Raw genomic sequence first — 72,089 nt, forward strand, 5'->3', positions numbered from 1 at the left:
GAGAATCAGAGGCAGGAGAAAGATTTACCACATCCACCTCCACTAGACATGAATGCCCAGATGTTAGCTGTGATGACTCAGTTCTTCGCACAGTTTGCTGGGAACAATGATGTGGCAACCAGTCCGTCAGGGCCTGAGGCTACCTATGAGCGGTTCATGAAGATGAGACCGAAGGAGTTTTCAGGGACCACAGATCCCATGATTGCCGAGGGCTGGATTAAGTCCCTCGATGTTATCTTCGAGTTCATGGAGCTTAGAGACAAGGATAGGGTCCGTTGTGCGACCTATCTATTTGGAGGAGATGCCCGCTTATGGTGGGAAGGAGGTGCGTCCAGGTAGCCTAGGAGATGCCCGCTTGGCTACTCTGAGCTGGACGCACGTCACCGAGGTATTTTACTCGAAATATTTTACTGACGAGGTGCGTTCCAGGTTGACTAGGGAGTTCATGACCCTGAGGCAGGGAGATATGACTATTACGGAGTTCATCCGTAAGTTTGAGAGGGGTTGCCATTTTGTGTCCCTGATTGCCAACGATGCCGGAGCAAAACTGAGGCATTTTCTAGATTGTTTGTGGTCGATCTTGTGCCGCGATGTTAGGGTGGCTGGCCTTACTACTTATGACGTCGTTGTCTCGAGAGCTCTAGCTGTAGAGCAGGATCAGCATGATATTGACAGAGACCGCCAGGGCAAGCGACCAGTCCAAGTACCGCACCGCCCTCCTCCTCAGCAGTAGCCCCAGAATAAGAGGCCTTTCCACGGCCCACCCAGAATAGAGGACCGCAGCAGCAGTGGGGACGCGCAGCCCCGAGGACTATTGAGCACCCAGTTTGTCCTAGGTTCACACGCCACCATGCTGGAGCGTGTATGTATGGTTCCGGGAAGTGTTACAAGTGTGATAGTCTAGACCACTTGCTGTAGCAATCCTCTCAAGGGAGTCTGTCTACCCAAGGCAGAGTCTTGCTCTCCATGCAGCAGAGACGAACCCAGACACCATGCTCATGACAGGTATCTTAAAGCTTTAAGTTAATATTCGAAATTCAATGTTTTGGGAATTTATGTTTTGGGTTGAGAGTTTGAACTTAGATTTGCGATAGGATTGCATGATATAATCAGTGTTACTTTCGGGAATTAGGTTAGGCAAACTTTGACCTTCGCATGTCTATAAGTTAGTTCTAGTAATTATTGTGTTCAGCTTGACGTTCCAATCTTTCAGGGAGAATTTTTATAGTGGGTTCAGCTACGAAAGCCTTGATAGATTCAGGGGCTACTCACTCGTTTTTTGGAGACCTTTGCTAATGTGATCCGAGACATAGACCTCGAGCTTCATGGCAATCTTGTTTATGCGGATCTTATCGTTTTGCCGATGCCAGAGTTTGACATCATCCTGGGGATGGATTGGCTACTAAGGAACTGAGTTTTGATCGACTTTCAGCAAAGATCTGTTCTAGTCCGACCATCTGGGATGGAGCAGTTATTATTTGAGCCAGACAGGTAATTTCATTTACTGCGTTTGATATCTTATGTCCAGGCTAGGAAGCTCATGCATAGAGGGTGTCGGGCGTTTTTAGCGACTTTTATATCCGTTCCCTGAGGCACCCAATCAGTCAGCCTCCGATGTCCCAATTGTTAGAGATTTTCTAGAGGTGTTTCTTGATGACATCTCTGGTATGGCACCCGAGCGAGAGGTGGAGTTTTCTATTGAGCTTATGCCAGGTATGGCTCCGATCTCCAAAGCACCGTACCGATTAGCACCGACAGAGATGGCAGAACTTAGAAGCAGATTTAGAAACTTCTTGAAAAGGAGTTCATTCGCCCGATTTTTTCACCATGGGGAGCGCCGGTCTTGTTTTTGAAGAAGAAGGATGGTACGATGAGGCTTTGCATTGATTACCGGGAGTTGAACAGGGTTACAGTGAAGAACAAATACCCACTTCTGAGGATTGAAGATTTATTTGATCAGTTGCAGGGATCTTCGGTATTCTCAAAGATTGATCTGCGTTCCGGTTATCCTCAGTTGAGGGTGAAAGATTGTAAGGCCCAAGAATTATAGAATTGATAAACCAAGATTATAAAGTGTTGTAAAGACGGAAAAATGAGAAATTCTGGAAAAGACAAGACCGCACCCGCGGTGCCAGACATCACCGCACCCGCAGTGCATATACAGTAAGTTGGCAAGAAATTCCGTAGCATCACCGCACCCGCGGTACTAGCAGGAGCGCACCCGCGGTCGTGCATTTTAGAAAATGATAAGCATGCCGAAGCATGAGCGCACTCGCGGTGCATGACACGACCGCACCCGCGGTCATGCGTGTTGCATGAAAAATGATGCCACGTTTCAGAATTTGCATGCAGTATATATAGGGATGATTGACACGATAAATCATCAGAAATTCAGTGGAAAGGAGCGAGGCTTTGAGAGAATTTCCTTCCGCCTTTTCGAGTTGCGGTTGTGAGAAATCCGTCCGTCAGAATTCAAAACCGACTTCAGTTCTGAGTTCCTCGTGACACGAGCTACACAAGGACGTAAGTTTTATTACGTTTTGAGATGTTTTGAAATTATGATGTTGTCGGAACTGAATATGATTCAGATATGGTGTTTCTACTACCGTAGACATTGTAGAATTGAAGTCAGATTAAAGAACAGATTGTTTCTGTAATTGTTATGATTTTCGAAAAATATTGACTGAGATTTTGATATCAGAATTGTATATTATTGATTTTGAATATACCGATATTGAGATTATGAGTTCTGGTATTATATCTGGGATGTTCAGATTGACGGGGTTATTCAGATTGTATTGTTATGCCGTCGAAACATCAGTATTGATTTAGATTGATCAGATATGATATTGAGTGAGATTCATTGTTATATTGTTGACTTGGATCAGATTGTATACCGAGTTGAGTATTGATCAGAACAGATTCTGAACTGAGATATGTACTGATATTGTATTTATGTGATTTGTCATTATCAGATTGATATGGACAAATTCGACTTCGAGACATCGTCTTCGTCAGACAGGGACGACAAAGGTATAATTCATGTGATATTTGGGAAGATATAACTCAAATCAGATTTTATTTGAGTTTCCCAACTAAATCACATACTAGACTTATTGTTTATCTTTTGATATGATTACGATTTGTTTATAGAATTGTATTCGAATCTTTTGAGATAATTATGCATTGTTTACAGATGGTTATGCATTGCATTTGAGATAGAAAAGTTTGACAGAAACAGTCAGACTTCTAGACGTTCGGTGTATCGTTACATAGGAGCAGACATCGTCCTATTGTAGATTATTCGATACAGATATGACCGAAGTCTAGGAATAAGACATACGTCACCCCGATTGGGAGGGTAGGTGACAGACAGTGACGTCTTATTCACCCCGGGATCCCTAGAGTTATAGTTGAGTCGAGTCTAGACATGATTTGACTAGAATTGCATGTGTTTATAGATGTGGTTTCATAGACTATGAAACCCATGTTTATTGCTTTCAGTTATGATAGCATGTTTTTATGATTTGATTTGAGTAGCATGTTTAATTGATTTGTGTTGCATGCTTATTTGGAGTTAATTTCATAGATTATGCAATCTATTGTTTTAGGTTATCCATGATAGAATATTTCATGATTTACTTGATGTATATACATGGTTACCATGTTTTATACTGGGATTTATTCTCACCGGAGTATCCGGCTGTTGTCTTGTTTTGTATGTGTACATGACAACAGGTGGGACATGATCGGGGTCAAGAGGATGAAGAGAGAAGAAGAGTTAGCGTGGTGATTCCGGACTTACTGTAGATTTGGTTTATTACTTGAACTTAGTAACCGAACCTTAGACTTAGATTGTACAGTATTGTACTTTTATACTGAAATGTATTTTATACTGAGATGTATATTATTTAGATTCCATTACCTTCCGCATTTACATTTTAAAAAGAAAAATTTTTAGACCCTGTTTATCAGAACTGATAATTAAATCCCAACGATGATTAAGAAGATGATTAGCGTCCGGGTCCCCACAACAGGTGGTATCAGAGCGATAGATCTTTAGAATGAGATAGTAGAGAATGAGCGGGGTAGATTGAATTTTCTTTCCTTGCATGTGATTGCTAGCATGAGATTTATTATAATGTTGAATTACATTATGGGTGCTAGCATGATTTACTGTTTTCCCTATTACATGTTGTTTGTATCTGAGTTGATTGCAGCATGTAATTGTTAAGCCTGAATCAGAACTGAGTCTGGATCAGAGGTATATGATCAGAGGAGGGCTGAGACAGATTGTATAGATTGTGTACTAATGTGTTTGCTATTCAGATATACCGCCTCGAAGAATTCCAGAAAAGGGTAATACTTCGACTGAACAGATAGATGCATCCGAAATTCAGCTAGAAATAAAGATGAAAGAATTTCAGTTATTACAGCCGCCGATTCTGAGTGGTACCGAGACATCTGAAGATTGTCAGAACTGGTTCGATGACATAGAAATACTGTTCGATTTACTTGATTGTACAGATGAACAGAGAGTTAAAATGGTACCTTATCAGTTACAAGAAGCCGCCAGGAGTTGGTGGATTACCAGTAGAAGAATGTGGAAACAGAGAGGTACAGTGATTTCGTGGGAAACATTCAGAACTGAATTTTATCGACGATTTTTCTCAGTCTCGTACCGAGAGGACAAGAAAGCAGAGTTTTAGAATTTGAGCCAAGGTCAATTGAATATTGATGAATATATCGCCAAATTCTCTACTTTACTGCATTTTGCTCCTCAGATAGCTGGAAATGATGAAGCTATAGTGAATCAATTCATCAGAGGATTGAATTCGGAGGTAGTTGCATTTATGAATCTGCAGCGGCCTTACCATTTTTCTGATATCTTGAGTAGAGCGAAGAGAGCTGAGGCGAGTCTGATTAGACAGCTAGGGAGGTTGTGTGTGAAACAACCCCAAACACAGCAATCCCCTCTCCGATTTGATCGAGGCAGTACGATTGGAAAGAAAGATTTACTGAAAGCTCAGAAGAAACCATTCAAGAAACTAGGAAGCGGTTCATCTAGCTCCAGTGGTTCTAGTCCAAGCCATACTGGAGTGTATTGCAGGAGTTGCGGAGGGAGACATCCCACCGAGAAATGCCAGGGAGTGACTGGTAGATGCAATATTTGTGGACAGCCGGGACACTTTGCTAAAGTCTGTCCCCAGAAGCGTTCCCGAAGTTTGTAGGGAGAAGAGTTCAATTGAAAACACAGATCCAGAATTCACAACAGGTACTATTCTTTATGATTCTATTGCATATGTATTGATATATACTAATGCATTTGTTAAGAATATCTTTGACTGAGTTGCATGGAAATATATTGTATCTGTTGGGTTAGCATGTACTGTAGTATTAATGTCCTTGCTTGTTGAGGAAATGTTGATATCAGATATTTCTGTATATATCGTATACTACAGTAAGATGAGAATGAAATAGAGATAGATTATGATGTACTTGTGTTTTCTGATTTGAACGCATTAATGATATGTATATGTTAAACAAGTACAGACAGATTGTAGAAATTGTTCCAGAAATGGTAAGAGTCAGATCAGAAATGACTGATCAGTGGAGATACCACGATAAGGATTCTAGATTTAGAATTCCTTTGATATCTGTATTGTATATGACTCGATTAGTACAGAAAGGAGCAGATTGCATCCTTATGTATTCAGTAGACCTACTGAAATCGAGCCTAGCATTGGCAGATTTGCCAGTGATATATGAGTTGGCTGATGTGTGCCTAGATAAGATTTCAGATTTATGTGATCTCAAAAAGATAGACTTCAGAAATTGAATGGAGATTAGGTATGGTCTGTATGTTAGATTCAGTACAGAATAATATTGAATATACAGAATAATACATACCGAATTGAAAGAGTTGAATATCTGGAGATGGTAGTGAATATTCTGAGAATTAGAATTATTGTATACATAAACTATTCAGATAAGAATTCCGCTTGAAACAAATTGTATTCAGAGTAGGTGATATCTGAATTTAGTATACAGATTGAATTTCACAGATTGACTTTGACACTGTTGCGGTTATGATCAGTGACTGAAAGATATGGAGATCAGAAATATCAGAAATGTCAGAAATGTATTTTGTCTGATTTGGCAGATTATTTTATTCGACTGTTGCTTTATATCTGCTGAGTATTATTATTGTTCTAAATCAGTATTTGAGACATCTTATATTGTTTTGGGGAGCATATTTTATTTGCAGATGAGATATAACAGTTGATCAGAATGACATGAAGATATTTATCAGAAATCATTGTTTTATGAGTTCACTGAACTCACTAGATCTGTATAGAATATTGATATTTCATCTCTGATTTGATATTACTGTTGTTTTTAATTCGTATATGCTACAGATTATTGTGAACCATTGAGAATATATACAGTTCAATTGTATCAGAATTGTTTTCGAGAAGTACAGCTATTCAGAAATGCGATCAGAATGTTCAGAGCTTGATTGATAATGAGAATGGAGCATCGATCAGAGTAAAAGATATGTGATTTTGTGTTTTGTATGAAATTGACTAGCTTGTGATATCAGAATGTTTCAGTATTGTATAACAGAATTGATATCGATAGTCAGAGCCGAATACCAGGTAGGTATTTTTCTTTACTTTATGTTATTAACTGATTTGTTATGCCGAATAGTTCGAAGTTGAAATCACAGATAGTGTCAGAAATGCGCTGTAGTGACTTCAGTTGTCATGTTTGTGACTGAGAATGTATGCTATTCGAACAGATAGTTATGATATAGACAGATGAGATCAGTTATGACAGAAATTGTACTGAAATGTTGGCAGAAATTGTACTAATATGTCTGAATCGCTAACTGAAAAGACAGAAAGATAGAAATCAGAAGATTTATTACAGAATTTGTATATTTCTGATAAGAAATAGGGAGTATAATTCGATGAATTTCGTAATAAGCTTACTACAATACTTCCCAGATTATGATATGATATGCTTGTGATTGACAGATTGTTCAATCTATATCGATTAGTTTGTACCAGATAACGTACAAACGTGATCAAATGGCACAAATCGGTGTCAGAGAAGTGGTCAGAAAGATCAGAATGCCACAGTAGATTATGTCATATTGTGATTTTGCTTGAGTTTGTATTTGTGACAGAATATATCATGAACTCTCTATTAGATTTTTTCAATAATTGACAGGCAGTCGGAATGGGTTATCCAGCTATTGGAAGACCTTGGCACAGCTTTGGTGCCGGATGTTAGCACTATGCAGCTTTAGTGCTGGATGTTAGCACTAATTGATATGATTTAATATCACTGCGTGATAATAGCTATCAGTTTATCAGATGGGTAATGAGATAGTTATAGACAAGACGGTATACAGTGAATACTACATATTTCTTTTGAAGAAAATTCGAAGGAAGATGAAGATAGTTCAAAATGGACAGACTTAGGAAACCAACGTCGGATGATGACGATTGGTATTCGAAGCTAAAGATGGTATATGTCCTTGAGTGGGAGGAAACAGATTTGATAACAGCAGATGGTACTGATAGGTGATGAGCTGTAGATTGGTTTATACGGATGTTGAATAACCAGTAATGCGAGATCGATTCTGTCAAAAGGATAGAAGAAGTATTATGACATTATGCTTAGCGAATTCTTATTCCAGATTGGAATTAGATATTCGAGTTTTGATTTAACTCTATTATGCATTTCCTCTGTTATCTCCGAAGTGATTGTTTATGAGTTCGAGGACGAACTCAGATCTAAGAGGGGGAGAAATGTAAGGCCCAAGAATTATAGAATTGATAAACCAAGATTATAAAGTGTTGTAAAGACGGAAAAATGAGAAATTCGGGAAAAGACAAGACCGCACCCGCGGTGCATAGACAGTAAGTTGGCAAGAAATTCTGTAGCATCACCGCACCCGCGGTACTAGCAGGAGCGCACCCGCGGTCGTGCATTTTAGAAAATGATAAGCATGCCGAAGCATGAGCGCACCCGCGGTGCATGACACGACCGCACCCGCGGTCATGCGTGTTGCATGAAAAATGATGCCACGTTTCAGAATTTTCATGCAGTATATATAGGGATGATTGACACGATAAATCATCAGAAATTCAGTGGAAAGGAGCGAGGCTTTGAGAGAATTTCCTTCCGCCTTTTCGAGTTGTGGTTGTGAGAAATCCGTCCGTCAGAATTCAAAACCGACTTCAGTTCTGAGTTCCTCGTGACACGAGCTACACAAGGACGTAAGTTTTATTACGTTTTGAGATGTTTTGAAATTATGATGTTGTCGGAACTGAATATGATTCAGATATGGTGTTTCTACTACCGTAGACATTGTAGAATTGAAGTCAGATTAAAGAACAGATTGTTTCTGTAATTGTTATGATTTTCGAAAAATATTGACTGAGATTTTGATATCAGAATTGTATATTATTGATTTTGAATATACCGATATTGAGATTATGAGTTCTGGTATTATATCTGGGATGTTCAGATTGACGGGGTTATTCAGATTGTATTGTTATGCCGTCGAAACATCAGTATTGATTTAGATTGATCAGATATGATATTGAGTGAGATTCATTGTTATATTGTTGACTTGGATCAGATTGTATACCGAGTTGAGTATTGATCAGAACAGATTCTGAACTGAGATATGTACTGATATTGTATTTATGTGATTTGTCATTATCAGATTGATATGGACAGATTCGACTTCGAGACATCGTCTTCGTCAGACAGGGACGACAAAGGTATAATTCATGTGATATTTGGGAAGATATAACTCAAATCAGATCTTATTTGAGTTTCCCAACTAAATCACATACTAGACTTATTGTTTATCTTTTGATATGATTACGATTTGTTTATAGAATTGTATTCGAATCTTTTGAGATAATTATGCATTGTTTACAGATGGTTATGCATTGCATTTGAGATAGAAAAGTTTGACAGAAACAGTCAGACTTTCTAGACGTTCGGTGTATCGTTACATAGGAGCAGACATCGTCCTATTGTAGATTATTCGATACAGATATGACCGAAGTCTAGGAAAAAGACGTACGTCACCCCGATTGGGAGGGTAGGTGACAGACAGTGACGTCTTATTAACCCCGGGATCCCTAGAGTTATAGTTGAGTCGAGTCTAGACATGATTTGACTAGAATTGCATGTGTTTATAGATGTGGTTTCATAGACTATGAAACCCATAGTTTATTACTTTCAGTTATGATAGCATGTTTTTATGATTTGATTTGAGTAGCATGTTTAACTGATTTGTGTTGCATGCTTATTTGGAGTTAATTTCATAGATTATGAAATCTATTGTTTTAGGTTATCCATGATAGAATATTTCATGATTTACTTGATGTATATACATGGTTACCATGTTTTATACTGGGATTTATTCTCACCGGAGTATCCGGCTGTTGTCTTGTTTTGTATGTGTACATGACAACAGGTGGGACATGATCGGGGTCAAGAGGATGAAGAGAGAAGAAGAGTTAGCGTGGTGATTCCGGACTTACTGTAGATTTGGTTTATTACTTGAACTTAGTAACCGAACCTTAGACTTAGATTGTACAGTATTGTACTTTTATACTGAAATGTATTTTATACTGAGATGTATATTATTTAGATTCCATTACCTTCCGCATTTACATTTCAAAAAGAAAAATTTTTAGACCCTGTTTATCAGAACTGATAATTAAATCCCAACGATGATTAAGAAGATGATTAGCGTCCGGGTCCCCACAAAGATGCCGATGTTTCCAAGACTGATTTTAGGACTCGTTATGGCTACTTCGAGTTCCTTGTGATGCCGTTCGGTCTGATGAATGCTCCAGCGATCTTCATGGATCTCATGAATCGTGTATTTCAGCCGTATCTTGATCAGTTTGTAATATTATTCATAGACTGCATTCTCGTCTACTCTAAGAATCAAGAGGATCACAACAGACATCTGACCACAGTTTTGCAGACCTTGCAAGAGCATAAGTTACTCGCCAAGTTCAGTAAATGCGAATTCTGGTTAGAGAAGGTGGCGTTCTTAGGCCACATCGTTTCTAGCAGTGGTATTGAGGTAGACCCAGCAAAAGTTGCAGCAGTCAGGGATTGGGCTTTGCCTCAGAATGCATCAGAGATCCGTAGTTTCCTTGGGCTAGCAAGATATTATCGGAAGTTTATTCAGGGATTCTCCTCTATCGCAGTTCCACTCACGCCGTTGACAAAGAAGAATGTTAAATTTGTGTGGAGCGATGTGTGTCAAAAGAGCTTCGATACTTTGAGGCAAGCTCTTATCTCGGCACCAGTGTTGGCCATGCCGTCAAGGCCCGGAGACTTTGTTTTGTATACCGATGCTTCGAAGCTCGGTCTAGGCGCAGTGTTGATGCATCATGGGAAGGTGATAGCGTATGCTTCTCGACAGTTGAAAATCCATGAGAAGAACAACCCTACCCACGATCTAGAGTTGGCCGCCGTAATTTTTGCCTTGAAGATTTGGAGGCATTATTTGTACGGAGAGAAGTGCCAGATCTTTACCGACCATAAGAGCCTCAAGTACTTCTTTACGCAGAAAGAGCTGAATATGCGTCAGAGGCATTGGTTGGAGCTAGTGAAGGACTATGACTGTGACATTAGCTACCACCTGGGTAAAGCTAATGTAGTTGCAGACACATTGAGCAGGAAAGTCGAAGTGATGGCTCATTTGGCGATTTCGAGACCTCTTCAGTTTGAGATGCAGAGGTTTGATTTAGAGACTTATCCTCGAGGTAGAGTTCCCCGTCTATCTACTTTGACAATTCAGTCTTCCCTTCTAGACCATATTCGTAGTGTTCAGTCAGCAGATGAGCAGTTAGCAAAGTGGAAGCAGAAGGATGAGGCCAAGGGCAGTATCTTGTATACAGTTAGCGACGGGATTGTGAGATACCGAGATAGGATGTGGGTTCCCAGCAGAGATTCTATCCGAGGCCCATATGTCGTCGTATCTATTCATCCTGGGAGTACGAAGATGTACAAAGACCTGCAGTTGTTGTATTGGTGGCTAGGGATGAACAAGGATATCGGACATTTTGTATCTGAGTGTTTGACGTGCCAGATAGTGAAAGCAGAGCATCAGAGACCAGCAGGCTTGCTCAAGCCTCTTCTTATTCCCGAGTGAAAGTGGGAGAATGTCACCATGGACTTCGTGACCGGGTTGCCGAAGTCAGTCAAAGGATCGAATTCTATCTGGGTGATTGTTGACTGTCTTACCAAATCAGCGCACTTCTTGCCCATTAAGACGACTTTCACGATGATTCAATATGCAGAGTTGTATATCCGAGAGATAGCCAGACTTCATGGCATTCCCGTTTCTATAGTGTCTGACAGAGATCCTAGATTCACTTCCGCATTTTGAAGAGTCTGCATTCAGCAGTGGGTACGAAGTTGTTGTTTAGCACAGCTTTCCACCCTCAGACAGATGGGCAGTCAGAGAGAATTATCCAGATATTTAGAGGATCTTCTCCGTGCTTGTGTCATCGATTTCTCAGAGAGTTGGGAGTCGAACTTGCCATTGGTAGAGTTCACCTATAACAACAGTTTCCAGTTTTCTATAGGCATGGCTCCGTTTGAAGCACTGTATGGTCGTAAGTGCAGATCGCCTGTTCATTGGGATGAAGTAAGGGAGAGATCAGAGTTGGGTCCAGAGATTATTCAACAGGCTGCCGATGTATTAGTCAAGATCCGTGATAGGATGAGGACTGCTCAGAGTCGACAGAAGAGTTATGCGGATCAGAGGAGGAGAGATCTAGAGTTTGCCATTGGCGACCATGTTTTCGGGAAGTGGCACCTATGAAAGGTGTCATGCGGTTCGGAAAGAAAGGAAAGCTCAGTCTGAGGTTCATTGGACCATTTATGATCCTCGACAGGGTTGGGACGCTAGCTTATCGTGTTGCTCTTCCGCCGAATCTAGCCGGAGTACACAATGTGTTCCACGTCTCTATGCTGAGGAAGTATATGGAAATCCTTCGTATGTCTTGAACTTCGAGCCGTTACAGCTTACTCCAAACCTGTCTTATGAAGAGATACCAGTGCAGATCTTAGACAGACAGGAGAAGAAGCTTCGGAACAAGCTGGTTAAGCGAGTGAAAGTCAAATGGCTTAATCATTCATAGGAGGAAGCTATATGGGAGTCTGAGCCAGAGATGAGGAGTCGGTACCCCGAGCTATTCGGTAAGTTTTAATTTCGAGGACGAAGTTTCTTTTAAGGGGGGAGAGTTGTAGAACCCGTTAAATTATACTACGTATAAGCCATGCGTAATTTCTAGTATTTAAATTACAAATGATTTCTTTATTATTTAAAGCATTATTAAAGTTGTTAGTCATGATTATTTATTTTAAATCGCATAAGTTTAGTTTTATCTTTTCAGTTAAATAAGTGAGGCCGGACTGAAGTTGGAGTATTGAGATAAAATTTATTATTAAGAAAACATTCCTAGAATTTATTTAAGATAAATAACAAGTTAATTTAATGTAAAAGAATGTTTAAGGAATTATATAAGTAATTTGAGGTAAGTAGGAAATAAGTTCATTTTAGATTCAATAATTAATTTATTAATTCACTAAAATACTTAATGGGTAGATAAAATTTTAAAAATTTAAAATTCAATAATTAAGCAATATTTCTCTTCATTTATTAAGAATAATTTCGGCCACCACTTTGAAAATTTGATTTAATTTTAGCCACTCCATTATTGATATCTTTCATTATCCCTTCATGGTAGAATAATTCTCACAATTTTAATTCCCCAATAATTTATAATTTAGCAATATCTCGTCCCCATTTATCTAGTAAAAATCGGCCACATCCTTGGAAGATTTGATAAAAGTTTGACAACTCACCACTTGATTCATTTCCTTAATCCATTCTTGGTAGATAATTCCCTCACTATTTAATCTTCAATAATTAACAATTAAACAATTTCTCCCTTGTTTAAATAATGATAAAATCAGCCTCACCCCTAGCAAATCAACCTCAAATCCTTTGATATGTCATATCATTCCTTATCTATCAAACTCTAGGATAGAAATATTTGATCTTGTTATTCTATCCCATTTTATTTGTAGACTTTCCCTTCATTCCTAGCCTTCATTTCTCCCTCACCATTCTCGAAATTTCAGAGCATTTTCAGATAAGAAAATCGTGAGTCTCCTAGCAAGAAACAAGAGAGAAAAACTAGTAAGAAAAACAACCTCGTCTCCGCCGTGCCGCGTCGTTGTATTCGTTTGTTTTTCTTTCAAAAAAAATCCAAGGCATGTTTCTATCATTCTTTTCTCTTCAATCAAGTCCTACTATTATTTTAAAACATCATATGTGCATGAATTATGAAGCAAAACCGAAATCATGTCAAGCAATTTTCGAAAAACATCGTGCAGAATTTTTCGGCTCTTCCATTGTGCCACATGGTTTTGGCTAATTTTGATGTTGCAGGGTATGGCTCGATTCAAGGCAACCAATGCTGCATCTAGACATGTACTAGGGCATGTTAGGGCATGTAAGTCCATTGGTTCTAGCCCCTATACGCTGGAGAAAGAGTTTTGACAGCAACTCTCCTCATTGCAATTCATGAGTGTCGAAAATTCTGGTTTTGGATTGTTCAAGAAGGTTCGAATCTTGGTTGGCTTTCGGGCCTGTAACCATGGTTGGAACCCTTCCTTGACATGTCTAGAACGTGACCAAGATGCCCTTCCATGGCTTGGTTCAGTTTCCATCGGTTTTTAAAACAAACAGGACAAGCACCCCCTTCGGCCCTCTCTTTCTGTTTCTCCCCCTTTTTTGTGTGAATCAAAAAATCATATTTCAAAACATTTTAAACAAAATTTTCTCCCCCTCAATATCTAAAAATAATCTACTCATTAAAGCTATAATGAGTTCTCCCCCTATATTTTTGAAATATTGAAAAATGTAAAAAAGGAGGGATAACTAACCAATTTTCTCCATGGCTCATTTTCTGCTGCAGCACATATGCTCTGTCTTCAACAAATAAACTGTATTTTCTCGTGCATAATTAGGCTGTAAATTTCATACCGCTGTAAACCTCTACGAGTCTAGTTTGCAACGCAAAAAGCGGTTCGTCATTTGGACACTCGAGCAAGGAGATATACCATTTTTCCCATGGTCGCTACAAGCTGCGCGAAAATTCAGTTTTGCATATATATGCGTAAAAAATCTGAAATTTCGAATTTTAAACATCAAAATCAGTTTCAATGTTCTTTCAAGAACAACCCGCTCTGATACCACTTGTTGGACCGAGTGCTTACCGCTTTACCAAAAGCTATAGCTACTGGTAATGGTGCAACTCAAATATTTTAAACCGCACAGCAGCACAAGCACTATGGTTCGATCGCTCTACCAAGCAAGGACAATTATTGCACCCAACAATCTCCCTCCCAATAATTGCACTCCTTGCAATCAATGGGAATCGAACCCATGACCTTGGCTCTGATATCACTTGTTGGGATCGATTAGAGGGGTAGTCGTTGAGCTACAATAGCTCGGTTCTTGAAATATTGAACACCGATGAATTAAATCAAGTTTGGTTAAAAACCAAGCGGAAGATACTCGAAATAATCCTTCGTAGAAACCGATTAAATATTTTGTAAAGCATTTAAAATATATGCAAGTTGAATGAGTAAAAGTATTTCAGTTGAAGCATTTTATCAAACACTTGGTATACAATATTTTGGTATTTGAAGAAGACATAAAATGCTTCAACAATGCATCTTTAAAACTATAGAAATGATAAGTAAATGTAATAAACAAATAGACACGAATTTGTTTATGGATGTTCGGAGATTTCAACACTCCTACGTCACCCCTTCTTCCCCTTGGGAAGGATCCACTAGAAGACTTTGATTTATACAACTACTTGTACAAACCCATTCCGGAAGGGCAGCACCCAACTAGAACTCCTAGCACTCAAGATTGTAGGCAGCACCTCACAATCAGCATATTGTTTAATGTCTCATATGCAAAGACTACATACACAAGTTTTACGTCTTTGTGCAAGACTCACTCAACTAATTCTTTGAACTTCAACTCTCTTGTATATGTGTGAGTGATTGTGTGTGAGGAATTTATCATTTACAGTGTATATCTCAAGTGTATCCTCACAAAAGGGCTTGTGCTCTCAACTAGCTGATTTCTTCATACTAACTGCCCATACTTTGAATCCTCTTCCAAAGCTCTTGTTTGATCTTCAAGATGTTGTATTTATAGGCTTCAACACTGATATATACGTTAGACACAAGAATATGACCGTTGGAAAGTTTTTGTACTGTTTCCGAGATTGCAACGGTCAAATTCAGCTTGCTGGGCATTTTCTCGACTGGTCAACTCTGATCAACTGGTCAACTCTGGTCAACTCAACTGGTCATTCAGTCGGACTGGTTCAGTTGGTCTGGTTCAGTTCAACTGGTTCAGTTGGACTGGTTCAACTGGTCTTCAGCTGGTTCAGTTTCAGCTGGTGTGCTGAAATCAGCCTAGCTGATTTCAGTTTGTGCAGAACCAGTAGCTTCATCGTCATTTATCAGCATCATAAGCTTCGATTCAAACTTTGACTTATAAGAATGATTTGTAGATCTTTGTCTTAGCTTTCCAACGCATACTGAATCGCTTCGTTTCGATAACTGAGCTGAGAGATATGATCAAAATACGGCAGCTGCTCAAACACAACTGATTGCTGTTTTCGTGTGATCAGTTCGATAATTGAGCGATCAGTTAGACCATGATAACATCCGATTTTGCCCAACTAACGTGAAATACGATTTGTTCCAAACTGAGTTTTCTAATCAGTCTAGTTGGCGGATTGTCATTTCGATAATCCAGTTGAGAGATATCATCAAAATACTTAAGCTCGCCAGAAATTCAGTTTGTGCAAAATTCAGTTTCAGATAGCTTCTTGTGTTTGCAACTTCACACTTGAGTAAATATGTTAGAAACACAATAACAAGTTTTGTTAACATCAAAATCAAGATTGCGAACTTGAAAAGTTCCAACATCTTGGTTGGCTTTTTAGCCCTTATCCATGGTTCTTCACACAATACCTCATGATGTCTAGATCGAGCCATGGTCAATCATATGTCCACTGGAACGACACATGACAGCAAGCGATCCAAACAATCGCATGGTACAGAATTTGTTCTTGGTGTCTCGGCTTCAGTTTCGGGTTGTTTCTGGTGTTGCTTGGATTGTGGCTGGCCTAGGGCCCTTAGCCATGGTTCAAACCATACCTTAGGATGTTGGTAAGAGGCTCTGGTCGGTGGTTCAAGCCCCAATGGTCATTAGCCTCGTAAACAAATCAAGGAAGCGCAACAGCTGCTGCTGTAATTTTTGACAGCAACCTTGTGCTTCGGTTCAGAGGCTCGTTTGAGTTCTTGGGTTGCTTTTAGCCTATGGCCTTGGACTGGACAGTACCTCATCAAGTTAGGAAGGTCATGTTTTTGGCCATTTGTGATTTGGTTAAGTTTAGAGGTCGTACAAAAATTTACGGTGCAATGTGCCAAAGTGACTCTCGAAAGAGCGTTTCATGTTTTTGGCCTCCATTCACCAAATTTGACTTGGAAAATTTTAGGAGATTTATTTCATCATTTTATGTGTATTTTAATCATGACTAAATCATGGATCGATGTTGGTTCGGATTGGTACGGAGTCATGGTTAGAAATTTAGTTGTTGGTCTAGTTGGCCCGTTTTTGGGTTCAATGACTAAGTTATATTCAAGGAAAAATCATTTGCATATTTTTTCATGTAAGAATTAGGTCGCAAGGAGCCTGGGAACCATCCAACTCATTCGGTAAAATAAAACAGGATATTTAATTATATTACTTGCATAAAAATATAAAATGTTCATTTTTGAGATATATGAGATATTGCTTGTGGCCACCTCACATTCATAGGATTGCAGCTTATCATGGGATTATTACTTTATCCGGTGGTCTCTGACCGGTTCATGTTCATGTATGGGTACGGATATCCAGTCCAAGGGTTGTGATGATCCCTACCGCCCAGTATACTGTGGTTTAGTCTGATCAGACGATTCATTTCACGTTATGGGCCACTTGTGTAGAACATATTCTCAACAGAAAATTAATATATGCTATTTCATGACAGGGCTCTATCGAGCAAACATTTCACTTACGATTTTCAGTTCAGTTATGCACATATTTATAATTACTCATGACAAGATATTTTCACGTTATGCTTTACGACATGATATCTTTACACAGCATGAAAGTTTATGATATATTTACTTGTTATCTACGATATATGCATGCTGAGTCTTTAGATTCACTAGACTTGATTGTTGTAGGTACTGATGAGGTCAGGACCGAGGTCGGGGACCAGTGAGCTAGCTTGGGTGACAGTAGTAGGAATCCGAGGACCTCATTTATCAGTTTATTTATCATTTTTATGCAAACTCATTCTTACCATGATGAATTATTTTAAGTTGTTTTGAAACAGATATTTACTTCCGCTGCTATTTTGACATTTAAACTTTTATTCCGCTGTTACATTAAACGTTAAACTTTTATTCAGTTTATTTTATGAATGAGGCAAGTTATTTACCTTTAAAAAGAAAATTTCAAATTTTTCCATAAATCAAATACGAATTTCGGGCCTCTACATGATCAGTTCGACGTAGATAAGATTTAGCTGGATTCAGTCTTCAGCTATTGGTAACTATCAGTTGTATGATTTTAGTCAGTTAAGGTCATTCTCCTTTGATCAGTTATTCCAATAAGTATAAACTCTTACTTTGTCAAACTACCAAAACTTAGTTTCCAACAATGACGCTAACAGTGAGAATGAAGCAACTGATGATGAAGAAGGTAGTTTCAATGTATTCAATGTCTCACATTGTCTTTTTCTCAGTTGGTACTGGAGTACCACATTTAATTTTGGTAAGTTGGTGTTTAAAATTGTGTTGCAATTTGCATATGGTGAATAAAATCAACTAAGCTTCCTTTCCCTCTTTGATCTACGAGATTCTAGAATCACAGGGCTTTCTCCATGACATGGGTAAAGAACTTTCGGATGTTTGTGACTTGCTGAAGTGTGCACCACATTCTTCATGGGGAATCGAAAACTTGATCTGCCCTGGTTTGAGCCTGGTGTTGCCTCGGTGGTTGGCAACATGGCATCTTCATCTTGTGTGAAACTCTCTGAGTATTTCATGCTAGCTACCTCTCTTCTCCAATCCAAGATCGATTTTGGATTTCAACATATTCAGAATGCCAAAGTGCTTATTGAACATTATGAGGCTCAAGTGGTAGACTATTGTTGGAATTTATTAGTTTCAGAGTTTTACAAACTGACTAGTAACCGCTCAAAAAACCTGAGCAGAACTAGTAAGTCGTAACTGAATTGAAGAAGACTTAGCAATTTAATTGACCAAATAGAACTAAAGTAATCAGACTAAAGTTCTCAAAGGATTTATTAAATCTCAAACTGATGAATCAAATATTGATGACCTGATACTAGATTTGAAGAACTGAATATGTTATTCGCAGAACTGGTATAGCTTAATCAAAAATTGAATTGGACAGTTCAAATTAATAAAACATCATTTCTAGTTCAGTTGAACTGATCAGTCGACTAGTTTAACTCCTGATCAGTTGTAATTTGAATCTTAGTAGACAAACTTTCAGTTCGTACCAAAGCAGAACGTTTTGATATATCATACTTCTTTCAGAAAAATTCATCTACATGGACTAAAAGACAATTCAACGGATATTAATTATTAAATGCATTCAATGTGATCATTGGAATCGAAGACTATATATAACTGATGAGTTCAATTGGAGAAGAGGTTAACAATCCACGAACAACTACAACGAGAACAAATCATTCAATTGCGATTCACTTTCGATTTTATTCAGTTTGCAAATCACAAATTATATCCCACACCTCATTGATTTATTCGTATTATTCAGGCTACTTATTTGAACTTTTCAGTTATCAACTTATCAACTGGTAAATGATAATAAAAAATAAGAGTTTCATTTTGGCATTGTTTAAGTTTAACTGAAGTGGGTTATTACAGTTCATCGTAATCCACCAAAGTATTTTAATGAATTATAATCTTTGAGATAGAAGAGGTGACATATGAGCAGTTGAAGTATATGAATATCTATAAAATTCTTCGTGTCCATAATTTTATTCATTGTTTTATCAAGATATCATAGCCAAAATATTCAATATATCCTTCAGTTTGTTTCTGCACTACTACTATTAGTTAACTGATCGATATTGATATACAAGATTTCAGGATCAATTTCTTAAAGAACTGATCCATATCATAAAAGATCTCAAAAATCAAATTGTTTATTCAACCACATTCTAAATACATTAGTTATAGCAATCGATCCTAACAAACTTAAATATGTCCAAAAACTCATCTGATAATCATGTATTCATTCAATAAAATTCATATGTTTTCCAGAGAGGAATTCGATGATTGAAAAATTAGAATGCAGACTCATCTAGCTGCACAAGACGACGATACGTGATACGTCATAACTGATGGAATAATGAAGGAAAATACCGTAGTTGCTCTAATTGATGGAGCACCTGATCGCATCGAGAATTCACGCGACGATTGAAGATAAAAAGAAGGCAAATTTAGATAATGTTGCTAAGAAAATTCTTTACAAGACTGTGTATGATTATTTCTTTCTTATTTTATTCATCAAAAATTAATTGTATGATAAATTATATTATTTTGTTGCATGTCGTGTTAACACTTCCACAACACCCATATTTGATTCACACAATCTTCATCTATTTAATACTTTTATATCAAACAACTATGTCAATGTCGACACTATCTCAAACATTCAAGCTATGTGTATGGCCTGGACACTATAAACAGCACACTGTGTGGTCCCATGATACGTCGTAGAAAACTTGAAATTTTTTTAGGGTATATTTGTTTTGTAGGATAAAGACGTGTAACATAGGTTTTTTTTATTAACCATGACTTACATTTGGTTCATTAGTCTTATTCAAGCACAAATCCTTGGGCCCCGATAGTATATGAATGGATTCAACTTTTTTCACGTGCAGTTCCTGCGTTAATCCATAGTTTATCTAATACATAACGAAATATAGTAGTTACGGATTATATCGTCGTAAAAAAATTTTGAATAACTTGAAATCCGTTCGAATTTAATCCATGCAAACAGTTCATTCAGATATGTATTCACTGATTTAAAATCCATAATTTTAAATATTGTAATCGAAATAAATCAAATAATCATTTTAATTACTATATTGAGGTAAACAGAATGGAAGTACATAATTTACAAGCTGTGAAGGGTTAAGGAGAGTTGCAGGGAATGGATGGCAGATGGGTGATCGTTAAACATATAAATAAATATTTAATGACCGGGGTAAAGTTGTCATTTTATTGATTTTTTTTTTTAACGTTTTTTAATTTATATTATTGATCAACCGAACATTTGAATAACTGTATTATATTAGTACAAAATAGAATATTTATAATTCCCTCTTATCAATCACCACATTTTCCCATCAACAAAGTGCACTATAGCTAAAAAGTAAAAATTTACAAACAAAAAACTACACAAACATTACACTCCTGTACAGTACAGCCACCAACCACAATACACACACCAGGTAAGAAACACTCCTTTCTCATTAATAATCCGCTACAACTCCTCTTACTTCATCTAATTTCGATCTTGTTCTTGTAAACTCGAAAAACGAAAGGTTGTTCGTTAGCTTGTCACTCTTTGTACCAGTGCTAAAGTCGAAATAGACATTCGGATAACCGAAGAAAACCACCCTGGTTGTTAGCTAGTGTTCTCAGCCATTTCGAATTCCCATGAAATAGTTGAAGTCGTGATGTTGGACCTGTAGTTGCTTTAGCCAAGAATCTGCGCTGCTCAGAAGGGACACGAGTCTTTCTTGGTCCCTACCACTCTCGCCCGAAATCCAAATGTCGCCTTGCATCTTGTAAGTAGCTAAGCCAAATGGAGGCAAGGCTATGGTCTCTCCTTTTTCATTTCTTTCGTTCCCAGAATCATCTTCAGAATCTGTATCCGTGTATCATAAATGTTAATGACTAGTGACTAATATGCAAAGACACAAATGAGGATGAATTCAGTAGATGTTAGAACTAAGTACCCACCTCGAAAGGAAGAAGAAATCGTGTAATATGTGAGAAAGCACGTTTGGAAGTCTTTAATTGTTCTTCCCGTAGGAATGTGATAAATCGGGTACCTGGATTTTCATCTTTTGGTTAGTAAGAACAATCTCTAAATCCATTTCACAAAATCAAATTAAAGTAACATTTAGGGAGAGGGCTGGACAGAGACTAACCATGCAACAGCCATCCAACTAGCAGGTGAAAGATCGACACTTCTTAACGACATTAATCCCGGATATCTTTGAGTAAAGTTACGAATCTGAATGGAAAATAATCAGAATTTTCAACATATAGCTAAGATTGATCAGTCAAATCTGTAATTAATACAAAGAAATTATGTTTAATATTGGAGCCAACTTACGGCAAAGAAGAGAAATATTAGTAAAACAAAAGCGAGAATATACGTCGGTCGGTCCGATAAAATTCAGAAATAATTTTTTCTAATAAAGCACAGAAGGGGTATGTAGAATAAAGTCACCTAAAACCTAAAAAAGACACATATTCCATGTCGATTCATTTTCAAAAGTCATATATTCCACATCTTTTAATTTAATGCCGATAAAACAGAGATAAATTGATTCTATGATATCCTGTAACAACTTGAATCGTCGATATTTGCTATCATTTTCTAAGAAGTAATCCTACGAATCGGTAGAAACTGGAAGAATCGTCTGGAAATATACATCCAAATTTAATCGGTGCAAAATTAAACAAGAACTTATATTACCTTGTCGATCAGCGGAGCTCTTCCATAAGGAGATGATGTCTCAAAGTACTGAAAGTAAAGATTGCCCAATCTGTCATTCTTATGACGGGAGTTATCTGGTTCAAACAATCCTTCCTCCGAAGAACATCCGTCCCATCTCGACAACTTTTCACTCTCGCTCTCATCACTGAACGAATCGCTAAACGAATTCCTCGTCTCATTTAAGGATTCGGTCTCTTCCCTAAAATCCAGCCATAGATCATTAATTATACGACCACAACAAGTTTATAGATCATTTCACAAGTCTAAACTTGTACCCTTCCAAAGACCTCAATTCTATATTCTGATTATACGAGCAGATGAACAAAGAAAAGTAACAAAAAGCTTAACAAAACGACGCCTACTCTAGTTAAAAATGAACACTTTTGGGGACAAGAAACCTAGAACTTTGTATCATTATCATAATCATAGATAACAAATCCAAGATTGCACAACCATCAAACTAAAAAAGACACAAGACAATACCAAATGCTCAAATAAAGAGCTTAGAATCATGAAAACATCAGACTCTACATGTGGGGTTTCAGCAAAAATAGGATGATCAACTCATATCTCAAGACAATACAATAATAACCAAATTGCTGTGGAATCTGGAAACAACAGTACCTGAAACAGTTTACAGATGAATTGCTAGTGAAAATTTGGATGGCAGAGAGATAAGGCACAAAATACAGGACTGAGTTTTGGCCAGTATCAGAAACGATTGAAACTCCAAGCCCACATGCACTCCATTCATCAAAACTATCCCAAAGATCACCCAATGTGAAGTAGTCAATGTTGCCCTTTTCACATGGATGCCATAGTTTATTAAGTTTTCTCATCTCATTCTGCATGAGAAAACAACATTCCATCACGATACCCACAATAAAAAAAATTACAAAACAAAGCCAAAAGAACAAACCTCGGACAAGAATTGAGATGGAACCACTGGTGTCGTGCAATTCAAGAAGCGTTTAAGATTGGTTTGTTTTGAAACCTCCTTGTCAAAAACCAACATGATTTTCTGCAAACGAAGGAAAAGATACAAAGAGGGAGAGAGAGAGAGACTTTGCTCTGGCTCTCTCTTCGAAACAGAGAAATAAATGAGGGGAGACAAAGAGAAAGGGAAAAAAGGGAGGAATTTGTTGGGAAAGGAAGAGAGAAATCGAAGGGATTTTCTTCGTTTTTTTTTTTGGAGCGGAGAGAAAATGGCAAAAACCTGTCTACGAAACAAGGACTGCTATGCTTTGACGTTTGGAGAAACTATTGAAAAACGTCACAAAACTATTATATCACTTTCCCTTCTCTAAAAAAAGTAAAACACCGAAAATTCCAAATTCTATCCGATTTCGGATCGCCGGAAAAGCCGGATTCAGGCTAGATTTTCGCTCCAAGGTCGAATCCCATAGAGAATATCTATGTCCAACGAAATCCTGGAATTTTTTCTTCCAGAAAATTGCGACCCACTAATTCCATAACAATCTAAAACAGACCCATAGCTATTCAAGATAAAACCTTGCGAAGGAAAAACACACCCTTCTTCCTTTTCCCACGATTTCCAGTTGTTCGCACGAAAGGTGGAGGGATAAACACTTAGAGGAAGCAAGTGTAACTAAAAGCTTAGGGGAGACGTCAGTATCACGCCAAGAAACACAAAGCAGGCGTTTTGTTAGCCAAGAAAATGACAATCAACGGCTCTCTTTATATCCGATTGTAAACAGAAATCAATGGTTTTTGATGAAAGGGAATCCACTTTTCCCAAAAAGAAAACAACTTTCTTCGCAGAACTGATTTTACTTTGACACCGGAATTCGGTCACACCCTGAAACTGAGGCGAATATATATGTGATGCCAGTGTGAGAGAAAAATTCAAGAAACCATTACGCCGGAGCACGAGGAGAAGATGTGGGAATGTCGCATTTAATGGAACATCAAACATGTGTTCATCCGTTTTTGTAATCTTTCTCCACCGAAAGATTTTGCCATTTAACTCTGAATTTATTTGATACTCACGGGAAATTTAGGGTCCGCTCCCAGCAAGTGTCACTAATCCAGACGCGGGTTTGGAAATTACCCTGAGCCTGAAATAACAAAGAAGATCGTTAAGAGGGGGCCAGGAGGGTGTCCTGGCGTAGCCCCTCCGACGCTCAAGTCAGTGACTGAGGATATATGGGGGGAGCAGCTAAGGGTGCTGCTGAAAATAATATAGTGAATGAATAAACTGAACACCCAAACCTGGTATTTATAGGAGAATACCTGGGCCCTTAGTGGGCCTGTCTTCCATTTGGGCTAGGGCCCTTGGTGGGCTTGTCTTTCCTTTGGGACTTGGGATGGGCCAGGGGTAGTGGGCTCATCCCTAGGGTATCACCAGTCTCCCCCTCCCGAGTCGAACTGAATCGTAGGTTCAAAGTTCGATTAATTGTGTTGTCCTTGGTTTATCGGCGATGAGGACGAACCGTGCCAGAAAAAGTAATTTTGTTTGTCGTTAACGAACGATGTTCACCGCTATTACGGGGAACGATTAATTTGTCATAAAATTTTTTTCAGAAATCACACAACCACTCGCGAGGGAAATCACCCAAATCGAATCGTAATCTTCTCCTGTAAGGGAGGAAATCAAATCAGAATCCTGCCTTGAAAATAAAGATTTGGGCTCCCCCTATAAATAGAGATCACCCCCATTTTTTCATTCTCACTTCTCCCACAAAACTTCCTCAGCCCTCGCCCCCACACCAACTCGCGCTCCCGCCTGCCCTCACCTCCTTGCCCCATCGAACGCCCAGCCCTCACTCTCGCCCACCTGGTCTCGCCCCATCCCAGCCGCGCGTCTCGCCCCGGTGCCCGTATTTTCGCCTGCCTGCCGGCGGGTGTTCTCGCCCAAGCCCACGCTCTCGCTCGCTTCTACCCCGCTCTCACCCACAACCCACCACGCTCAGCTATCGCCCAGCCAAGCCTAGCTCTCGCCCTCGCCGACGCTCTCGCCTGCCTCTGCCCCGCTCTCGCCCTCGCCGACGCTCTCGCCTGCCTCTGCCCCGCTCTCGCCCACACCCCATCACGCCCAGCTCTCGCCCAGCCAAGCCTAGCTCTCGCCCACGCCGAGCGTCAGCTCCTCGCCTCGCCACTCGCCCGCACGCCCACGCCCAATCACCCAGCGAGCGTCTCGCCCTCCTGACCCAGCGCTCTCGCCCCACAGCGTCCGCGTCTCGCCCAACAGCGCCCGAGCGCTCTCACCCCACATCGCCTAGCTCTCGCCCGCTTGCTTGCTGGCCCGAGCTCTCGCCCATCTCGCCGCGTCTCGCCCCGCCACGTTCTCGCCCAGCTTGCCCTTGAGTACTCTTGACCACAACGCCCGAGCACCCTCGCCCATAGCGCCTGCCACTCTAGCCCACTGTGCCCGAGTCCTCTCTGGCTAATCTCTCGCGTATTTTCCCACGCCACCTCGGGGTTAGTCTTCTTTTACACTTATTTAATTGTCCTTAAAAATGTCTTCCTATGCTGTCGAGTTTAGTTCTTCGAGTAACTCCAAGTCTGATTCCGTGAGTAATTCTGAGTCTACTTCCACGAGTAATTCTGAGTCTACTTCCGCGAGTGATTCCAAAAGGTCTAGCGGGTCTAGGAATTCCTTAGAAGATCCTGAATTTATCCCTGAGGTAGAAGTCGTCACTCATAGCCGCCCTGGTAAGGAGATTCGTCACGTAACTCAACAAATGAATATCTCTAATGCTGATGACCTCTGGTATGGCCACTTAACGTCCCACATTCCCCCCACTAGCGAGTCCAAACTGAGGACTTTGTGGCATATTCCCTCCTCTCACCAGATCATAATTCCTACCCCTGACGACCGTCCCTATTTAGCTCCCAAGGGTTGTTACACATTCTTCCAGCACCATCTCGATGCAGGTCTGCGCTTTCCACTAGATGACTTCCTTCAAAAGCTGAGCAGTTATTATAAGATGCATTTAGGTTTACTCACTCCCAATGCTCTCCGCTCCATATGCTGCCTCATCGTGTTATTCCGGGCATTAGATCTTCCTTTAAGTTGCACTACCTTCTCCTACTTCCTTGTCTTAGCCAAGTCAAAAGAGGGACCCTTCTATGTGATTTCCCGGTCTAACCGCAAGCTTTTCGACGGGGCTCCTAGTCATGTGAAGGACTGGAAAAAATACTTTTTCTTTATCCAGCCACCGGAAGAACTGACTTGTTCCACTGATTGGTACCCTAACTTCACTAAGCCTGAGCTTTCAAAGGATTATAAGAAAGATAAGGATTATCTACACATAATGAGTGTATTAGGAGACCGATGCTTTAGCATCCCCCAACTTCTATCTGAAGATCTCCTGTGCCATGTCGGGTTAAGTCCCGCGAAAATTAAGCTGAAGGAGGATGCTGGTAGATATTCTCGCCCTTTCATACTTCTTGTTTTTCTTTCGTTTATTATGTTACTTGATAACATTCTCATTTGGTTCCTTGTCTCTGCTTGCAGGTACTAGAGTCATGAACGCCCTATTTCTCCGTGAGCTCTCCAAGACAAAGGCCGGGGGTTCCTCATCAGCACCCCAGAAGTCCATTACCCCGACAGTCACGGCGGGCACAAAAAGAGATTGTTCTGTCGCTGAGAAAAAGAAAACAGGTTCCTGCTCTACTACTGCGCAGAAGTCCGCTGGCTCCCCTACTGCTGCTGTGAAGAAGAAGAAGACGGGCTCCTCCTCCTCTGCCCCAAAGCGAGCCTCCTCTCCACCTCCTCGCGCCAAGTCCCCTCCTCCGTCCGGTAAACAAAAGGTGTCTGTTGATCCTAGCCCGTCAGTCCCCCATCATGGTAAACGCAAGATTTCAGAGATCTCAGTAGTGTCGGTCTCTTCTCCAGAAGGATCTGAGTCCGATGAGGAGCCCCCTCCTGCATCAGGGGTACATCCTCTATACACATCAGCTACAGCCATTGTGGGGCGAGGTCCTACTCAGCTGGCTCAAAAGATAATGTATCAGCTTCCTTCCGAAGCGGATGCAGCATTCATTAATTCACTGGGGTGGTCCGACCTCACTCGCCGGACATGCAGCAGCATCACTGAGGTATATTTCTCTTTCTATTCTTTAGATTAATGTCTAATACATGTATGATTTACTTGTCATCTTTTCACTCTTGTCTATTTATCCAGGGCATGATGTACATAGGGGAGTTGGTGGAGCGTGCCAACGCCACTCGATCTACTGCCTGCCAAGACTTGCGCGAGGGCATGGCTCTTCGTGAACAGCTCCAAGCTACTATCGATGAGATGAAAGCGACACACGCTAAGGAGCTTTCGGAGTCCCAAGCTCGGGGTGACGAGTTTCTGAAGGAAAAACAAGAACTTCTGAAAGAGAAACACGAGCTCCAGCGACTGACAGAAGACCAAGCTAAAGACATCCAGAAGTTAAAGACAGATTTAAAGGATTCACAAGCTGAGCTCGAAGATGCCAAGGTGCGACACGCTGCAGAAGTCTCCTCCTTCAAAGAGGAATTTCTCAAATCCGAAGAATTTGTCGAGATCTGTGGCCCGAAAGCTTTTCACTACCTGGGGGTGGGCTTCGAGGGTGCAGTCGGCCTTTTCCATGCTCAGGGCTATCCTCCGCCAGGCGCCCCTACTGACTTTATCGACTTCGAGAGCTTCATATCGAGTCTCCCCCCCGATTCCTAGATTGAGCTCCTCTATTTATGTTATTTTCTGCATTGTTTTATTTTCCATAGGATTATGCGACTTTTGGGACGTTTACATTTGGCTATTTCCTTTTGCGCACTTTTGACATGTACGAACTCGTCTTATTTATGCAACCTGGGGTACTTTGCATTTGAATTTACTGTTTCTCATGAGTTTGTCTCTGATACTATTACCTTGTTAGGGCAAATAAAATCATCACCCTCTAACTCCTCTACTATGTCATACCTTAGCAGGAAAATAAAAATCAACCACTTTCCCCTTCTAACCCCTCTGCTAGGCGACACCTTAGCAGGAAAATAAAATTTAACACCATCACCCTCTAACTCCTCTGCCAAGTCATGCCTTAACAGGAAAATAAAAATCATCCATCTCACCTCTCTAACTCCTCTGCTAGGTGACACCTTAGCAGGAAAATAAAAATCAACACCATCACCCTCTAACTCCTCTGCTAAGTCATGCCTTAACAGGAAAATAAAAATCATCCATCTCACCCCTCTAACTCCTCTGCTAGGTGACACCTTAGCAGGAAAATAAAAATCAACACCATCACCCTCTAACTCCTCCGCTAAGTCATGCCTTAACAGGAAAATAAAAATCATCCATCTCACCCCTCTAACTCCTCTGCTAGGTGACACCTTAGCAGGAAAATAAAAATCAACACCATCACCCTCTAACTCCTCTGCTAAGTCATACCTTAGCAGGAAAATAAAAATCAACGCCACTCCTCTACTAGGCGGTGCCTTAGTAGGAAAATAAAATTTCTTCTCGCCCCTCGCTCTGCTCCTCTACTAGGCGATGCCTCAGTAGGAAAATAAAAATCAACACACTCTACCCTCTAACTCCTCTACTAGGCGATGCCTTAGTAGGAAAATAAAAATCAACACACTCTACCCTCTAACTCCTCTACTAGGCGATGCCTTAGTAGGAAAATAAAAATTCAACGCCCCAGCCCTCTAACTCCTCTGCTAGGTGACACCTTAGCAGGAAAATAAAAATCAACACACTCTACCCTCTAACTCCTCTACTAGGCGATGCCTTAGTAGGAAAATAAAAATTCAACGCCCCAGCCCTCTAACTCCTCTGCTAGGTGACACCTTAGCAGGAAAATAAAAATCAACACCCTCTACCCTCTAACTCCTCTACTAGGCGATGCCTTAGTAGGAAAATAAAAATCAACACACTCTACCCTCTAACTCCTCTACTAGGCGATGCCTTAGTAGGAAAATAAAAATTCAACGCCCCAGCCCTCTAACTCCTCTGCTAGGTGACACCTTAGCAGGAAAATAAAAATCAACACCCTCTACCCTCTAACTCCTCTACTAGGCGATGCCTTAGTAGGAAAATACAAATTATTTTATCACTCTCACAATATAACAACATTCATGAATTCGAAAAGAAGAACTTAGTTTTATTGAATTCCAATGGATTACATAGGAAAATTCAGGAAATAAAATACATCAATGACAGAATCAAGAATAATATTTTCTGAGGTGATAAGCATTCCAAGGCCTTTTCAAAGCTTTGCCTTGCGTATTCTCCAAGTAATAGGCTCCAGAGCTCAGTCTCTCGACCACCTTGAAGGGACCCTCCCACTTTGGGTCCAGTTTTCCCCTCTGCTCTTCTTGCACCTTCCTTAGGACCAAATCACCCACTTGAAAGTTTCTCTGTACGACTCTCCGATTATAAGACTGTGCAATGCGGTTCTTATAGGCTTCCAGTTGAATGCTGGCAGACTCTCTCTTTCCCTCCAACAGATCAAGGTCAGTAGCACGTCTCGCACCATTATCCTCGTCATAAAGCATCACCCTTGCCGATTCCAACCCGACCTCAGCCGGGAGCACTGCTTCAGTACCATAAACCAAACCGAAAGGAGTTTCTTTGGTTCCTTCTCTCGGAGTGGTTCGGTATGCCCATAAGACACTTGGTAGCTCATCCACCCAATTGCCTTTAGCTTTGCCTAGTCGAACTTTCAGACCCTGCACCAGCGTCCGATTAGTCACCTCTACCTGGCCATTACTCTGCGGGTAAGCTACAGAGGTAAAGACCTGTTGGATCTTCATCTCCTTACACCAAGCTTGGATCTTGGCCCCTTGGAACTGTCTCCCATTATCGGATATCAGTCTCCTGGGTACCCCGTATCTGCATACTATATTCTTCCACAAGAACTTCATGACGTCATTCTCAGTGATTCTGGCCAACGGTTCTGCCTCCACCCATTTGGAGAAATAGTCAACCGCTACCAAAAGAAATTTCTTCTGAGCAGGAGCTGTAGGAAAAGGTCCCACAATATCCATTCCCCACTGGTCAAAAGGACATGCGGCCGTGACAGTCTTCATCATGGCCGCTGGCCGGTGATGCAATCGGGCATGACGTTGACAACTATCACAAGACATCACTAATTCTTGAGCATCATACAGTATCGAGGGCCAAGAATAACCGGCGAGCATCACTTTCCTCGCCAATGCATAAGCCCCTAGATGATTTCCACAACATCCCTCGTGAACCTCTCGGAGCACATAATCAGCCTCGGTATAACTCAAACATCGAAGAAGCGGTCCTGCAAAAGATGTTTTAAACAACACATCTCCGACCATCACATAACGTGAACATTTCATCTTCAACTTACGAGCTTCGCGAGGGTCATCGGGAAGCTTTCCTTCTTTCAAATAATCAGTTATTGCGGTTCTCCAATCCTCCTCCTCCTGTTCAACTGCGGGTGAACTCGTTTGAGGTGTGAGTTCAATTTGAAATACCACATCTCTAGTCTTCCAACTCCCCATTGTCCCAGCCATTTTGGCTAGAGTGTCTGCCTTCTCATTTTCTTTCCTGGGAATCTGTTCAAATGTAATCTCCGTGAATTTCTCTCTGACTCTGTCCACTTCTTGAGCATACTCAATAAGTTTCTCATCTTTCACATCATACATTCCCTTCATCTGTTGCGCTACCAACTGTGAGTCAGAAAAAATAAGTACCCGGGTAGCTCCTACATTTCTGGCTGCTCGCAGTCCCGCCAACACAGCCTCATATTCTGCCTCATTGTTGGATGCTCGAAAGTCCAACCTAACTGCCAACTTCACTTCCTCCCCAGCTGGTGAAATCAGTACCACTCCTACCCCGCTCCCCTCTTTAGAAGATGAACCATCAACATATACTTTCCAAGGGTCCTCATTTTCAAGATGCACAGTCTCAGCTAGAAAATCAGCTAAGGCTTGTGCTTTGATAGATGTTCTTGGCTCATACTGGATGTCATACTCCCCTAGCTCAGTGGTCCACTTGATCAAGCGGCCAGACATATCCGAATGAGTTAGAATTCTGCCCAATGGGCTGTTCGTGAGCACCACAATCGGATGAGATAAGAAGTAAGGCCTCAAGCGTCTGGCTGTCATTACCAAAGCCAAAGCCAATTTTTCCAACCCGGAGTATCGGATCTCGGCTCCTTTGAGAGCATGCGAAACATAATACACCGGCTGCTGAACCGATCCATCCAGCTTAACAAGGACTGAACTCACAGCCCCTTCAGTGGCAGATAAATATACCCATAAAGGCTCACCCGTTGCCGGTTTGGCCAGGACGGGAAGCTCGGCCAGGTACTCCTTCAATTCTGTGAAAGCCTTCTCACAATCCTGCCCCCATTCAAATTTTTTTGCTTTTCGCAAGGTCCGGAAGAAAGGTAAGCTCCTGTGGGCGGACCTTGAGATAAAACGTGCCAGCGCAGCAATCCTCCCTGTCAACTGCTGAACATCTTTGGGCCCCCGAGGGGAGACCATACTCTGGATGGCTTGAACTTTCTCGGGGTTAGCCTCAATCCCCCTCTCTGTCACCATATAGCCCAGAAACTTCCCACTCTTCACCCCAAATATACACTTTTGAGGGTTCAGCTTCAGCCCATATGACCTGAGGGTGGAAAATGTCTCCACTAGGTCAGGTATGAGCAGGGTCGAATCCTTAGACTTTACCATGATGTCATCCACATACACTTCCACATTCCTCCCCACCTGCTTAGAAAAGACTTTATCCATCAACCGCTGATACGTGGCTCCAGCATTTTTGAGTCCGAAGGGCATGACCACGTAACAGAAAGTTCCTTCAGAGGTAATGAAACTTACTTTATCTTGATCCTCCACGGACAAGGGGATTTGATGGTACCCCTGATAAGCATCCAACATGCACAAATACTGATGTCCGGCTGTGGAGTCCACCAACTGATCTATCCGCGGCAAGGGATAACAATCTTTAGGACATGCCTTGTTGAGATCTCTGAAGTCCACACACATCCTCCATTTTCCTGAACTTTTCGGAACAAGAACGACATTCGAGAGCCAAGTAGGAAATTGTACCTCTCGAATGTGCCCGGCACTGAGCAACTCTCCCACCTCCTTTTTTATAACTATATCTTTCTCGGGCCCGAAGTGTCTTTTCTTCTGTTTCACGGGACGAGAATTCGGTAAGATGTTTAACCGATGTTCTGCTACCTCTGGACTCGTCCCTGTGAGTTCTTGGGCAGACCAAGCGAACCTGTTGAGATTAGCTTGTAAACAAGTAATAAGTTTTTCCCTTACCTCTGGGTCAAGGTCAGGGGCTATTCTTAGAGTTTTCTTGTCAGGCCCCAATGTCACGATCTCCGGCTTCTCATCCACCACCTCATGAACCTCCCTCCTTACCACGGGCAACCCACTTCGCCCCCTTCTAATCATATTGACCTCCACACGTGCCCTCTTCCCCTCTTCTTTCACTATCCCCTCATAACATCGACGAGCGACTTTCTGGTCCCCACATAAGACTCCAACCTCCCTCCCTACAGGAAACTTCAACTTCTGATGATAGGTGGACGCTACAGCTCTGAAATCCTTGAGGGCTGGTCGCCCAAGAATTCCATTGTAAGCGGATGGGGTGTCCACCACAGTAAAGGTTGTCATCTTCGTTACCCGCCGAGGCTCATGTCCCAAAGATAAAGGAAGGACAATTTGACCGAGCGGCGGGATGGCATGTCCTGCAAATCCATATAGAGGAGTGGAGATCGGCTCGAACTCAAATCCATCCACATTCATCTGATCCAGGGTGCTCTTGAACAGGATATTAACAGAGCTTCCATTATCAATAAAAATTCGTGCCACATCGTAATTGGCAACGGTGGCTGTCACCACCAAGGCATCATTATGAGGAGCCACAACGCCTCGGAGGTCATCCGGTCCAAAACTGATGACAGGATCCTGGGGTAAGTTCGCACTCCTCGATATTTCAAAATTCTCCAACCTCCTCCCATGCGCCTTCCGCGCTCGCCCGGAATCCCCATCAGTAGCACCCCCCGAGATCATATGAATCATTCCTCTTGTGGGGTGGTTATCTCCATCTGCTCTCCTCCTCGGTTCGACAGGTTCCCGAGGAGCATCCTGACCCCGCCCTTCTCTTCTCGGCTCTTCGATCCTTTGATGTATCCATGGAGGGCCTCGACCCCGCCTAGAAGATGGGCGAGATCTCAGTTCACTCCTGGACGAGGATCCTTCTTGTCTACCCTGCGGCGGAGGTCGAGCATTGCTCTCAACCCTCTGCGACTTCTCCCCTCTCTCCCCCGACTCCCTCACCTCCATCACCTTATCCCGACTCCTATTCATAGGAACATGTGATGAGAATTGTCCTCTACCTTTGGTTCTGTCCTCATCTCTTTCCCCTGCACCCCTCTTCTTTCCACCTCTCTCGGCTCCCTCCACCCTACTTCCTCCGGGCCGGTTTTCCATCCTCCTGTATCGTTGAGCATCCTCCAAGTTTACATATTTCTCCGCCCGAGCTAACAAGTCATCATAGCTCGACGGAGGCTTCTTGACCAGCGATTTGAAGAATTCTCCCCCCCTCAGCCCTTGGGTAAAGGCGCTTATCATGATGTCCGGGGTAGCCGCTGGTATTTCTAGTGCTGCAGTGTTGAAGCGCCGGACAAAGTCCCGCAATGTTTCAGCCTCTTGTTGTTTCATCACAAATAGACTCAAATAGTTCTTTTGATGCCTCTTGCTGCTGGCAAATCGGTGCAAGAAGGCTGCAGAGAAATCCTCGAACGACCGTATGGAGTTGGGCTGCAGGGTATTAAACCATTGCTGGGCTGACCTCACCAACGTGCCCAGAAACACCCTGCACCTGACTCCGTCCGAATATTGGTGCAACAGAGCCGCATTCTCAAATCTCCCCAAGTGTTCCTCAGGGTCTGTATGTCCGTCATACTCTCCAACGTTTGATTGTCGGAAATTCGGAGGGAGCCCTTCCTCCAAGATGGCTAGTGAAAAAGGGCTTCCTCTCTTGGGTACCGGCGCCCTGCTTCCCACCTGCTCCCTCAATCTCTGTATCTCCTTCCACATCTCCCCCATCTCACTAATTTCTCCACTCTGAGGTGGTTGCATCTCTTCAACCCTGCTCTGGTGGACTTCAACATTTTCCTCACGCTCCTGACGATGGGCCCGTTCCCCAGCACTCATAGACTCTTGGTTCCTCCTCATGGCCTCATCTACTGTACGGGCGATGAATTGGCCCAACTGTTCCAAGGTCAAGTTTCCCACGTTCTCATTAGGACGGGTTTGCTCAACCCTCGTCTCGTGACGGGGCTGCTCAGTTCTTGTCTCTTGACGAGGTTGTTCCTGCCTCGCCTCAACATGAGACGGTTCGGGTCCCCTCTGAGGACGCGATGACGCTGAGTTAACTCTTCTGCTTCCTCTCTTGCCTACCATCTCTACGTCTCAACTCAGATTGTTCCCACAGACGGCGCCAAGTGATACTCACGGGAAATTTAGGGTCCGCTCCCAGCAAGTGTCACTAATCCAGACGCGGGTTTGGAAATTACCCTGAGCCTGAAATAACAAAGAAGATCGTTAAGAGGGGGCCAGGAGGGTGTCCTGGCGTAGCCCCTCCGACGCTCAAGTCAGTGACTGAGGATATATGGGGGGAGCAGCTAAGGGTGCTGCTGAAAATAATATAGTGAATGAATAAACTGAACACCCAAACCTGGTATTTATAGGAGAATACCTGGGCCCTTAGTGGGCCTGTCTTCCATTTGGGCTAGGGCCCTTGGTGGGCTTGTCTTTCCTTTGGGACTTGGGATGGGCCAGGGGTAGTGGGCTCATCCCTAGGGTATCATTATTGATTTTGTTTCGCTGGTATTCTTTGAACTGGTGCAGCTGCTGCGCCGTACATTCGTTCTCATGATTTTACAATTTTTTATTCAATTTAGATGAGGTTTCTTTTTTCATATTTACTATTATTTTTATATATTTTACCGATCTACAACCATTTATAAATTGTGTTAGCTGCTTTCAATAAATTTTTATAACATATTAATATATTCATTAAACAAATGTAAAATAGAAATTTTTCACTATTTTTTTTAATATCTGTGAAAACATAGCCTTTGTACATGAATGGCTGGTAAATTGTTAAAAAAAAATTAATTATATGATAAATATCATTTAATCTTTATGTATTTTTAATTCAATATAATCCAATATTATCTCCTGATTTAAATTTTTTAGCAAATTAAATTATTAGTTATTACTGTATTTTTTTTATAAAATTTTGAAAATATGATCATTATATGTAACATATGACCACCGTTGAATATGTATCATATGATACGGTCTCACGTATATATATTCGTGAGAATAGTTTATCCAATCTATAATTACAGTAAAAAAAATAATATTTTTAACATAAAAATAATATTTTTCATGAGTCACATCGTGTTAGAAATCTGTTTCACAAAATTATCTTGAGGACTCATACGAGTTTATGTCCTAACATTTAGTTATCGTATAAATATATATATAATATACTCAATTTTGATATAAAACTAGTCTATCGATAGTAATGAAATTAAGCTAAGGGATCGATCCATTTGGGAGAAAAATTGGTCTCGTGATTACCGTGTGATAAGATCACTTAAACTCTATTTGGACAAGTACTCATGAAACATTTTTTTTAAAATACTTTTTACCAATTTTTTATAAAATATTTTGAAAGTTGTTTTTAGGACAAATATACATTTGGACAGTTATTCTATAAAATAAATTTACAATTATAAAATAATATGATTTGATTTCCATTGTTTCCTTCATTTTTTAAAACATCAAAAAACACATCTCAATTGTTCTTCAAAAAATATACTCTCGCTTTTTCAAAAATATTTTTCAAAACGTTTTACTAAAAGCTTATTCAAACATATATTTTTATTGTCAGAATATAACTCTTATGTTTTGATGTTAACAAATAATTAAGACAAAACTGATTTAAGCTGAACTGAACTCCAAACCAAAGAGAACTAACTATGTCCATAACCAAAATTGAATTACATAAACTGGACTAGTTTAATAGAACTGACTCATAGCCAAATTGAACTAACTATTATCAATCTATCAATTTTCATGATTCAGTTTCAAGAACTACAGTTTACGTCTAGAAAGGCGAAACTTAATTTTGAATAATTTTTCCGTACAAAACTAACCGCAACAGTGTACGATTGTCAGATAATTTAATGTGGACAAAAGAAAAGCCAACAAGCATCTCCTTTTTTAACGGACTATTTTTGAAATTCGAGACTATTTGATTCACAGAATACAAATAGAGAATGACTTCAGTTTAGTAAGAAAAAACTATCTTTTGTTTTTTTACACAAATTCAAGCATTCAAGCTTTCAAATATCTGAACTAAACTCAATCAATTGAGCACACTTTACAAAGAATTGTATCTGATCATTAAGGATCGTTGAGTGCTAGTATATAACAGTATCTTAATTCATTGTATTTGATAGCAGCCTTTATACTGTTATTTATTCAGTTGACGTGTACTAGGAGTTTCAGTTTGGAAATATTTAACTCCAAATTGAACCGGGATTTTGCAAATTACTTGTATTGTCCAAAGCCTTTTAGTGTGATCCTTCCAAAAGAAATAAAGGGTGACATAGGAGCTTGAGTTCCTCGAACATCCAGAAACAAGCCTACATACTTTCCAATTTCAGTTTACCTCACCAAGCCATTATTTGATTTGTTTTAATCTGTCAGTTTAACTTCTTTTCGCACTTACTTGTTAATCAACTGACATTGTGTAATGTCCAAAAATACGATACGTAACCTAACTGCATGAAAAAAAAAATGAAAATGACTAATTAAATGTATTGATTGCATAAATTTAATATGGTGTGCATGTTTGCATGTTTAAAATGTACCTTTCTACATGAATGCGTTAAAACTGTGTTTTAAAGGTTATTCGAGACGCGATCGAGGAATAGAGACTGGAGACCATATAAGGAAAATATTTTTATTAAATAATTATTTTTAATTGTTTAATGTGTGGTGTATTTTAAATTGATACGTTTTCTGTGTTTTTATACGCCGAGTCGTATTTTAAACTAGTAATTGATTTTCGAGAAAAATAGGGACTTTTTCGGAACTCTTCTATTATTTTCACCAACTTTCCTAAACAAAATATTACAAATATTAACTTATTGCTTAATGAGCCTATTATACTAGGTTAACAGGCCCAAGCTTGCACCTTGTGTTATGTATCAAATATTAAGCCCTAAAACCCTAAACTTAAACACTACAACTCACGCCCCAACCCCTTTAAACACAAGGACTCTCCATCAGCCACACAACACGGCACACACCACACATTTTCAAGGGAAAATCATGTGAAGTTGAAGGAAATTCAGCAAGGTCCTCCCTACGTCGACGTTCTTCATATCTCAACTAGTTTTTCGTGCGTAATAAACGCAAAGACACGACTTAATCTCCTTTTTTCTCATCTATCATACCATATTATATGTTTGAAGCATGTTTGCATGAAAAATATGTTTCCCTTGTATTTATTTTTCTTTTTATGCTATATTATGCTTAGAACATGTGTTTTATAATTTAAAACTCTTGGTAATAGTGAATGAAGGGACTGCCATCATAGGGCCTTGTGAAGGGAAGTTTCTCCACATGTTTAAGGGTCCCTAGATGCATAGTTAAGGGCCGGATGCAAGGGAAACAAGCTGGAACAAAAATTGGGATCATAGGGCAAGGGTTCGATTTTTCGTTGGATAAGGGAAGGGGGTTGCGCGGACTGCCTTCCAGGCAAGGGTAGGGGCTCGTGAGGGTCCTATCCTAGAGCCATGGTGGTCCATGCAAGGCTGGGGAGGCTAGGAGATGAAGGGCGCACTACTAGGGCACCACCTAGCCGCGGCCGTGAGATATATGAGAAAACCATGCACGTCCTCGTGCATGGATCGTGAGGGCTGGACTATTAAGGTCTTAAGTCTAGGTCATATGAGGTTTGGTCAGGCACTGGTTCAATCGCTTAAGGGATAGGGTGAAGGGAAGGATAGGTTAGGAAGCTAGGGTTTTCGAAAAAGTGGAGACAAAATTCAGATGTTGTTTATGCTAGTCCAATGGCTTAATGGGCATGATTTGGGTCATATATTGTTTAATTAGGTGTCAATAAGCTTTGGTTCAATTTTGGTAAGTTTTCGTCAAGTTTCTTGTTAATACGAGTCAAATCCGAGATATACGTCTAAGTTTAAAAACAAATTGGGAAATTAGTCGAGAAGCCTAAGGGTTCAATTTTGGTAAGTTTTGGTTAAGTTTCTTGTCAATACGAGTCAAAACCGAGATATACGTCTAAGTTTAAAAACAAATTGGGAAATTAGTCGAGAAGCCTAAGTGTACGTCTAAGAAATATTTATGGGTGTATTTTAAGGTTTCATGTTATGTTTGGAATGGTTTGGGTCGTCGTTTTAAGGTATATAGATAAATTGGGAAAGTTAGGGTTTCAGGAGCAAAACAGTCATTTTACACCTGAAAAATATTAGACGTCCTGGCAGTGCCCTGAATGCTGTAATAAATGTTAAAATGTTTATGTCAAATGTTTATGAGATTTTATGATGAAACGTTAATGATAAAAAATATGTTGCTTACTTGGTTTAAAATAAAAATGATTTATGTGTATATGAATTTTTTATAAGTGATGGAAATATGAAAATTTGAAGGAGGTGAATTGATTGTGACTAATACGATAATACAATGATATGTAAGGCCAATACTCAGTTGACGGGTGAGAGTGTCGCTGATGTCCCTGTCGTCCGGTACCTTGACAATACGTAGATGGATCCATCGAACTACAGCTAATATGAAAGTCACAATTGAGGATCTGAATTCAATAAAAAGGGAAATGTATATGCATATGGTGAAACAAAATATGATCCAATATGTTGAAAAGAAAATGTTAAAGTTTATGTTCATGAAAAGCTATTTTATTAAAAGTATTTTCACTGTTGCTTGTGAATGTATATGTGTTACTTATTATCGTGATTAAGATTTGTTGAGTCAATAGACTCATTAGTTGTGATTGATGCAGATGAGCATGAGATTGATATTAATGGAGGTCTTGGTGGTTGAACTAGCTGGACTGAAGGTGTACACAACCCGAAAACCGTCGCTAGTTTTTCGCAAATAAAATTATGTTTAGGAGTTATGATTACTTTAAATATTTTATTGAATTATGATGTTTTTGAGAAGATGTTAAAGTTAAGTTTATTTTTGAAATTATGTTAGTTTAGGTTGGTTGACATTTACGATTTTATGCTTTAAATTACTTTCTTTTGGATTTTCAGATAATAATCGGTTGGTTTATTTTAAATGGTGTAAAAGTACTTTAAAACATAATTATGTATATTTCGGCCGAATGAATTAGAAAGAAAAAACAATTTCTAGTTTATTTTAAATAAAAAGGAGTGGTGGATGTTTCAGTTAGTATCAGAGCAAGGTTCCTGTAAAGGGTTGTGACACAGCTAGTTCCGGAAAGCTCAGTTGTCAAGTCTCAAGTCTGTAAGTTTAATTGTTTTACATGAATTATATGATGATACCTGCATGTTTACATGGTTAATATGTATACATTTCATGTTTAAAAGTTTTTTGAGGTTAAATGTTATATATGCTTAAATTTGCTCAAAAAGAGATTAGTATATGCTGCATGAATATAAAATTAGATTTAAATGCATGTTGGTTATGTTTGTAATTTGGAAAACATTCATATTAATGTCTCCTGACGCGCACCTAGTACCAATAGGCAAGTTTAGACGAATGAGGATCGTCAAGGAAATGCACCCCCACCTCCTAATGGGGCTGCTACTCGTGTTCTCGAGGGCGTGGAATGTTTCTTTGAGCAGCAGGCACAACATGCTCCAAGGCCACAAAACGACATGTATGATAAGTTCTGGAGGCTGGGCTCGAAGGAATTTTCTGACACAGCTGAACCATTTGCTGTTGAGGGTTGGATTCGATCTCTTGAGGTGCATTTTCGTTATCTGAATATTCGAGGCACTTACCGAGTTAGGTGTGCTACGTATATGCTGCGAGAAGACGCTTCTCTTTGGTGGGAAGGAGCCGAGCATGGAGTCATCTTGCCATACTCACTTGGGAGCAATTCAAGAACATTTTCTATGAGAATTATTTTACTACCAACGTTCGAGGGCGCCTGAAGAGGGAATTTATGACTCTCCATCAGGGAGACACGGTTGGGCTGAGTTTGTTAGGAGATTTTATAGGGGTTGTCACTTTGTACCCCTTATTGCTAGAAATGCTGCTGAGAAATTAAGGCATTTTATGGATGGCCTTCGACTTACCATACGCCGTGATGTGATGATGATGCGACCGACAGATTATGCAACTGCCACTACTTGTGCATTCTAAGCTGAGCAAGCCCTGAACGATATTGAATTTGAGATGCAGCACAGGAGGCAGCAGCACCAGTAGAGCTCTCAGCCAATCAAGAGGCAATTTACGGGACCTCCGAAAGCTCAAAGGCAACAAAAGCCCCAGGGAAAATGGAAGAAGTCGGGACAGAAAAAGCCACCACCGCCTGGAGAACCAAAACCTGAAGAGAGGCCATTATGCAAAGAGTGCAATCGCTTACACTATGACAAGTACATGTGGGGATCATATAGGTGCTCCATATGCAAGGAAGAGGGACATAGGGCCACCGATTGCCCAAGGAAAAAAGGGACCAACTGTTTGGAGAGCTTATGTGATGCAAGATGAAGAAGCCGAGCAGGAGCCAGACACGACTCTAATCACTTGCAACCTAGTTATTTAACGTTTTTATATTTTTTTTATTGCATGAAATGTTCAATTGGTTATGAGGATTGATTGGGTTAATGAAGAACCGAGAAGATATTAGGTTGCATGCTCTACTATAATTAGATTTAAGGGGGTGACATTGAAAATGATAGAAATTGAGCATAAAATATAAGCCTGAATAATACAAAGGAATGAATTAAATCCAAATAGTAATTTTAAGGCTTGAAATTGAGGGAAAAAAACGAGAATAAGGGCGTGCATTGTATTTTCAAAAATTAGGGGGACTAAATTGCAAAAATTCGAAACCTAAAAGGGCTTAATTGTACTAGCCGAAATTCTAGGGTCTAATCCAAATTTTTGAGGATTCCAAGGACTGAAATATGATAAACCGAAAGTTCTAGGATGAATATGGAATTTTCAAAAATTAAGGGACTAAATTGCAAATTTTAAAAGTGTAGGGGCTGTTTTGCAAATCTTAGGTAATTACGGTCTGTTTTTGCATTTTCAAAATCTACGGGATAAATCAATAATTTCCAAAATTTTATGGGCCAAATTGTATAATCCAAATGTTTGAGAGTTGGAAATGTCATTTGCGAAAACTTAAGGAGTTAAAAATGCAATTTTCGAAATTGATGGGGCTAAAATGCAATTTTCAAAATTGAAAAATTAGGGTCCAAGCATGTAATTTTCGAAAAAAATTTGGAAAATAGTGATAGAAGTTCCTTAAGTTTCAACACATATAGATTTAACGGTGTATTCGTCGCAGGAAGGATATTCATTTTAGGTGTAGCTACATACGCATTGCTGGATTCAAGAGCTACACACTCATTCCTATCCGAGACATTTGTCAAGAAACTAAATATTATACCCAAGTATATGGGATTGAGCTTCAAGTTTCTATTCCTTCCGTGATCAAATGGTCACTTTGAGCATTGTGAAGAATCTGGAGCTTCGTTTGCAAAAAGATGTGGTTCGGGCAGATCTTATCGTACTCCCAATTTCTGAATTCGACATCATACTTGGCATGGATTGTGTAACGATCATGGACCATTAGGCTTAACCAACATGGGCCTCGACCCATACCCACGCACCACCACTAGTCATGGGTCTCTAGGATGGTCCAGCATGGGTACCGCCACTTATAGAATATCCACAACTGGAAAGTGGTTTCTTTCGTATCCTCCAACACTTGAACTCAGGACCTCCAATCATAAGTACTTAGATTCTTAAAATGTTGGTAGTGTTGATACCAATTGAGCTACTAGCCCGAAAATAAAATAGTAAAAGAAAAACCAAAAAGACTTTTTCTCTACACACAAAATCATCTTATTATAAATATTTCATACCAATAAACAATTATAAATTATTAAAAATATAATTTAATTTGAAATAAAAAATAATATCTCAAATTTAAGGTGATTGTTTATTAAAATTCAACTTAATTGTCATTATATTTATTTAGGTATTAAAATACATGCAAAATTATTTACATCCCACTAGATTTTAGCTAAAAGTTATAAGATTGCACAATTTAATGTTTTTTGATCTTACTGACTTAATTTTATATTTATTGTTATTTTATCTATTTTTTCAGGAATCTACCTCCATCGTTAAATAAATTAATTACTCCCAATATTTTTTTATACTATTAAAATATTTATTAAATAATGATAAAATTGAAAACTTCTTTCTACAAATTTACTTTTCATAATTTGTATGAAAACACAAACAAGTCTAACTATATGAGGGAGGAAATATTAATATTTAATAAAAAAACGAAGATATTATGGTAAACTAGTACTTAATATTTCATCTGCAAATTCAACCCTAGAAAGGAAAAATAAAATGAGGGGCTGGCTGTCTGAAAATTTGGGAAACAAAAACTGTTGGGAATTTGACCATCCACTCCATGCACCCTTGGTCACGTGATTTTAAAAATAAATCTTAGTCTTGTGCAATTTTTTTTTTTTTTTTTTTTTAATAGTTTTAGCCACATATGTCAACAATTTTAGTCTTTTTTAGTTGACAAGGTATAGAACATGTAATCAATTGTTGATGTCATGTCATTACTCCCATGAAAAAATAACAAATCCATAAGCTAAAATAATATTGTATGATTTATTCCTTTTTTAAATTACAATTAATTAGTTTTCAAGTTCATATACATGAATTGGACTAATTTATTCTGGCAAACGACATTTAATAATTGTCTGACATTATATGGTTTTGGTGTATCAAGCCTGTGAGATCGGGAATGCTTCTGATTTGAGACTTGAACCAATCTGCTACTTTGAGCATACCCGAATTACCAGTGTCCATATTGATCAATTGGACTTCCTCAAATATTAGTAGGTAAAATGTACTAAAAATAATACTGATAGGTAAAATCCATTTTCAAATGATCTACGAATAAATTGTGATTAGCACATGATCCCTGAGTGAGGTGGTCAGGCTAATAGGTCTAGGCCCATGGATTTAATAAAGCCCGTGGATGAAACTAGGAACCAAGAACCATCACCTGAATATGTGCGCGAAGGGCCTAGCTCGAACGTGGGTTAGAAGGGTGTTGGGAGAGGCGAGCTAATAATGAGGGTAAGGTAGCCGAACTCGGAGGTCGCCATAAGAAAGCAAGGGGTTCTCTGGAAATAGAAGAGCTCAAGAGTGCGTTTCAAGTCAAAAGAAGATCTTGTTGAATAAGAAGGCATGTTAATTTGGAGAATAGGAGTGGATGTACTTTCTATCCCCCATTGGAAAAGGAGATTCCCCCGGATCCAGAATGATGTAGACTGTTTGTACTCGTGAACGTGAACTATCTTCTGCACATAAAACTAGTGATTCTTGAAAGGGACTTATAGAGGAGTTCCGAGGTCGGTGGTTTTAACCGAGCTCCGAGGTGAACATTCTTCTAGTAGGTGACAAAACTGATTTGTGTAGGAGTATCTCATTTGACAGCGGACTTACTCGAATATAAAGAGGGTTTATTTCCCGATCTAGGGGGTTGAACATAAGTTTTGACAAGATTACTGCCATATTCTCCCTATAAATACATAGTTTGGTTCATGGTTTAAGTTTATCAATACATTATTCAGTATTTGTCTTCATCATCGGTGAGAACACGTACGTCTACACCAGGGTTATATAACGTTCACTCCTTTGTTTTCAGGCGACTAGGCTTTCCATGACTTCACGTTGGGCTGAGGCCTGATAAATCTAAGCCTATCCAACTCAGTGCTCATCCGAAGATATTGACCCATATTTTTCCCCGGACATCACCTGACCTCGTCTTTGAGAAAGGCTCAGAGATGACTGGGAAAAGGAGAGAGGCCACCGTAGAACACATATTGCTGGGTCAAGGGCCCAAGGCTAGAACAAAAAAGTGAACCGAAGATGAATGGGCGCTGAGTTTGGAGAAATTGGCCCGCCAGTTCATCACCCAAACTATAGAAAGAGCCATAAAAGAAAATCAAGCACAATAACCAAGAGAGTGTTGCACAATATATCGAGCGATAAAGTACAGTAAACTTTCGTAAAAACCAGTGAACTAAATGGTGGAAAAACACAGTAGAGCAAAGCTTAAAGTACACCAAACCGAGGCCTGTACGAAGTACAGTGTCCTTAAAACATATTCGCCCCCTCTGGTATGTGCTTCGAGGTATCAGCGGACATCTGTTTTTAAGATACAACGGAACAACCAACAGTAACTTAGCACGAGACACTACTACGACGAACTGAAAACATACATTTACTTTATCACCGAGATTTAACGGAGGCCAAATGAAAAAATATGAAATGCAAGAGAATACTTGAAAGAGATAAGATTTTCATATGTTTGATTGAAATGAGGAAATGAACACACTATTTATAATCCCCAAAATGCACATCAAAAAGTCATGCAAGATTAATTCTCATTAACTCAAGAATATGAAGAGCCAAAATTCTTCAATTAACTTAAGAATGTGGAGAGCCAAAAGATACTCCCACATTCATGAGATATAATTTTTATTCAAACTTTAAATTTGATTCAAATTTCCAACAATCCTCCACATGAATGAAAATTGATACAAATCTTGGTGACAAAGTTCTACAGTTGAATCCTGCATAGGATAGGTAGGTGTTACCCTTTGAACCTTCTAACATAGTAAACATCGTATAATCAAAACCGGATTGAAGAACAGATACCGTAGGAAATTGTTATGAATTTCTGAACTGATTTGATTAAGATTTGATATCAGATTTGTATGGTTATCGATTATGAGGTTGTGAGAATTGATATCTGTTGATTTGTATTGCTGGGTATAATGAGATTCTGCAGTTATGCCGTTGAAACAGAATTTGATTGAGTTCTGATTATATCCAGTATTGATTTGAGTGGTGTATTGATATTATAATCCTCGATATTTTCATTTCCAAATTGAGTATTGACAGGCTTCGAATTCGAGACATCGACTTCGTCAGATCAACAGAAAGAAAGATATAAATCAATGTTAACCGGGAGATCGACTTGAGTCAGATTGGACTTGGGCTTCCCAAAAACCACATACTTTACTTTATTGCATTGATGTTTGCAATTGAATGAAATTGATATGCTTATTCTATTGATTTATAGCAAAGCGTGTATTGAATCATGGGCAGAGATGCCTAGTCATTGGCGGATATGCCAAGTCTGTGACGGATATGGCAAGACACTGGATGTTTGATTTATACCGATGTTGCTTAGGAGTAGATTGATTCCTATCGCTGAGATTCGATATATGTGCTAATGTCCAGGAACCGGGATCCCTAAATTAGAGATGAGTCGAGTCTGAGATGCGAGTCATTAGTTGATTTACAGATTTATATCGATTCATGTTTTCAGATTTGATACATGTTATTGATGACTGTTTATGTTTTTATATGATTGCATTTATTCATTGTTTATACTAGGATTATATTCTTACCGGAGTTATCCGGTTGTTGTCGTGTTTGTATGTGTGCATGACAACAGGTGGGACATGACCAGGGTCAGGAAGAGAATGAGAGAGGACAAGTTAGCGTAGAGATCCGGATCAGAAGTAGATAGGCTTAAGCAGTTGATATGTAGTACTTGAACCCTAGTTTGATTTTAATGTATTGATTACAAGACATGTAATTTATGTTTGATATGTATATCGGATTTTACATTACGTTTCCGCATTTGTATTTAAAAAAAAATTGGACCCTGTTTATTTAATTGAACTAATTATTCCCAAAGATGATTAAGAAATGAATTAGTGTCCGGGTCCCCACATAATCTCACAATCGTAGTCTTTTACTAACTCGAACCACCGTATCTGTCTCATTTTCAGTTCTTTCTGCGTGAAGAAATACTTGAGACTCTTGTGATCAGTAAATATCTGTCATTTCTCGCCGTACAAATAATGTCTCTATATCTTCGACGCAATACGATAGCGGCTAACTCAAGATCATGAGTCGGGTAGTTCTTCTCATGCACCTTCAACTGCTTGGAAGTATAAGCTATCACCCGACCATGCTGCATCAAAACTGCTCCTAAACTAAGCTTAGAGGCATCGGTGTATAGCACAAAATCGCCTTGCCTTGTTGGCATGGCTAACACTTGTGCTGAAATAAGAGATTGCTTCAAAGTATCAAAGCTCTTCTGACATTCATCACTCCACACGAATTTTGCATTCTTATTTATCAGTGAAGTGAGTGGCACTGCTATCGAAGAAAATCCTTGAATAAATTTCCTATATTAGCCTGCTAGGCCTAGGAAACTGAGGATCTCTAACGCATTCTTCGGCTCAACCCATTCATTAACCTGCTGCTACCTTAGATGGGTCCACCTCAATGTCACTGCTAGAAATTACATGACCCAAAAACGCTATATTCCCCAACCAAAATTCACACTTACTGAATTTTGCAAACAACTTGCGACTCTGCAAGATCTGCAAAATTGTACCCAAGTGCTGACTGTGTTCCTCATGGCTCTTAGAGTATATAAGAATGTCGTCAATGAATACTATGACAAACTGATCTAGGTAGGGCTGAAATAATCAATTCATCTAGTCCATAAAAATTGCTGGAGCATTCGTCAGTTCGAAGGGCATCACCAAGAACTCGTAATGCCCATAACTGGTTCTAAAGGCTGTCTTATGAACATCTGCATCTTTCACCTTCAGCTGATGATACCCCGATCGAAGATCTATTTTTGAGAACACTGTGACTCCCTACAACTGATCAAACAAGTCGTCGATCCTTGGAAGCTTGTATTTTTCTTGATCGTTACCTTGTTCAATTCTCGGTAATCGATACACAACCTCATGCTCCCGTCTTTCTTCTTTACAAAGAGTACTGGTGCGCCCAAGGTGAGAAACTAGGGCGGATAAATTCCTTGTCGAGAAGCTCTTGTATCGGCTGTTTGAGCTCTAACATCTCCGCTGGAGCTAATCGGTACGGTGTCTTTGATATTGGCACAGTGCCTGGTATAAGATCGATGGCGAACTCCACCTCTCTCTCTGGTGGGAGACCTGTGACGTCATCTGGAAAGACGCCAGGAAAATCTCTGACTACTGGTACTTCAGATATAGATGGAGTGGGTACGTCAGGTGCAGGAACAACACTGGCCAAGAAAGCCTAACACCCTTTGTGAATGAGTCTCCGCGCCTGCATGCAAGAGATCATGCGAGTAAAACTCCTCCATCTAGCTGGCTCAAAGAGAAACTGAACATACCCAAAGATCTTACTAACACTGACCTTTTCTGGAAGTCGATAAGAACTCTGTTCTTTGTCAGCCAATCCATTCCCAGAATGATATCAAATTCTGGCATCAGCAACACAATCAAATCGGCGTACACTAGGTGGGCCTTGCAGTTCCAGATCGATGTCTCTAACCACGCTAGTAGCCGACAATTCTTCCCCTGATGGGAGTGTCACTGATTAGCTCACGTCGAGTCCAATAGACTGGACGTCCAGGTGATTAGCGAATGTCTCCGAAATAAAGGAGTGGGTGGCTCTTGAGTCTATCAGGGCCTTTGTGGCTAGTCTCTTTATGAATATATTTCCTGAGAGACGTTAGCACAACACAAAACTTATCTCCTCAAAATTATAACCTTAATCTCAGGCATAGAAGAAATTTATATCTCATGACACCCAAAAATATTACTAGCACATTAATAAACCCAAATGAAATTCCCACACATGCATGGCAAAGTAATACGGTGCTTAATTAAATAGTTTACAGGTCAATAACTTCGTGTCTGGGTTCACCTCCTGAGCATGCATGGCGAACACTCATCCCTGAGTTGGCTGCCTCCACTGTAGACAGTCCTTTAGCATGTGGTCACTGGCTCCACATTTAAAGCACTTGCCTGACCAATATAAACATTGCCCCGGGTGCTAGCGGTTGCACTTCGGGCACACCGGGTGGTCACCTGGCCTCTATGGCACCTTCTGTTGTGGCATAGGACCTTGCCCTTTGGCGGTCCCAAATATGGCTTCTTCCCTGACTGCCCCTGGAATGACCTCTTAAACTGAGGTCGATTTTGCTGCTGTTGTGGCTACGGTGGAGCCTGATAGGGCCTCTTGCCCTTCTTGTCAGCCTCAATATCCCTATGATCCTGTTCTGCCATCAAAGCTCTTGACACGACAACTGCATATGTAGTAGGACCAGCTACTCGGAAATCTCGACGCAAGATCGGACGCAACCCATCCATGAAATGCCTCAACTTTTCCCGGGCATCATTAGCTATCAGGGGTACAAAGTAACACCCCCTCTCAAACTTTCCCACAAAATCTGCTACGCTGCTATCTCCCTGCCGCAGCGCCTGAACTATCTGGTTAACCTGGACCATACTTCCTCAGTGAAATACTTGGAGAAGAACACCTCTTTGAATCCATTCCAGGTCAAAGCCTGCAGATTGACCGATACGAACGCGCTCTCCCACCACCGTCTGGCATCCCCTGCTAGAAGGAATATGGCACACCTGACTCGGTCTGTATCCTGCAGCTCCATGAAGTCAAAAATCACTTCGATGGACTTAATCCATCCCTCTGCCACCATCGGGTCAGTCGTCCCCGCAAACTCCTTCGGATTCATTCTCTGAAATGTTTCATACACCGCTTCTGGTCGGGGCCTCGCCCCTGCATTCACTGCAGCCTGGTTCCCCGCAAACTGTGTGAAGAACTGTGTTATACCTTCAAGAATTTGCGCCTGCATATCTGCCGGTGGAGGAGGAGGAGCGTCTCCCTCCCCATCATGAGTCTCCCTGCCCTCCTCTCTTGCTTCCCGGTTAATCAAGCGTCTAGGAGGCATACAGTTCCAATAATTTACCCAACACGTAAACCCAATATGCATGAACATAATATCAATAACATACGATGCACGTAATTTGAATTTAAAACATGGACATGCTGAAATCATGAATTAATGCTTCATACATAACCTAATTCAAAGCCTTAAAACTTACAGACTTGAGGTGTGACTTCGTTAGCTTCTTGCAACTGGCAGTAGGCATAACCCTTTACAAGAACCTCGCTCTGATACCAACTGTAATGTACCGTACTTTACACTACTTAAAATTTGCGGGGAAAAAAATTTCTTAAATATAAAATAAACTTTCGAATTTCCATTAAAATGTCTCGTTTCTCTAAAAGCATTTGCCATAAACCAACCACACTCAAGTTTCCCAACCATCTAAAAGTATTTGCAATAAAAGATCACCATAGAAATTTTGCTAACGAAAATACTTCTTTTAGAACATCGTAAACAAAGATGAAATCAGAGTATTTGTACGGGGACCCGGACGCTAATCCATATCTTAATCATCATTAGGACAATTTAATCACTTATAATAAACAGGGTCTAATTTTTTTTAAAATACAGTATTAAATGAGGAACGTAATGGAATACATTCTAATATACATGTCGGTATTAAAAGTACAAGTTTTGTACTATATACAATTATTCAAACTAAAGTTTAACAACTACATATCAAGTGTTCCAAACACTATATCTAATCAAACTCCGTAGTCTCCAATCTAATCACGATCTCTCTTCATCTCTTTGACCCCGAACCTGTCCCACCTGTTGTCATGCACATATACAAACACGACAACAGCCGGATAACTCCGGTGAGAAATACATCCAGTCTAAATCAATGAAACATGCAATCATATAAACAATGTAAAATCATGTAACATATATCAGTAACCTGTATCAAAATCGGAAACATAATCAATATAAATTCATTAATCAAACTCGTGACTCCACGTCTCAGACTAGACTCAATCCTAGTCTAGGGATCCCGGTTTCCAGACGTTGGCATTCTTATATCGAATTCAGTAATAGAATAAACTCCAATTCTATTCAATCGATATAACCAAACATCTAGTGTCTTGACCTATCCGTCACAGACTGTGGTACTATCGCCAATTCACTATCTTGTGACAATGTACAATGTGCCAGTGACGATTCCATCACTATCGGCACTTAAATTTTTTTTGTTGAACATGGGCGCTCGGGCGACCTTTTTTCTCCGCTCGGGCGCCAACAACATTGTACAAAAATTGCATAATTCCTATCCATTGCCCAATCTGGTCTCGGAATGGTCCATCTATAATCACATCAGTTCATAATTAATAAATCATATCAGATTACAATAATCAAATTCTCGGGCATTACATTTCTCCCCCTCTAAGATCCGATTTCGTCCCCGAAATCACAGGCAATCAAATCAGATATTAGAAGGAAATATATAAGAAAAGCTGAATAGAAAACTCACATCAATGAAACAACGAAATTCCTGTCTCATGTCTGACTCAGTCTCCCAGGTAGCTTCTTCGATGCCATGATGACTCCATCTAAACCTTCACCAGTGGAATTGTCTTCGTTCTAAGTTGTTTTTCCTTACGATCGATAATCTGGATCGGTTTTTCAATATAACTTAGACTTTCATCAAGTTTTGCTTCGTCTGACTGAATAATATGAGAATCATCAGGGAGATACTTCCGCAGTATAGATACATGAAAGATATCATGTATCCCAGATAATGAAGGCGGTAATGCGAGTCGATAGGCACGATCTCCTATCTTCTCGAGAATCTCATACGGCCCAATTTATCGTGGAGACAACTTTCCTTTCTTGCCAAATCTAACAACTCCTATGAAAGGTGAAATCTTCAGGAATACTCAGTCTCTTGCCTCAAATACCAACGATCGTTGTCTGATTTTGGTATATTTGGCCTGTATATCTTGAGCTGCCTTCATTTTTTTCTGTATTAGCTTCATTTTTTTAGTCATATCTCTGATCATATCAGGTCCAGTCTCAGGAACTTCAGAGATATCATCCAAATAAAGAGGGGATCGACATTTCTTTCCATACAACGCCTCAAATGGTGCCATCTCAATGCTCGTCTGATAGTCAAGCACTATAGCTCTCAGCATATCCTCCAATGTTTGAATCGTCCGTTCTGACTGTCCGTCAGTCTGGGGATGATATGCGGTACTCAGATGTAACTTGGTACCTAGAGCCTGTTGCAAACTCTGCCAGAAGTGCGAAGTAAACCGAGGATCATGGTCTGAAACAATCAACTTCGGCACTCTGTGCAATCTAACCACTTCTCTGACATAGATATCGGCCATCTGATCATGTCGGTATGTCATCTTGTATGGAATAAAACATGCAGATTTGGTCAATCGATCAATCACGACCCAAATCGCATCACCACCTCTGGAGGATCTCGGTAACTGCGTTACAAAATCCATGGAAATGTGATCTCATTTCCATTCAGGAACGGACAAACTCTGTAATAATCCTCCTGGTTTTTTTCTTTCTGCTTTCACCTGCTGGCAATTCAGACACTTGGATACAAATTCAATAACATCAGATTTCATCTGTTTCCACCAATACTGTGTCTTCAAATCATTATACATTTTCCTGCCACCAGGATGAATGCTAAAACGACTGCCGAGTGCTTCTACTAGTATCCGCCGTCTCAACTCTGAAACATTCGGCACCACAATACGATTATTCACATACAAAACACCATCACGAACCTGATACTCCGATCGATGTCCAGCTCTGACCATAGCAATCGAATTCTGCACATTCTGATCAACTTTTTGTGCCTCTTTGATTCTCAATATTAGTTCTGGTTCAGCTCGAATAGTACATAATCTCTGAGGCTGGCGATCTATTTCAAAAGCTAATCTAAACAAGCAGCAATCTTCTATCAAATTCGAAACACTGATCGTCAATAAGGATAAAGAACATACCTTTCGACTCAGTGCATCTGCTGCTGCATTGGATTTCCCCGGATAATACTTGATCTCACAATCAAAGTCTTTCAATAAATCAAGCCATCTTCGATGTCTCGTATTCAGCTCTGACTGTGAAAAGAGATATTTCAAGCTTTTGTGATCAAAATAAATTTCAAAATTTTCACCATACAAATAATGTCGCCATATCTTCAATGCAAAGACTATGGCTGCCAATTCAAGATAATGAATTGGATAACGAGATTCATGGGGCTTCATTTGTCTTGAGGCATAAGCGATAACATGCCCTCGCTGCAACAAAACTGTTGGAAACTTAATTACGGTGTTTTGACAAAAGACTTACCAACTGAACTAAGCAACTGAACAAATCAGCAACTGAACTGATCATCAACTGAACACGTCATCTGCTGGACTCAGTTAACTGATCGATTCAACTGAAGTTCATTCTCGTCAACTGATTCTTTACCAGCTGATCTCTCAGCTGTACACATCATCAGTTGAAAGCGACTACCGACAAAATAGTACATATACCTGCAACTAGTAGTGGAACGCCGCATACAGAATGAACAGTGTACGAATGTCAGAATATATCGACGTGGCAATCAACGGTTAGAATATTCAAACATTCTTTAATGTTACCGTTGAGAGGAGAGCCTATAAATAGTCGAAGGCAGCAACTGAAGAATCACCCCCGACTTTCAGTTATCTCATTTTACTTGCTGTCACGCTGCAAAAATATCTACTTGCATTCAGAAATCAAAGCTCACGCTTATCAGTTATATCAGTAGTATTCAAGACTACATTCTCGAGCTTAAATAGCACTTTGTAATCTTTGATATATTTTCTAAGTTGTGCTAAGATCAGTTACGATCTGTAAAAGTGTTGCATACTAAGAGTTTCAGTTTTGGCAAAGTGATAAGTCCAAACTGAAGTGGGTCAGTGCAGTGTTTTGTATTTGATCAAAGTCTTTTAGTGAATATCCTATCTTCGTGATAGAAGGGGTGACGTAGGAGTTATTCAAGTCTCCGAACATCCAGAAACAAATTGTGGTGTCATTACTTCAGTTATCATTTTCAGTTAGATACTCTATCTTTCAGTCAGTTTATTTTCCGCAAATGTTTTATTCAGTTTAACTGATTGTTATAGATCGACGGGATATCTAGTTTTAGTTTGTAACAAAACTAATGTCATATTGTCGAAGAATATTTAAATTCGAGCAGTATTTATTCAACCCCCCTTCTAAACACTCTTTATTCGATTAACCGATCCTTTCAAGTGGTATCAGAGCAAGTTATATCCTATCAGAGATTATCTACACTCAAATTGTTCACTATGTCTTCATTCAACAAGATTCATATGTTCTCTAGAGAAGACTTCGATGATTGGAAGATCAGGATGAAGGCTCATCTAGCTGCACAAGATCATGATATGTGGTACGTTATAACTGACGGACCCATGAAGATTTTGAAAGCAAACACAGCTGTTGCCATTACTGATGGGGCACCTCATCGTATATTAAATCCGAGAGATGAATGGACCACAGAGGATAAAAGAAAAGCCAACTTGGATAATGTGGCAAAGGATATACTATATAAAACACTGGACAAAGTAACGTTCAGTAAAATCAAGATGTGCAAGACAACCAAAGAGATTTGGGAGAAGCTGATCCAGCTTTGCGAAGGGAATGAACAAACCAAAGAAAACAAACTTTTGTTGTTGTTCAGAAGTTTGACAATATCAAAATGACAGTTGGTGAAACGATGCATGAATATGATGAAAGAACCAGCTGCATCATCAACGAACTGAATGCACTTGGAAAAGTGTATACCAATAAAGAAGTAGCTTTGAAGGCGATCAGAGGTCTTCCCAAGGAATAGGATGTTAAAACTATGGCAATGAGGGAGTCTAAAGATTTAAACAAAGTTGAACTCCATGATCTATTTGCTGACTTGAAGGCATACGAGTTTGAAGTACAAACTCGAGAAGGAGAACCATCTAATCCAGCAGCTACTACTGCCTTAACTGCTGTAAGAACATAACCAACTGGTTCAGTTGAGAAAGCTGCTGATCAACTAAGCAAGGATGCCATGTCATTCTTCATTAAGAAATTTGGAAGATTTATGAGGTAAAATCAAGGGAATTTTCAAAAGCACTATCAAAGAAACAACTCCAGAGAAGAGTCAAATGCATGCTACAACTGTGGCAAACCAGGTCATTATATTGCTGACTATCCCAAGCCTAAGAAGGACAGTCAAGTTTCAATTGAAAGAAAGAAGAAAGTGTATGAGCACAAGAGGAGATCTAAGGACGACAAGAAGCCTTACAGAAAGAAACATGAAGTACTCCTAGCTGAAGATAGCAAAGCCAAATGGGCAGATACTGACAGCGAGGAATCAGAACCAGAAACTTCATACAGTTCTAGTGACAATGAAGAAGAAGTGAAATGTCTGATGGCTGCTGATACAGAACTGGAGTCCAGCAGTCAATAGGTATTTGACTTTAGTTCAACTGATTTTACCAGAGAAGAACTTATTTCAACATTGCATGACATGGTCAATGAGTATCAAAAGCTTGCTTTATCTTTTGAAAAAGCCAGAGCAAAGCAAAATGATCCCAAAGACGATAAAACAAAAATGATGAATCAGTTGATATGTTGAGTCTGAGAAGGGAGATTGTTGAGCTCAGAAATGAAAGAAGCAATGATCAATTAATGATTCAAAAGTTGTTGCTTGAAAATTCAAAGCACACTGAGCTTATTCAGGCTTGGAACAAATCGTCTGATTCTTTAACTGATATACAGATATCTCAGAAATCAGTTACTGATAAAACTGGTTTAGGATTCTGTAGTAAAGATGATTCGTCTTCCAAAGATACTCAGCCAAAACTGAATATAAACAAAAAGAAATACATTCACTTTGTAAAATCAGTTATGGTACAAGAACAAGCTGAGCCGAGTAAACTGATTGAACAGCCAACTCAAAGTGTGAACAAGGGCAAAAGATGTGGAATTGGTTATAGCCCAAAAGTTGTGACTGACTCTCGAAGTCAGCAACCAAAAATTTTCAGCAAAAATTACTCAAATGACTACTCAAATTACTACAACAGTAAGCCAGTTCAGAAAAGATACTGGCTGAACAATCAGTTGAAAAAGGGCAAATCACATGTTGTATCTCCTGCACACCATACACCAAGCACACACAGACAGGGAAAGACCATCTGGAATACAGCAACTGGATGGTCAGTTAGACTAATCCAAGTCTAGATTCCTAAAGGACTAATCAACTTTGGACCCAAATAGAAAAAAGGTACCATAATCTTATCTTGTGTGTGATTGCAGGTAACAGGTACAAGCATTGAATCTATATGGTACTTGGATAGTGGATGTTCACGCCACATGACAGGAGATTCAAAATTATTATCTCAACTGGTTAAGTACACTGGACCAAACATCAGTTTTGGAGATAATTCTAAAGGTAAAACTGTAGGTAAGGGTAAGCTTATCCATGGTAACTTCACTATTAATGACGTATTATTAGTTGAGAATCTCAAGTATAATCTGATTAGCATCAGTCAGTTATGCGATAATGGATTCTCAGTTCAGTTTGACAAACATTCTTGTTCAGTCAAAAGCTCAACTGAAGAGATTATCCTAACTGGCAAAATGTGTGGAAACACTTATAAAGTTAGTTGGAATGATCAACCTTATGCGCCAGTATGTTTTATTGCTTCAAAATCTTCTAAAAACTGGTTGAGGCATAAGAGGTTAAACCACTTGAGTTTCAAATCTATTGCTTATTTGAGTAACCACGATCTTGTTACTGGATTGCCCAAAATGGATTTTATCAAAGACAAAATTTGCTCAGCATGTCAGTTTGGTAAGCAAATCAAATCTTCTTTTAAGAACAAGGGTTGTAAATCTTCTTCCCGATGCTTATAGCTGTTACATATGGATCTATTTGGTCCAATACCAGTCATGAGCTTAGGGGGAATGAAATACACCTTGGTGGTTGTAGATGACTTTTCAAGATTCACTTGGGTCATATTTCTCAAATCCAAAGACCAAACTGCTGCTCAACTGATTAAGCTTTTCAAAAGATTATTAAATGAAAAATCAATTGGAATTGACAGAATCAGATCCGATCGAGGAGATGAATTTATCAATCAAATTATTTCAAATTATTTAGAGAATACCGGAATCAAGCATGAGCTTTCAGCAGCTAGAACTCCTCAGAAAAATGGTGTAGCTGAAAGAAGAAATCGGACCCCCAAAGAGGCTGCTAGAACAATGCTTGCTGATTCCAGTATCTCTCAAAGGTTTTGGGCAGAGGCAGTGAACACTGCGTGTTATACTCAAAACAGATCAATGATTAATAAGAATCATTTGAAAACACCTTATGAAATCTGGCATGGAAGAAAAAGTGTGGTTTCCTACTTCAAAATATTCGGCTGCAGATGTTTTATACTTGTCAATGGTAAAACTCATTTAAAAGCTTTTGATGCTAAATCTGCAGAGGGAATATTCCTTGGTTATTCTTCAGTGAGTAAAGCTTATAGAGTCTTCAACAAAAATAATTTGAACGTTGAGGAATCTATTCATGTCGTGTTTGATGAATCTGCACTAACTATTAAGCCAACTGATACAGTTGAGCTAGCTGATAGATTTACAGATATAAGCTTGGATGATGATGATGAAGAAGACATCCATATTAATCAAAGCAACCTCCAAACACCTGAACCTGAGATATTGGATCAATCAGCTGAATTGGAAGAAAATCTTGACAATCAGTTAGTGGAGCAAACAAATGTGAATCAGTTGCCAACTGAATTAGCTCCAACTAAAACTGAGAACACTCAGTTACCTATCGAAGAAATTTCTGATAGAGAAGCAACAAATGCTGAACTCAAATGGAAGAAATCACATCCTCCAGGACTGGTAATAGGTAATCCATCTGATCCAGTAAGAACCAAAAATCAGATGCTCAATCTATTTATTCATGCAGCCTTTGTATCTCAATTGGAACCAAAGAAAACTGATGAAGCTCTTGCTGATCCTAACTGGATAAATGCAATGCAAGAGGAGCTAAATCAGTTTGTCCAAAACAACGACTGGAACATAGTTCCAAGACCAATTTCAAAAACTGTTATAGGTACAAAGTGGATGTACAGGAACAAACTGAACGAAGATGGTTCAGTTGTGCGTAACAAAGCAAGACTAGTGGCACAAGGCTATAGGCAAGAAGAAGGAACTGATTATGATGAGACATATGCACCAGTTGCAAGACTGGAGGCAATCAGGATATTCCTTGCCTATGCTTCATTCAAAAACTTCAAAGTCTATCAAATGGATGTAAAGAGTGCATTTTTGAATGGCCAGTTGCAGGAAGAAGTCTACGTTGAACAACCTCCAGGTTTTATCAATCATCACCTTCCTGATCATGTATATCATTTGAACAAAGCCTTATATGGTCTTAAACAAGCTCCAAGAGCTTGGTACAAAACTCTTTCAAAATTTCTAATTGATCACGATTTCTTGGTTGGATCAGTTGATAAGACCTTGTTCAAATTCTCCAAGAATGATCATATTCTACTCGTTCAAATTTATGTTGATGACATTATTTTTGGGTCAACTAACCCCAAATTATGCGAGAAGTTTGCCAAGTTAATGCAGGATAAGTTCGAAATGAGCATGATGGGTGAACTGACATTCTTCCTTGGTTTACAAGTGAAGCAACTGGATTCAAGAACTTTTATCAGTCAAACCAAATACACTAAGGAATTGCTGAAGAAATTTGGCATGGAATCATGTTCAGCTGCAAGCACTCCCATGAGCTCATCAGTTAAATTAGACACTGATCAAGGGGGAATATCAGTTGAGACGACGCTTTACAGAGGTTTAATAGGTTCATTATTGTACCTTACTGCTAGTCGTCCTGATATTGTGTTCGCTGTATGTATGTGTGCAAGATTTCAAGCAAATCCTAAGCAATCACATTTTACAGCTGCCAAGCGTATTTTGAAATATCTTAAGGGCACACAAAATGTTGGGTTATGGTATTCTAAAGATTCATATTTCAATTTAGTTGGATATTCAGATGCAGATTATGCAGGATGTAAGCTTGATCGAAAAAGTACAAGTGGATCATGTCAGTTTCTAGGAGACAGACTGATCTCTTGGTTCAGTAAAAATAAAACATCTATATCAACTTCCACAACTGAAACAGAATATCTTGCTGCTGGAAGCTGTTGTGCTCAACTGCTCTGGATTCAGCAACAACTGAAAGATTATGGTGTTGATGCAAAGGAATCTCCCATATTCTGTGACAACACAAGCACAATTGTTATTACCTATAATCCAGTTCTTCACTCCAGGACTAAGCACATAGATGTCAGACATCACTTCATCAGAGATCATGCCCTGAAGAAGAACATCAGACTGGAATACGTCTCAACTGAGCAGCAAGCAGCTGATATCTTCACCAAACCATTGGGCGAGACTAAGTTTTCTCATTTTTGCAATATACTTGGATTAATTGATTTATCCTAATCAGTTGTTATTACTGTCTTGGTTTTTAATTCATCTTTCAGTTTTCCTGTCATTTACTGATTCTTCAGTTAGTTGTTTATTCATATGACTCTCAACTGATGTCAGTTAATCTTCTATCAGTTAGTGTTTCATCAGTTCATCTGTTATTGAAACTTATTACTTGCAGGAAAAAGAAACACCAAGTTACACCAAAATAAACATTTCATTCAACTATAGATATTCGCTTGGATTACATTGTCATACTTTTCTTCTACATCATCTATCCACATTCTCAGCCAAACTGATAGAGCTGAGGAAGATGTCTTACAAAAGCTGTGCGAAGAAACTATGTGATTGAGAATCTCCAATTCCTTTTGAAGCATCAGCTGATGGATATGACCATCTTTAAAGACATCCACCCAAACAGCTATATTCAAGCGCTCCCGCACTTCTGTCAACTGAGCCACGAGTCTGGAAGTGGTAGCCTCTCCAGAATTATAAAGGAACTCAAGCTCCTGTAATTTTTCCCATTAGAGAAGACTGGTGTAGAAGACTTCATCTTCGATAGCCGCCTTCCTAGCTTCCAGAGAAAATGGCGAAACACTTGAGCAACACGCATCTGCCATTCTTTTTTCTTGAATATTTTTTTTCTTTCTTTCACCAAAATGACTGGAACTAACAATGTTATTTCTATTTATAGCAGACTATCAAGGAAGCCGAAGGGTCATCAACGTGTCATCAGCAAACAATATCTCTGATATTTACTTTTCGCTTTAATTATTTTATGCATTTATTTAGGGGGAATATTGGTTTTAAGAGGTTAACTGAGAAGACAATTGATTAGTCAGCTCTCAACTGAAAGGACACAGTAACAACTGATCGTTCAGTTGAGCTTCTCACTAATCTTCTCATATAAATTAACTCATTAAACCTATTATAATCAAAATCAAGCGACGTGACTGTCTTTCAAGCATCAAATGCCGCGTTTCAGTAAATGATTAGTGTCAACGTGGACACCTTTGAAACCGTTCAAATACACACGCATTTGGCACACGTACACACGAATTTATTTAAAATTTTTTTGGACTGACACGTGTCCAAAAATTCAAACAGTCACTTACAAAAGGATTTTACCCGCTCCATTTCAGTTTTCTTAACGCTTATCCACAATCTTTTGAGAGCAAGAACAAATTTCATCCTTCAATTTTCTTTTCAGGAATTCATTCAGTTCTCAATGGCAACTAAAATTCCCGCTTATATGCTAAATGCTATGGCTATCAATTTTGGGTCAATTCTATCCTTTGGTGATGATGATGTCAAGAAAGTTTTTCAAAAACTTGAGACTGCTGGATTACGGACGTTCTTGGGAAAATCATCTCAAGAAATCTACCCAAAAGAACTTCAGGATTTCTACTCCACCGGTATGGTCAACTCTGATGGCAACATAGTTTCTACTGTCAATAATCAGTCTCTGACCATCTCTGAAGACTCCTTTGGAGAAATTTTCTCTCTACCCTCTGATGGATTGGCACATCTCTCGGATGTTAAAGCTTTTGATATTGAAGAGATGCAAACTTCACTTTCCGCTGATGGACGGAAGATCAAAGTCTCCGATCCAAAGAAAGAACTGAAGCATGAAGTTCAGTTACTTGCTGATGTTGTAGCCAAAGGGCTTTTGGCAAAAGCTGGATCGTTTGCTGCCCTTACTTTGGAGAAATTTCAAGCCATTTCTGTTAATATAGCTGATCGTCAATTCAACTGGAAGCATCTCATATTTAATATTCTGAAGAATATGTTCTTATCTTCCAAACAGTCCAAGGGATTTGCAGTGCAACTCAGCTATCTGCTGAAAATGAAAGGGTTAGTGGCTGATGACTCAGAAATATCATCAAAGTTTAAAGTCTTTAATGCGATTAACACTATGCCACTAAAGACCAAACTGGACATTTCTCCTGCTCAGTTTTTAAAGATCAAACAGGAGATTGGGACTGGTCAAGCGGTCCCAAAATCAGTAAAGAAGGCTAAAACTTTTACTCAACTGAAGGTAGCAAAGAGGAAATTAATTTTGAGTGCATCTGATTCAGAGAAAACTCCATCCCCACAGATTGCCAAGAAACCAAGAACTCAAAGGGTTAAATCATCATCTACTGAGGTATCTATTCCTACTGACACAATAATTTCTCCCGATGCTCAGCAACCAATAGAAGAAGTCCCTTTGAAAATCATTCCGCCAGAAGCTTTAGTTGGTGCCAAAAAGGAATCATTTAGGACCAAAGCTCCTCTAATTCAAATCACTCGTCCTACTGATGTGGCACCTGCTCGACCCAAAGGCATAAAATTTATGGAGGTGGTGGAATCAACTCAAACAGGATTGGAAATCCCTCACATTCTGAGTACTGATCAAGGCAAGGGTAAGCTGATTGAAGAGCCAAGACCTTCCAATGCCATTCAGATACATATTGACCTTGTTTGGGCAAAGGTTAATAGTTTTGCAGCTTCAAAAATTCAGGGCTATGATGCTTGGACAGTTTTTCGTACACAAGTTTTTGAAAAACAACTGAAGAAGAAATCACAGCTAAACACCTTCATCAAATTGGAAGCATTTGTTCTAAGAACGGTGAAAGCTGCAACAATTTCTCAGGCTATGGAAAGAAAATCTTATTTGTTTGATCAGGTGAGAGCCAAGAAGTTGGCTCAAATTGTTGGCAAATTGAAGGCCAACTATGTTCCCACAAATCCTACTGCCTATGCAGATCAAGCAGTAATTACTCAGCTAGACACTGTTTTGGTTGGGTTGCAATCTCAGATAAAATTTTGGGAAATGGATCAGGAGTTGGTTCTTCATAAAGGAGATTCAGATGATGATGAAGAGGATATAGTTGAAAAACCATCATCAGAACATGCTCTTGTTCCAACTGAAGAGCCAGTTCAGGATATGCCTCAACCACCTACTGCTGAACAACAACTGTACACTGAAGCCGAGCTTTCTTTTGCAAACATCGAGGAAATTATCCAAGCAGTGGTGCAGGATACTAAATTGAGTGAACCTATGTCTAATCCAGTTGATCACTCTGCTGATCAAATCAATCCAGAGGTCACCATCTCTTCAAAAGAACCAGTTCAGCAAGATCTATTTGCTGAACAAGCTATGTCAACTGATGTGCCGATTGATTCTCAAGTTCATCCTTTAGAAGCACCAGTTTTGGTTTCATCACCATCTGCTATTCATCAAGCCAGTTCTTCTGCCGATCAGAATCCACCCTCATCGTCTCCAGTTCAAGGAGAAAGCATTGTAACTGATGTTCCAGTTCAGAATATTGCTGCTTCAGTCTCAACTGAACAAGCCTTAGTCATTTCTGAACACACAACTACAGAGCAACCAGGAACCTCTCATCAGTCTCCTCCTCCATCTTCATCAGATTTTGATCTTATTTTTGAAGAAGTTCAGAATATGCAGGACAGTATGCAACAAATGCTTACTGCCATCTCCAAGATTCAGAACACTCAACTGTCACACACTCTGAAGTTGGACCATTCTCATCAGTTCAACTTAGAAAAACTGAACGCCATACAAACTGCTGTTACCTCTCTGACATTCGCAGTTGAAGATATACAGAAAAACAGAGGGATATTTTCAAGTCTCACTGCCACTCAAGACTCTATCAACAAACGAGTTGATAGTGTGGAGTCTCTTGTCTCAAGAAAGATAGAACTGCTACAACTCTCAATGTCTACTGCTATCAATAGCATTTCATCCTCTGTCCAGCTCCATTCAACTGAAGTTCGGAAATTATCTCACAAGATGGAGCTATTTGACAAAAAGGGGGAAGAGATCAAAGAAATCTTAAAACAGCAGAAGAAACCTTAGAAGCAGTCTTTCTTGTATTTGTTTGAAGTTGATTCAGTTAATCTACATCTTATTTTATCTACAAGAGTTCAGTTATTCAGTTATATTTTACTCTAAGTTTTGTCAAACACCATAAAAGGGGAAATTGTTGGAAACTTAATTCCGGTGTTTTGACAAAAGACTTACCAACTGAAGTAAGCAACTGAACTGATCAGCAACTGAACTGATCATCAACTGAACACGTCATCTGCTGGACTCAGTTAACTGATCGATACAACTGAAGTTCATTCTCGTCAACTGATTCTTTACCAGCTGATCTCTTAGCTGTACACGTCATCAGTTGAAAGCGACAACCGACAAAATAGTACATATACCTGCAACTAGTAGTGGAACGCCGCATATAGAATGAACAGTGTACGACTGTCAGAATATATCGACGTGGCAATCAACGGTTAGAATATTCAAACATTCTTTAATGTTACCGTTGAGAGGAGAGCCTATAAATATTCGAAGGCAGCAACTGAAGAATCACCCCCGACTTTCAGTTATCTCATTTTACTTGTTGTCACGCTGGAAAAATATCTACTTGCATTCAGAAATCAAAGATCACGCTTATCAGTTATATCAGTAGTATTCAAGACTACATTCTCGAGCTTAAATAGCACTTTGTAATCTTTGATATATTTTCTACGTTGTGCTAAGATCAGTTACGATCTGTAAAAGTGTTGCATACTAAGAGTTTCAGTTTTGGCAAAGTGATAAGTCCAAACTGAAGTGGGTCAGTGCAGTGTTTTGTATTTGATCAAAGTCTTTTAGTGAATATCCTATCTTCGTGATAGAAGGGGTGACGTAGGAGTTATTCAAGTCTCCGAACATCCAGAAACAAATTGTGGTGTCATTACTTCAGTTATCATGTTCAGTTAGATACTCTATCTTTCAATCAGTTTATTTTCAGTAACTGTTTTATTCAGTTTAACTGATTGTTATTGACCGACGGGATATCTAGTTTCAGTTTGTAACAAAACTAAACTCATATTGTCGAAGAATATTTAAATTCGAGCAGTGTTTATTCAACCTCCTTCTAAACACTCTTTATTCGATTAACCGATCCTTTCAAAACACAACCCAATCCTCGGTGCGAAGCATCACAATAAACTACAAAATCACCAGTACCTGATGGAATCGTCAAGATCGATGCACTGGTCAGTCTTTTCTTTAGTTCAAGAAAGTCACATTCTTCAGACCATACAAACGGAGCATTCTTTTGAGTCAACTGCGTAATCGGCTTGGCGATGCTGGAAAAATCTTTAATAAATCGCCGGTAATATCCTTCCAAACCCATAAAACTGCAAATTCCGGGCACTGATGTCGGTCTCGGCCAAGAAATCATTGCTTCAACCTTACTGGGATCAACTGATATACCGTCTCCGGATATAATATACCCCAGAAATACAACCTGTCTCAACCAAAACTCGCATTTAGACAGTTTAGCATACAGTTTCCCAGCCCTCAAAATTCTCAACACAGTTCTTAAATGCTCAGCATGCTCAATCATATTCTTGGAATAAATCAGAATATCATCAATAAAAATGATCACAAAATCATCCAGATATCTCTGAAAGATACGGTTCATCAATCCCATAAATACAGCCGGTGCATTCGTCAAACCAAATGGCATGACAATAAATTCATAGTGTCAATACCTGGTTCTAAATGCTGTTTTCGAGATATCAGAATCCCTGACTCTCAGCTGATGATATCCAGATCTCAGGTCGATCTTGGAATATACAGATGAACCCTGCAACTGATCAAACAAATCATCAATACGAGGCAAGGGATATTTATTCTTTACCGTTGCTTTGTTCAGTTGCCGGTAGTCGATGCAGAGTCTCATTGAACCGTCTTTCTTTCTCACAAACAGTACTGGAGCACCCCAAGAAGACACACTCGATCTGATATACCCCTTGGCCAGTAAATCCTCCAACTGTTCTTTCAACTCAATCGGTGCCATTCTGTACGGAGCCCTCGAAATCGGAACTGTACATGGCATCAACTCAATGCTGAAGTCTATCTCTCGAATCGGAGGCAAACCAGGAATCTCATCTGGAAAGACATCAGCAAACTCACACACCACTGGCAAGTCCACCAATGATGGACTCGATTTCAGTAGATCAACTGAATAAACAAGGAATCCATCCGCTCTTTTCTGCAATAATCGAGTCATATTCATAGCAGATATCAAAGGAATTCTGGATCGAGAACCCTTACCATAAAATTTCCACTCCTCAGCCATTTAAGGTCTGAATCTCACAATCTTGTGGAAACAATCAACAGTGGCTCTGTACTTGGTTGACATATCGATGCCGATAATACAGTTAAAATCAGACAACCCAAGCACAATACAGTCTAATTCAAATTCATGTCCATCATACTGCAGTATATAAGATCTAACAGACTTCATTGATATCAAACATGTCCCTAACGTAGAAGAGACAGACACTACCGCAGACAATGACTCAATCGGCAATGCATGACTCAATGCAAATCGCTCAGATATAAATGTGTGCGATGCACCAGTATCTATCAATACATATGCAGGATAACTAGAAATAAAACAGTTACCTACCACAACATCGTCTGGTGCGTCCTGTGCCTGCCCTTCAGTCAAAGCGAACACTCTGGCATGCTTTCTAGGAGGCTGGCTGACTGTCTGGCTTCCTCCTGGCCTATGCTGTGACTGAAATGGTGCTGGCTGAAATGAATGAACTGCAGCGGGTGGTCATCTACCAGTGTGAGCTACTGATCTAGATGATTCGGCACCCTGTGATCTCTGAGAATCTCTCTGGGTACAAACTCTAGCAAAGTGTCCCTGCTGTCTACAAATACGGCAACTGCCAAACACTCATCGGCACTGCTCGGTGGAATGCTTCCCTCCAGAAGTGTTGCAATAAGGTCCTGTATAACTCTGGCCCTGACCGGTCTGTCTCGAGCCATTAGAACTGGATGAACTGCTTCCAGATCTTTTGAATTGCTTTCCTCTGGCTTTCAGTAAATCCTTCTTTCCGCCACTGCTGCTGCCACGCTCAAATCTGGAAGGAGGTGGAGGCATCTGGGGTCTCGGTGCTGGAGGTACAAACAAAGCTCCTCTCTGTCTCATCAAACCGGCTTTGGCTCTCTTGGCTCTGTTCAAGGCATCGATAAAATTATTCGGTCTTCCGGTATTTACCAAGGTAAAGATTTCTGGATTCAGACCATTAATGAACTGATCAGTAACGGCTTCGTCATTTTCGGCCACATGTGGAGCAAATCGTAGCAATGAAGAGAACTTGGGCACATATTCTTCAATGTTCAGTTGACCTTGTCTCAAGTTTGCAAACTCGGCTCCCTTATCCTTCCTATACGACACTGGAAAGAACCTCTGATAAAATTCAGTTCTAAATACATTCCAGGTAATAACTGTACCTCGATGCTCCAATGCCCGCTTTGTTGTAATCCACCAGTTCTTTGCAACGTCATGCAACTGGTGTCCTATCAGTTTCATTCTCCGCTCATCAGTGTAATCCAAGGACTCGAACAACATTTCAATATCATCCAGCCAACTCTCATAATCCACTGCTGTCTCAGTACCCTTCCGTGTAGGTGGATGGAATGACTGAAATCTCTTCAACAATGTTTCCATTGGGGTTGTTGTCACATCCATTGGAGGATTCGAAGTGCTACCCTGTTCCGGTATTCTTCGAGGAGGCATATCTGATTATCAAAAAGGTTAGCATTCACCATTGACAAATCTGTCTCAGCCCCTTTCTGATCATCCTACCTCTGATCAAGAATCGGTTCTGATCCATTCTCAATAATACACATTACCATATCAAAATCAGATAAATCAGGTAGACATGTTTTAAAGCAGTAAATCATGCTATCAATCAAAAGCAAGGAAAGAAAACTCATTCTACCTCGCTCACTAGCTCCTATTTCTGTCGAAAGGATCTATCGCTCTGGTACCACCTGTTGTGGGGACCCGGACGGTAATCCATATCTTTATCATCATTGGGACAATTTAATCACTTATAATAAACAGGGTCTAATTTTTTTTTTTAAAATACAGTATTAAATGTGGAACGTAATGGAATACATTCTAATATACATGTCAGTATTAAAAGTACAAGTTTTGTACTATATACAATCATTCAAACTAAAGTTTAACAACTACTTATCAAGTGTTCCAAACCTTATCTCTAATCAAAGTCCGTAGACTCCACTCTAATCACGATCTCTCTTCATCTCCTTGACCCGAACCTGTCCCACCTGTTGTCATGCACACATACAAACACGACAACAGCCGGATAACTCCGGTCAGAAATACATCCGAGTATAAATCAATGAAACATGCAATCATATAAACAATGTAAAAGGATGTAACATATATATCAGTAACCTGTATCAAAATAGGAAACATAATCAATATAAATTCATTAATCAAACTCGTGACTCCACGTCTCAGACTAGACTCAATCCTAGTCTAGGGATCTCGGTTTCCAGACGTTGGCATTCCTATATCGAATTCAGTAATAGAAGAAACTCCAATTCTATTCAATCGATATAACCAAACATCTGGTGTCTTGACCTATCCGTCACAGACTGTGGCACTATTGCCAATGCACTATCTTGTGACAATGTGCAATGTGCTAGTGAAGATTCCATCACTATCGGCACTAATGTCACAAGATCACTCATCTAATACTCATCTAATACGTGCTTCTATAAATCAATAGAACAAGCATATACTCAGTTCAATGCAAATAATAATAATAAGTATGTGATTTAGGGAAACTCAAGTATTTCCTACTCGAGTCGTTTTCCCGGTACCACATTGACTTATACCTTTTATTATTGCAGTTCTGACGACATTCCTCTCTGGAATTCAAAGTCTGTCAACCCTAAATCTGAAAATGACAATATCAATAATGTCATATCAATATACTGCTCAAATCAATACCAATCTGATCAATCTGGATTCAACTCAAAATCAATGGCATAACGGCATAATCTCGATATTCCCGTCAACACAATCTCAACAGATACCAATTACAATCCATAAACAATATCCAATACAATCTGTAATCAATCAACAATCCAAATCTATCCAATATCAATCGATATAATCTGAAAAATCATCACAATTTCATAATCAATCTTTTTCTCAATCTGACTTAGATTATACGATGTCTAACATGCCAAGAACATCATATATGAAGTGTATTCGATTCCAGCAAGAACATCATATATGAAGTGTATTCGATTCCAGCAATATCATAATTTCAAGATATATCAAAACTTGGTAAAACTTACGTCCAGTTTTAGCCAGTGTCGGTAGGAACACAGTACTGAAGTCAGATTCAAAATCAGAAGGGCGGATTTTGCACAAATCGAATTCTAAAATCAAGAATTGAAAATCTCTCTCCTGGCCTCGATTTCATTTTTCTGAAGGAATGAATTGTATATATATATATATATATATATATATATATATATATATATATACAAGCCAAGTGGCTTACTTTTCAAACTGCACGTCTCGCGCTCGGGCGACATAAAGTTCCGCCCGGGCGCAGAACTCTCGGCCCTTTCATTTAACATTGGCGCTCGGGCGGTCAAACACTTCCGCCCAATTCCTATGCATTGCCCAATCCGGTCTCGGATTGGTCCGTCTATAATCTCATCAGTTCATAATTAATAAATCATATCAGATTACAATAATCAAATTCTCGGGCATTACAATTTGAAACTTTCATAAATTCTTAAAAACATGGCGGTCCTCGGGTTTAGCCTCCCGCTTAGTCCAAGCCAGCTCACTGGTCCTGACTCCTCGTCTACTCAAATGCATCCTCACCTGCATTGACCAAGTCTAGTGAGTCTAAAGACTCAACATGTATAAACTGGAGGTATCAAGTAATATGTAATAAAATCACACGCAACTTTAAAATAGGACGTACACACCGAAATTTGAACTTTCTTATAAAAAATTGAACTTACGTACATACATAGACGTGCCATAACGTGAAACTTTTCTCAAACATGCTTGCATACTTGTACATACTTTAACATACATAACTTCATAATTTTGCGTAGAGGCATGTTTCAAAGCAAGTGACCCATACATAAATACGCCTGATCAGACTAAACCACAGTACTGGGCTGACAGCGAAGATCCACTGCCACATACATGAGATCTCCTTCATGCTTTAATGGGTGGATTGGTCCCTGGTCATGCTTTAACGCTTTCCAATCCTGATCTAAACTCGTTAATGCTTTAACGGGGTGGATTGATCTCTGGTCATGCTTTACCGCTTTCCAAACCCATACATAAATTCGTCACATGACATTTAGCACATCTCAAAAACTTGAAAGTATTTTCTTCGCACGTCGAACATACTTACTTGGCGTTGAGGGATACGTTGGATCTCTCTTGGGGCCATTGTTGCACATACTAACATGTGTTCTAATACTTATCTTGCATAGCTTAGACGTATAGTTATGCTCACAGCCAAAAATGACAAATTTCCTTATGACATTCTAAATCTCTCGTGACTCAACCTCATTTAATCATCGTACTAAATCATAACATCAAATCCCAAAACAATCACTAAAAGAAAGGAAAAGAAAAAAAAATTTTAATATAAAGGACACGGACCCCATGTAGAGGTCCGTTTCGGGGTCAGTGTAGCTCTTGGAAAATCGAATTTTTGAGAAAAAATTGCACGTACCTCGTGCCAAGGTCCGTCTACAGGTCCGTGTAGGTACTGGAATCGCGAACCAACGAAGAAACACTAACTTTTAAGGCTTATTCCTCATAACTCGATCATACGGACCATGAAACAATGTCTCGAGACCCATCCTAGGATGCTATGACACTTATTCAAACTCAAACAAACGCCCAAAACTGAAAGGGGATCGGTTACGGTGACCGGAAGCGCAACGGAAGTTTAAAAAATCAAATTTTGTATCAAAATTTCGGCCACCAAGAGTATAATGTGTAGCAAATAGAAAAACACCAAATAATGTCATAAATAGGGTGTAAGAAAATCGTTACCTATCAACCTCTTAAGGTTGATGATGGCTCCAACTAAGGTGTAAACACCTTAGCTCTTGAATGGCATGAAGAAATCTACAAGCTCTCCTCCAAGTTCTTGAATCTTTCTGAAACGTACCGTACTTTTACTACTCAAAATTTGCGGAAAAATTAAAAATTTTCTTTTAAACTAAAAGGAATGCGGAAATGAAATCAAATACGGTCGTCACTACATCCTTCATCAATAAAACGTTTGAAATCGACATCACCAATAAAATTTGCTAAAAAGAAACACTTGCTCCAAAATTCTTGAAATGAAACATAACATCAGAGTATTTTGAACTTGCATAAAAATCGTAAAATAACATGGGCGTAAAAACATAAACTTTGCGGTCCTCGGGTTAGCCTCCCGCTCAGTCCAAGCCTGCCCCTTGGTCGCCACCTCCTGTCTCCTCAACAACATACTCACCTGCATCGATCAAGTCTAGTGAGTCTAAAGACTCAACACGTATAAACTGGAATAACGAGTACTACATAATAAAATCACATTCAACTTTAAAATAGGACATACATAACTTGAACTTGAACTTGCGTATTAAAACTTGAACATACGTACATACATACTTCGACGTGCCATAACTTAAACTTTTCATAAACATGCTGCATACTTGAACATACTTGAACATACATAACTTCATCATTTTGCGTAGAGGATGTTTCAAAGCAAGTGACCCATACATAATAAACGTCTGATCAGACAAACCACAGTACTGGGCTGACAGGGACGTATCCACTGCCACATACATGAGATCCCTGTTCATAATTTAACAGGCCAGTTGATCCACGTTCATAATTTAACGCTTCACAACCACGATCTAACCCGTTCATAATTTAACGGGCGGATTGGTCCCCGTTCATAATTTAACGCTTTCCAATCCTAACTTCAAACCCGTTCATAATTTAACGGGGCAGGAGAGGTCCTCGGCCACGTTCACCGACTTCCAAACCCATTCACTTTTGGTCACAAGACATTTAGCATACCTCAAAAACTTAAAATATTTTCTTGCACGTCATACATACTTACTTGGCGTTGAGGGATTCATTGGACTTCGATCGGGGCCGTCGCTGCTGTACATACTAGCTTGAATTTGCATAACTTAACGTAGAAATCATATTTACTCTCGAGTTCAATCATTTCTTAGGACATTCTATAATTTCCCATGACATGACCTTGATAACCCTTGCACTAAACCAGGACATCAATCTTAAAAGCAACAATATTATTTTTCCCAAAAACGTGAGTACACGGACCCCGACCCCGGGCCCGTGTACAGGTCCGTCTACCTACTGCAAAGGAAATGCCCGGAAGAAAGAAGGGACACGGACCCCGTGCCTACCTCCGTGTGGGGGTCCGTGTAGACTCGGGTGAAAGACTCCAGGAAAAAGGGTGGACACGGACCCCGTGTCAAGGTCCGTCTGAGGGTCCGTCTAGACTCTGTAAAATGACACCGAAAAGAAGCAAAGGAACGGATCCCGTGCCAGGGTCCGTGTAAGGGTCCGTCTACTCTCTGGAAAAAGACACTTCGGGTGGAACAAGGGCACGGACCCCGTGTGGGGGTCCGGGTGAGGGTCCGTGTACCCTCGGGACAAGAAGGCTTACGAAAATTCTATACATGCTTTGCTAAACCTTCTAGACTCGATTGCACGGACTATGAAACGACACCCCGAGACCCATCCTAGCATACTATGACATAAGACCATATTCGTACCAATTCCCAAAGCGACGACATTCACCCTACGACACGTACCATTCAAAACGTGGCATTTGACATTAAAACGATACCCACGACTTCTAAAGTGCTCGAGTACCTATCGACACTAAACGACATACAAAATACCAACCCAACATCATAATGATCGTACCTATGTGCAACAACGATCGCCCGTCGATCTCCAATGAAGCCTGCAACAAATAACTTCAAGACACAAATTTTCGTAAAAGTCGCAGTTTGAGCAGTCCCACGAAAAACGCCATAACTCACTCAATTTTTGTCCAAAAATTTCGAATCATATATCAAATCGAAGGTATCGAAAAGTTCTACGACTTCGTAGTTAAACGTTTTCTCAAAATATGCACCGAAAATTCGCAGTTTACACGGGAACAGCAAAAACGAGTTTTCAGATCTAAAATTTATTCAAAACCGATCTAAATAAATATCTGCTCAAACGACGAACGTCACACACAAAATTTTACGCATAAAACAACGCAACACATAATATGACCTGATCGATACAGAAAGAACAGATTATACGTGCCTTTTGATTATTAAAAAGTACCGTACGACGACACCGAAGCGGAGATGGAGCGAGGCTTGATCCGGGACGATCGTGGAACGATTTCTTTGAAGAAAACTCAACATAACTTTGCTGAAAATTTAGAGGGGAAGGGGCGGCTGCTTATGCTTGAGGAACCCTAGGTTTTTCTCTTCTAAAAATTATGAGAATGAATGTGTGTGTGTGTGGGTGTGAAATGTCGTGTATGTGTGTGGGTGTAAGAGTGTGGGCGTGAGTTTTGGGGGTAATTAGGGGGGATAATTTAGCTTAATTACATAATTA

The 72,089-nt window shown here is 39.7% G+C and overlaps 3 protein-coding genes across 4 annotated transcripts; 1 reads left to right on the forward strand and 2 right to left on the reverse strand.

Moving 5' to 3' along the window:
* Positions 1-20,638: 20,638 nt before the first annotated feature.
* On the reverse strand, positions 20,639-23,997 carry LOC140814382 (uncharacterized). Of its 2 annotated transcripts, none has more exons than XM_073173338.1 (6): positions 22,923-23,997; positions 22,628-22,848; positions 21,983-22,202; positions 21,429-21,514; positions 21,238-21,329; positions 20,639-21,142 (listed from the first exon to the last, which is right to left on the reverse strand). In XM_073173338.1, exons 1-6 carry the CDS (start codon positions 23,016-23,018, stop codon positions 20,913-20,915), a joined length of 945 nt encoding a protein of 314 aa, XP_073029439.1. In that variant the 5' UTR covers positions 23,019-23,997; the 3' UTR covers positions 20,639-20,912. The 2 variants fall into 2 exon arrangements, with proteins under 2 accessions (XP_073029439.1, XP_073029438.1); XM_073173337.1 differs by having other exon boundaries at positions 20,639-21,148.
* Positions 23,998-25,273: 1,276 nt separating this feature from the next.
* On the forward strand, positions 25,274-27,783 carry LOC140814808 (uncharacterized). The gene is made up of 3 exons (XM_073173905.1): positions 25,274-26,389; positions 26,484-27,067; positions 27,154-27,783. The coding sequence occupies exons 1-3, from the start codon at positions 25,483-25,485 to the stop codon at positions 27,670-27,672; spliced, it is 2,010 nt and encodes a 669-aa protein (XP_073030006.1). The 5' UTR covers positions 25,274-25,482; the 3' UTR covers positions 27,673-27,783.
* Positions 27,784-29,162: 1,379 nt separating this feature from the next.
* Positions 29,163-34,403, reverse strand: LOC140815462 (uncharacterized). The gene has a single exon (XM_073174565.1). It carries the CDS (start codon positions 34,401-34,403, stop codon positions 29,163-29,165), a length of 5,241 nt encoding a protein of 1,746 aa, XP_073030666.1.
* Between the last annotated feature and the right edge of the window lie 37,686 nt (positions 34,404-72,089).

This window comes from Primulina eburnea, chromosome 15, assembly GCF_022965805.1.
Source record: "Primulina eburnea isolate SZY01 chromosome 15, ASM2296580v1, whole genome shotgun sequence".
Classification (NCBI taxonomy): domain Eukaryota; kingdom Viridiplantae; phylum Streptophyta; class Magnoliopsida; order Lamiales; family Gesneriaceae; genus Primulina; species Primulina eburnea.

What these genes read in the sequence shown, in the direction of transcription:
- LOC140814382 (XM_073173337.1), bottom strand. Translation starts at nt 23,018, where the DNA reads ATGTTGGTTTTTGACAAGGAGGTTTCAAAACAAACCAATCTTAAACGC. An exon ending in CATCTCAATTCTTGTCCGAG is followed by an intron (nt 22,849 to 22,922) that starts GTTTGTTCTTTT and finishes TTTCTCATGCAG; the next exon opens with AATGAGATGAGAAAACTTAA. An exon ending in TCATCTGTAAACTGTTTCAG is followed by an intron (nt 22,203 to 22,627) that starts GTACTGTTGTTT and finishes GCTGGATTTTAG; the next exon opens with GGAAGAGACCGAATCCTTAA.
- LOC140814808 (XM_073173905.1), top strand. Translation starts at nt 25,483, where the DNA reads ATGTCTTCCTATGCTGTCGAGTTTAGTTCTTCGAGTAACTCCAAGTCT. An exon ending in TAAGCTGAAGGAGGATGCTG is followed by an intron (nt 26,390 to 26,483) that starts GTAGATATTCTC and finishes CTCTGCTTGCAG; the next exon opens with GTACTAGAGTCATGAACGCC. An exon ending in CATGCAGCAGCATCACTGAG is followed by an intron (nt 27,068 to 27,153) that starts GTATATTTCTCT and finishes CTATTTATCCAG; the next exon opens with GGCATGATGTACATAGGGGA.
- LOC140815462 (XM_073174565.1), bottom strand. Translation starts at nt 34,403, where the DNA reads ATGGTAGGCAAGAGAGGAAGCAGAAGAGTTAACTCAGCGTCATCGCGT.